Source organism: Aquarana catesbeiana, linkage group LG03 (assembly GCF_042186555.1).
Source record: "Aquarana catesbeiana isolate 2022-GZ linkage group LG03, ASM4218655v1, whole genome shotgun sequence".
NCBI lineage: Eukaryota > Metazoa > Chordata > Amphibia > Anura > Ranidae > Aquarana > Aquarana catesbeiana.
Window position 1 is genome coordinate 712,903,167 of NC_133326.1, and position 72,089 is coordinate 712,975,255.

The 72,089-nt window shown below is 44.9% G+C and overlaps 1 protein-coding gene across 1 annotated transcript; it reads right to left on the reverse strand.

The window, feature by feature from the left end:
• Positions 1 to 6,197: 6,197 nt before the first annotated feature.
• On the reverse strand, positions 6,198 to 57,979 carry LOC141134356 (uncharacterized). Its single transcript, XM_073623924.1, is given in 8 exon segments — positions 6,198 to 9,072; positions 18,340 to 18,715; positions 19,090 to 19,447; positions 20,899 to 20,983; positions 29,954 to 30,020; positions 30,177 to 30,359; positions 41,624 to 41,717; positions 56,378 to 57,979. Coding segments are annotated over 8 exon segments (4,431 nt in total). The 5' UTR covers positions 57,976 to 57,979; the 3' UTR covers positions 6,198 to 7,402.
• Positions 57,980 to 72,089: the final 14,110 nt, after the last annotated feature.

Sequence of the window (72,089 nt, forward strand, 5' to 3'; positions counted from 1 at the left end):
CTTTTCAGGTATGCAATTTTTTATACTTTACCATTTACTGTGCTTTATTGTTAGCCATATTTTTGTCTTCAGGTACAGCATTCACGACTTTGAGTGGTTATACCAAAATGATGCTTGCAGGTTTAGGTATCATCTTGGTATCATTCTTTTCAGCCAGCGGTCGGCTTTCATGTAAAAGCAATCCTAGCGGCTAATTAGCCTCTAGACTGCTTTTACAAGCAGTGGGAGAGAATGCCCCCCCCCCCCCATCGTCTTCCGCGCTTTTCTCTGGCTCTCCTGTCTCAACAGGGAACCTGAGAATGCAGCCGGTGATTCAGCCAGCTGACCATAGAGCTGATCAGAGACCAGAGTGGCTCCAAACATCTCTATGGCCTAAGAAACCGGAAGCTACGAGCATTTTATGACTTAGATTTCGCCGGATGTAAATAGCGCCATTGGGAAATTGGGGAAGCATTTTATCACACCGATCTTGGTGTGGTCAGATGCTTTGAGGGCAGAGGAGAAATCTAGGGTCTAATAGACCCCAATTTTTTCAAAAAAGAGTACCTGTCACTACCTATTGCTATCATAGGGGATATTTACATTCCCTGAGATAACAGTAAAAATGATTAAAAAAAAAAAAAATGAAAGGAACAGTTTTAAAATAAGATAAAAAAGCAAAAAAATAATAAAGAAAAAAAAAAAAAAAAAAAAAAAAGCACCCCTGTCCCCCCTGCTCTCGCGCTAAGGCGAACGCAAGCGTCGGTCTGGCGTCAAATGTAAACAGCAATTGCACCATGCATGTGAGGTATCACCGCGACGGTTAGATCGAGGGCAGTAATTTTAGCAGTAGACCTCCTCTGTAAATCTAAAGTGGTAACCTGTAAAGGCTTTTAAAGGCTTTTAAAAATGTATTTATTTTGTTGCCACTGCACGTTTGTGCGCATTTGTAAAGCATGTCATGTTTGGTATCCATGTACTCGGCCTAAGATCATCTTTTTTATTTCATCAAACATTTGGGCAATATAGTGTGTTTTAGTGCATTAAAATGTAAAAAAGTGTGTTTTTTCCCCAAAAAATGCGTTTGAAAAATCGCTGCGCAAATACTGTGTGAAAAAAAAAAATTAAACACCCACCATTTTAATCTGTAGGGCATTTGCTTTAAAAAAATATATAATGTGTGGGGGTTCAAAGTAATTTTCTTGCAAAAAAAAAAAATTTTTTCATGTAATCAAAAAGTGTCAGAAAGGGCTTTGTCTTCAAGTGGTTAGAAGAGTGGGTGATGTGTGACATAAGCTTCTAAATGTTGTGCATAAAATGCCAGGACAGTTCAAACCCCCCCCAAATGACCCCATTTTGGAAAGTAGACACCCCAAGCTATTTGCTGAGAGGCATGTCGAGTCCATGGAATATTTTATATTGTGACACAAGTTGCGGGAAAGAGACAAATTTTTTTTTTTTTTTTTTTTTTTTTGCACAAAGTTGTCACTAAATTATATATTGCTCAAACATGCCATGGGAATATGTGAAATTACACCCCAATATACATTCTGCTGCTTCTCCTGAGTACGGGGATACCACATGTGTGAGACTTTTTGGGAGCCTAGCCGCGTATGGGACCCCGAAAACCAAGCACCGCCTTCAGGCTTTCTAAGGGCGTAAATTTTTGATTTCACTCTTCACTGCCTATCACAGTCTCGGAGGCCATGGAATGCCCAGGTGGCACAAACCCCCCCCAAATGACCCCATTTTGGAAAGTAGACACCCAAAGCTATTTGCTGAGCGGTATAGTGAGTATTTTGCAGACCTCACTTTTTGTCACAAAGTTTTGAAAATTAAAAAAAGAAAAAAAAATTTTTTTTTTTGTCTTTCTTCATTTTCAAAAACAAATGAGAGCTGCAAAATACTCACCATGCCTCTCAGCAAATAGCTTGGGGTGTCTACTTTCCAAAATGGGGTCATTTGGGGGGGGTTTGTGCCACCTGGGCATTCCATGACCTCCGAAACTGTGATAGGCAGTGAAGAGTGAAATCAAAAATGTACACCCTTAGAAATCCTGAAGGCGGTGATTGGTTTTCAGGGTCCCGTACGCGGCTAGGCTCCTAAAAAGTCCCACACATGTGGTATCCCCATACTCAGGAGAAGCAGCAGAATGTATTTTGGGGTGCAATTCCACATATGCCCATGACCTGTGTGAGCAATATATCATTTAGTGACAACTTTGTGCAAAAAAAAAAAAATAAATAAATAAATTGTCACTTTCCCGCAACTTGTGTCAAAATATAAAATATTCCATGGACTCAACATGCCTCTCAGCAAATAGCTTGGGGTGTCTACTTTCCAAAATGGGGTCATTTGGGGGGGGTTTGTGCCATCTGGGCATTTTATGGCCTTCAAAACTGTGATAGGTAGTGAGGAGTAAAATCAAAAATGTACGCCCTTAGAAATCCTGAAGGCGGTGATTGGTTTTCGGGGCCCCGTATGCGGCTAGGCTCCCAAAAAGTCCCACACATGTGGTATCCCCATACTCAGGAGAAGCAGCTAAATGTATTTTGGGGTGCAATTCCACATATGCCCATGGCCTGTGTGAGCAATATATCATTTAGTGACAACTTTTTGTAATTTTTTTTTTTTTTTTTTGTCATTATTCAATCACTTGGGACAAAAAAAATGAATATTCAATGGGCTCAACATGCCTATCAGCAATTTCCTTGGGGTGTCTACTTTCCAAAATGGGGTCATTTGTGGGGGTTTTGTACTGCCCTGCCATTTTAGCACCTCAAGAAACGACATAGGCAGTCATAAATTAAAGGCTGTGTAAATTCCAGAAAATGTACCCTAGATTGTAGGCGCTATAACTTTTGCGCAAACCAATAAATATACACTTATTGACATTTTTTTTACCAAAGACATGTGGCCAAATACATTTTGGCCTAAATGTATGACTAAAATTGAGTTTATTGGATTTTTTTTAGAACAAAAAGTAGAAAATATCATTTTTTTTCAAAATTTTCGGTCTTTTTCCGTGTATAGCGCAAAAAATAAAAATGGCAGAGGTGATCAAATACCATCAAAAGAAAGCTCTATTTGTGGGAAGAAAAGGACGCAAATTTCGTTTGGTTACAGCATTGCATGACCGCGCAATTAGCAGTTAAAGCGACGCAGTGCCAATTTGTAAAAAGTGCTCTGGTCAGGAAGGGGGTAAATCCTTCCGGGGCTGAAGTGGTTAATGAGATGTTTTTAATTAATGAGATGTTTTTATGCTATTACGATGGCTTTTCCACCCTCCCGCTGAGTGCTTGTCTGGGGGCTATTTTAATGTCTATTTTAATAAATATTTGACTTTTATTGACACTTGTGCCCAACATCTTTGTGGGTATCATCAAAGTCCCTCCATTTTTCCCATTTTCTCCATTGTGGATTTTCCTTATGCTAATTTGGGGACTAACACCGAAGTCGTTTTTGAACACATCTACCCAATTGATGGATTAATATTATTATTTTTATGCTGGTTCACAAATAAATACTGCACCATGAGAATGTTTATTTTTTGTCAGTGGTGACTTATTACTATGGATGTGATCTGCTAAGTTGTACTTAGCATGTGAAATAAAGTTTTCTGGTCATGACCCATGCACCCGGATACATTGAGATAGAAGGTCCTTTGATTCAGATAGAGGTGGAAAGCGCGAGCTAATGATAACAACATACCTCTGATGACCTGGATCTAATCATATGCGATTTTTGCTGTTCTAGTCACTAGACAGCAACTATATCTGGTGAGTGGATTTTTCTGGCATTGGTGGAGGTTGCACTGGGTGATTGAGGGAATAGAGGAGGAAGATCACCTGAATCATATTACTTGATACTTCTTCACAAGATTTAGGGCTGGTTCACACTGGTCTGACATGGGCTCCGACTTTCAGTCGCATGACATTTCAAAAAACAATGGCTCCCTATGAGAGCCGTCTTAACTCGTCCGACTTGTGTTGGTCCGACTTTGAAAATGCTCCCTGCACTACTTTGGTCCATTCATTTTTCAGCCCATTAATTTGAGTGGAAGTCACATCCAAAATCTTAACTGATCCAACTTGTGGCATGCGACTTGTGCTCTAAGGATCTTGAGGGAGAACTCCACACCAAAATTAAATAATAAAAGTGGCCTGGGGTCCTTTTGCGTGCATATACGAGTGAGCACCCCACCTGAACCATACCAGGCCACATGCCCTTAACATGGGGGGGTGCTTTGGGGCAGGGGGGCTCTGCGCCCCCCTGCCCCAAAACACCTTGTCCCTATGTTGATGGGGACTAGGGCTTCTTCCCGAGAACCCTGGCCGTTGGTTGTTGGGGTCTGCGGGAGGGGGGATTATCGGAATCTGGATGCCCCCTTTAACAAGGGGGCCCCCAGATTCTGCCCCCCCCCATGCAAATAAGTATGGGGTACATTGTACCCCTACCCAGTTTTGGAAAATACCTTTATTAAAGTGGAGTTCCACCCAAAAAAAAAGTCATTAATGTGCATGAAATAATACAAAGTAAAACATTTGGAGAAATTTTTTTTTTTACTTACCTTTTTTCGGCTGTTGCTATGTGATCTCTTGAAATCTTACTTCTTCATCACCTTAGGCGCCTTACGTAACTTCCCTCGGCGCCTCCACTCGCTACTGCTCCTGGGAGATGTGTGTCATCATTTCCCAGAAGGCAGTGAGCAGCGCCGAGGTCTAGGTTGCCATAACAATGGGGCGGGCACTTCCGACACGGCTGCCCGTTGGTATGGCAACCTGTATACTTTACAGCGCCGCTACATTACTCCGCATGTGGGAGAACGGGGCGGTGCATGCTGGTCGCTCAGCTGTGCCATATCCCGGAACTTAATGCTTGTGGACTTCACATGCCCACAAGCAAAATGACAACGGCCAGCAATTAATTATATATATATATATATATATATAATATATTATATATTTCGGCTATTGAATGTGACATTTGGGGACAAATTTATCCGAAAACGTGAGTATTAAATAGCAATGTCATTAACTAATGAAATGGGTTTTTTTTAAAAATTAGTAAATGTAATTGAAACTCCACTTTAAAAATGAAGAATGTCCCCCATCGTAGCTCCAACGTGTGTTATTCCTTCAGTCTTCAACATGGGAGATCTGACCATGGACCAGATGGTCCCCGACCATCTCTATGACCCTCAGAGGCCAGAAGCGACGTCATGACATCACTTCCAGCGCCGGCAGATGTAAATACTGGCCTTTTTTTTTTTGCTGGGAAGCCCAGGATCTTTTTTTTTTGTTTTTTTTCTTTGTTTTAATGTTTTCCAGCATGGAGGAGAGACCTGAGGATCTGTAAAGAGGACCTGTTATGACTTAATAGGAATAAATGTGATAAAAAAAAAATTGAAGGGAAAGTATAAAAATAAAATAAACAATAATAAAAAAAACTAAATTTAAACCGCCCCCTGTCCTCTCGTGCTCGAACGCAGAAGTGAAAGCATATGTAGGTCGCACCTGCATATGTAATTGGCATTCAAACCCCACATGTGCAGTATCGCCGCAAACATTAGAGTGAGAGCAATAATTCTAACACAAGACCTCCTCTGTAACTCTAAACTGGTAACTTGTTAAAAAATTTTAAAGCGTCACCTATGGAGATTTTTAAGTACCTAAGTTTGGCGCCATTCTACGAATGAGCGACATATTTGGGGGTTCTGAGTAATTTTATAGCAAAAAAAATGATGATTTTTACATGTAGGAGATTTGAAATTGGCCGGGTATGGAAGTGGTAAGTCCACCTGAGCCCCTGTTCACGTCGGCACGATTTGACGGGCCTACTGCCGGCGATAGAAGTGTCCCAAGCAGTGCAGGGCCGACTTTGTGGCGCCGCACCGATTTCCAAAAGTAGTTCCTGCACTACTTTTGGTGACTTTGGGGGTGACTTCAATAGACATCTATGCATGAACCCGCACAGGTGTCTTTCAAGTCGCCTCCAAAATCGGACTGAAACGCGGCTTTGAAATCCTGCGTGTTTAGATGAAGTCGCACGATTTCAAAGCCGTGTTCAGTGTGAACGAGGGCTAAAAGGCAGGTTCACCAAGCAGACAATTAAAGGCTAAGTTTACCTTTGTTCACTTTTTGTTTTCTACATTTCAGCTCCTGTAAATAAATTTGTAAATATTAAAAAAAAAAAATGAATAAAACAACCAAAAGACATTATAGATTATCATTCAGCATTTTGTATTCGGGTAAAATGAAAATAAACAACGCAACAAGAAATTCCCCGGCTGTGACTTCCATTACACCTTTACTGAGGGGAATATGGAGGAGCCATTGCTGGATGTCTTCTGAAAATACAATTCTCCTGGCTGTCTGGGGACTCAGTATTTGGGGACACTGACCTGGAACAATCATGCCGATCAGGAAATCAGAGTTAAGTCAGAACTCCGAGTCTGAATACTTGTTCCGGGTTACTGACATGGAAAGTACAGAAGCCATTGGATCAGAATGACAGCCAGGGAACTAGTATTCTTTAGAAGTAGTTATCAATGGCGGCCACCATACTTCCTCCATACAGATTCCTATAATACAATTGTGTAGGATGCAGACAGGTTAGTGTGTGATGATATATTAGTAGTATGTGTCTCCTTTGTATGTCCTGTACATCCTGGGGAAGGTGAGAGCTCTATGCTGCTCTGTACACACACACCGAGTTATACCGCTCCTCTTCCTCTGCCCTTCCCCCAACCTGCTCTGTTGTCACCCTTCACCCCCCCCCCGATCTCCATGAGTCCTCCCAGTACAGATGGAGCTCATCACCCACCACCATCTACCAGACCTCACTTCTGTCCTTCCCACTTCTGTCCTTCCCTCTCCTAGATGTAGAGGTGACCACATCCTATCCCATCACAATGACCGCACTGCATTCTCTGTACTGATGGATCATCTCCACCCTCTGTGTCTGATCATGGCTGGACATAGCGCCACCATGAGGAGGAGGGGCAGAACATCGGGGGAAGGGAAATTGCTGATATAATATGGTAACTTCCTGTTTGGAAAATTAAAGTAGAACTAAAGGCAACACTTTTTTCAATTTTGGAGAGAGTAAGAGAGGGTTATATCTTTTGTCAACTGTTTATTGCCATCTGTGTTCCATTAGATAGATAGATAGATAGATAGATAGATAGATAGATAGATAGATAGATAGATAGATAGATAGATAGATAGAATCTATGACCAATAGAAAAAATCCCTTACTATGATTAGGCAGTTATTTAAACTAGTCACAGTGATCTATGATAGAGAGATGGAGAAACTGGAAATATATTTATCACAGAAAACACTGCAGGACTATTGGCTGAATATTCAACCAATCCCATCCTCCCTTCACCCATAATGTCACCAGTCTCTGGTTGAAGTTCTCACATGTACCGACTCCCCCCACAGATCTTTATACATCCTCCCCCTACCCATATCCCAGCATGGAGGGGCTCAGTGAAGGTGGTGGTGAAGGTGTGGAGATGTCGGATCGGGTCACACAGATCATAAAAGGAGATCCGTCCGGCCTCATAATCCAGAAATATCCTGACTCTGTTACTGGAGATATTGGAGGGTAAGCGGATCTCTTTATTGTCGTGTCTCACCCAACACGGATTACCATTTTTGTACAAACTCCAGGACTTCTTATTCCTTCCCATCCCTGTCTGGTCTCCACTCCTGTCTATACTGGGGTAACACATCCCGACTCTCCATCTATCTGATCCCCCAACATCCACTTCCCAGTAATGTCTTCCTGAGGAGAAACTTTGACTGCTCAACACCTGAACATAATCTTTAAATCTCTTTGGTGTTTCTGGACGATTCTGTTTTCTATCTGACCTGGATGAAGTTTTCCTGTCATCTGATATATGGAGATTATTATGTGCTGTGTTTACATCCAGTAATATGTCTGCAGCTCCCTGTATATAGAAGGATACATTTACCTCTGTTATTATATCAGATAATGTGTGTAATGTGTGTGATATCCCATCCACATCCAGACCCCCTCCATCATGGAGGAGCTTCTCATGTCTCTCTCTGTCCTCATTATCTCCATCCTCAGTATCACACAAGTCACCTGTGTCTGATTCCTGTAAGACAGTCAGTGGATCCGTCATGTTACACAGCTCCTCAATGTGACGTATCTTCCTGGACAGCTCCTCCTTCTTTATTTCCAGATCCCGGATGGAGATGGAGATCCGCTCTGCCCTCCCGGAGATTTCCCTCAGGATTCTCTTCTCCAGGTCTTCCAGACGTCTCCTGAGATCTCTAAACAGGTCAGTGACTCTCTCGGTGTCACCAGATGCTTTTTCTTCTACTTTTCTCCTGTGTTCCTGCAGGATCTGGACTCTTTCCTCCATCTCCTCTCTCTTTATCAGAAGGTTCTGCAGAACATTCCTCAGTGTCTCCTTCTTCTTCTCAGAAGCCTGATCCAGCATCTCCACCTGGTGTCCTCGATGTTCTCCAGCCAGAGTGCAGGACACACAGATACAGGTCTCATCCTCAGTGCAGTAATACTCCAGGATCTTCTTATGGACGGAGCATTTCCTGCTCTCCATGGACAAGGTGGGGTCACATAAGACGTGTTCTGGGGACTTTTTGTGGACTCTCAGGTGTTTATCACACAGAGAAACCTCACAGTGCAGACAGGATCTAACAGCAGGTACCGGAGAGTCCACACAGTAAGTACAGAAGACCCCGGACTCCTCTTGATCTGGCTGAGCAGACAGGAAATTCTCCACTATGTTACGTAGTGTTATGTTCCTCTGCAGTGCAGGCCGATCCGGAAACTTCTCTCTACATTCAGGACAGGAATATCCTCCAGACCCCTCCTGTGTATCCAGAACACGATCAATACAGACCCGGCAGAAGTTGTGACCACATCTCAGGTTTACTGGATCTGTATAAATGTTCAGACAGACGGAACATTCCAGCTCAGCTCCCAGGTTAGCAGACGCCATCGCTGACAGTAGAAGAGAAATGAAAGTGAAAATCTCTGACACCGGAGAAGAATGTAGTTGGGAGGGGTCACTTCCTCCTACACAGGACGAGGCTGATCCAGATCAGTATTAACCACTTTTTGAGATGTGTTGTTTACAAGTTAAATACAGTTTTTTTTTGCTAGAAAATTACTTAGAACCCCCGTAAACATTATACCTTTTTTTTGTCTAACACCCTAGAGAATAAAATGGCGGATGTTGCAATACTTTCTGTCACACCTTATTTGCGCAGTGGTCTTACAAGCGCACTTTTTTGGAAAAAGTACACTTTTTTTAATTAAGAACTAAGACAACAGTAATGATAGCCCAATTTTTTTTATATTGTGAAAGATAATGTTACAACGAGTAATTTGATACCCAACATGTCACACTTCAAAATTGCGCCCGCTCGTGGAATGGTGACAAACATTTACCCTTAAAAATCTCCAAAGGCGACGTTTAAAAAATTCTACAGGTTGCATGTTTAAGTTACAGAGGAGGTCTAATGCTAGAATTATTGGTCTCACTCTACCGATCGCGACGATACCTCACATGTGTGGTTTGAGCACTGTTTTCATATGTGGGCGCTGCTCACGTATGCGTTCGCTTCTGCATGCGAGCTCGGCGGGATGGGGCGCGTTTAAAAAAAAAAAAAATCTTATTTATTTTACCTTTTATTTTTTTATTTTTACACTGTTCTTTTTTTAAAAAAATTGTGTCACTTTTATTCCTATTACAAGGAATGTAAACATCCCTTGTAATAGAAAAAAAGCATGACAGGTCCTCTTAAATATGAGATCTGGGATTTAAAAAGACCTCAGATCTCATATTTACACTTAAATGCAATATAAAAAAAAAATTGTAATTTAAAAAAATAAATCGCCCTTTAAGAGCTATGGGCGGAAGTGACGTTTTGCATTGTTATGGAGACGGGTGGGGGCCATCTTCCCCTCACTCATCTCCATGCCCAGCAAGGGTAAAGAATCGATCGCCTCCGCCGCTGGCAATGGCACCGGAGCGCGACGGGAGGGGGGCCCTCTGCCGCCACCGATAAAAGTGATCTTGCGGCGATTCCGCCGCAGAGACCACTCTTATTGGAAACTGGGCCGCTGGCTTAAGAAGAGTATACCGGGGTTATGGCAGCTATCTGCTGCCATAACAACCATACCCTCTTAAAAGTAAGGACATATATCATCGTGTGGCAGTCCGGAAGTGGTTAAAGTTCTGAAAAGGAAGTTTTTTTTCCACAGTAGTAAAGATAATCAAACCTCCCAACTTTGAGAGAAAGAGGGAAAGATGGGTGTAAAGAAGAACACACTAAGGCCTCATGTACACTGCTGCTGGTAGATGGATGTTTAGGAGCAGTTGGCAGTTTTTTTCTACAGCCCCTGAACTCTCCTCTATGTTATCTTATCTGTCCATGTACACAGGGTCGTTTATAGTCCTTTCTAGGAAGTTGAGTTTAGAGGCATTTTTTGGAACGCAAAAAAAAGTGTTAAGAAGCTGAGTTTACAGGCATTTCAAGCGCCAAACACTTCTAAATACGGTAACTCGCGTTTAGCCACGTTTAGTTTACAGGCGTTTTTTTTTTTTTGGCTATTTTTTTAAGCGCTTCTGAGTTCAAACGCGGCAAAACGCAGCTATACACGGCATGTAAACGTGGCAAAACAAACGTTTTAAACGTGGGTTACTATCTGTCAAGTTAAATCATTCAGGAGAGGTTGTAAAAATGTCCCGTGTACATGAAGCCTAAGGCCCCTTGTACACTAGACGTTTAGTCCAAGTGTGTCCAATTCTGGGATATTAGTGTTCCCAGGAGCCACAGGTGCAGCATCTAGGCCGGCTTCCTGCAGCCTGTGGAAAGGCTGACATTAGGGTGACCACATTTCCAAACTGCCATTCAGGGACACCCCCCCCCCCTCCTTTCTTGAGGGACCTGTTTCATGGAACAAACTTTTGCCAATTACCAGGGGGTGGAGGCAACTGGCGGATGGGTGGTGGTGTGCGAGGTGGTATATAGTCTCGGGAGTTGACGGGGAATTTGGCAGCGGGTGGTTTGTCGGGCGAATGGCTGGTGTTGGCACTTTAATTATCCTGACACCATGCTTGATATGGTGTCAGGATGATCTAATCACATTATTCCTATTACTGCATTATAATATATAATGAAATAGTTCAACTCACCAGAATGCAGAATCAGTGGGAGCCCTGAGCGTGTCACTTGCCACCAGATGCAGGGTGTCCAATTTGTCCGCTGCAACATGGCAGTCCCGCTAGAAGTCGCTGTTTGTCACCATTACAAGTAGAAGAAAAATAAATAAAAATTCCATAAATGTTCCATGTAGATGCTATAAACATATAGGAGCAAACCAATCAATAGACGTTTATTGGGATTTTCTTACCACAAATATGTAGCAGAATACATATTGGCCTAAATTGATGAAGATTTTATTTTTTTCAATTTTTTTATTGGATGTTTTATAGCAGTAAAAAAAAATTTATTTTTTTTTCAAAATTGACGCTCTTTTTTGTTTATTGTGCAAAAAAATGAAAACCGCAGAGGTGATCAAATACCACCGAAAGAAAGTTCTGTTTGTGGGAACAAAAAGGATATCTTTTATTTTTATTTGGTTACAGCGTTGCATGACCGCGCAATTGTCAGTTCAAATAACGCAGTGACTTTTTGCAAAAATGGCCTGGTCATTAAGGAGGGGTAAATCTTTCGGAGAGCAAGTGGATAATAAGGACCGTTTCTTTAATGGACTGTCTATAACGTGGACCTTCTCTGTACATCGGGGACTGCTTACCAAACAGGGATTAGAACTACGATAGTTACACTTGGTAGAGGGACAGAAGACAATAAAAGGACAGAGGGGTTTGTTTATAAAACAGGGACTGTGACTATTAATCAGGGATAATGCCATACACAGTAGTGGGTGAAGGAGAGGGACTGGTCTCCAGGTCAGGGACTGTCCCTATTAATCAGGGATAATGCCATACACAGTAGTGGGTGAAGGAGAGGGACTGGTCTTCGGGTCAGGGACTGTCCCTATTAATCAGGGATAATGCCATACACAGTAGTGGGTGAAGGAGAGGGACTGGTCTCCAGGTCAGGGACTGTGACTATTAATCGGGGATAATGCCATACACAGTAGAGGGTGAAGGAGAGGGACTGGTCTCCAGGTCAGGGACTGTGACTATTAATCGGGGATAATGCCATACACAGTAGTGGGTGAAGGAGAGGGACTGGTCTCCAGGTCAGGGACTGTGACTATTAATCGGGGATAATGCCATACACAGTAGAGGGTGAAGGAGAGGGACTGGTCTCCAGGTCAGGGACTGTCCCTATTAATCAGGGATAATTCCATACACAGTAGTGGGTGAAGGAGAGGGACTGGTCTCCAGGTCAGGGACTGTCCCTATTAATCAGGGATAATGCCATACACAGTAGTGGGTGAAGGAGAGGGACTGGTCTCCAGGTCAGGGACTGTCCCTATTAATCAGGGATAATGCCATACACAGTAGTGGGTGAAGGAGAGGGACTGGTCTCCAGGTCAGGGACTGTCCCTATTAATCAGGGATAATGCCATACAAAGTAGTGGGTGAAGGAGAGGGACTGGTCTCCAGGTCAGGGACTGTCCCTATTAATCAGGGATAATGCCATACACAGTAGTGGGTGAAGGAGAGGGACTGGTCTCCAGGTCAGGGACTGTCCCTATTAATCAGGGATAATGCCATACACAGTAGTGGGTGAAGGAGAGGGACTGGTCTCCAGGTCAGGGACTGTCCCTATTAATCAGGGATAATGCCATACACAGTAGTGGGTGAAGGAGAGGGACTGGTCTTCGGGTCAGGGACTGTCCCTATTAATCAGGGATAATGCCATACACAGTAGTGGGTGAAGGAGAGGGACTGGTCTCCAGGTCAGGGACTGTGACTATTAATCGGGGATAATGCCATACACAGTAGAGGGTGAAGGAGAGGGACTGGTCTCCAGGTCAGGGACTGTGACTATTAATCGGGGATAATGCCATACACAGTAGTGGGTGAAGGAGAGGGACTGGTCTCCAGGTCAGGGACTGTGACTATTAATCGGGGATAATGCCATACACAGTAGAGGGTGAAGGAGAGGGACTGGTCTCCAGGTCAGGGACTGTCCCTATTAATCAGGGATAATTCCATACACAGTAGTGGGTGAAGGAGAGGGACTGGTCTCCAGGTCAGGGACTGTCCCTATTAATCAGGGATAATGCCATACACAGTAGTGGGTGAAGGAGAGGGACTGGTCTCCAGGTCAGGGACTGTCCCTATTAATCAGGGATAATGCCATACACAGTAGTGGGTGAAGGAGAGGGACTGGTCTCCAGGTCAGGGACTGTCCCTATTAATCAGGGATAATGCCATACAAAGTAGTGGGTGAAGGAGAGGGACTGGTCTCCAGGTCAGGGACTGTCCCTATTAATCAGGGATAATGCCATACACAGTAGTGGGTGAAGGAGAGGGACTGGTCTCCAGGTCAGGGACTGTCCCTATTAATCAGGGATAATGCCATACACAGTAGTGGGTGAAGGAGAGGGACTGGTCTCCAGGTCAGGGACTGTCCCTATTAATCGGGGATAATGCCATACACAGTAGTGGGTGAAGGAGAGGGACTGGTCTCCAGGTCAGGGACTGTCTCTCTGTGTACAGTGACATGCTGTGAGTGGGTGAGGGGTCTCTCTGCACACAGCCAGTTTTGTCCCATGTCTCAGTGTCGCACACATAGGCAGTAGACATGTACAAACACACTGACAGCTGTACATTGCCCTCTCCCTCCTGAGCACTGGTTTATGGTCCTCTCACAGTGATTTATGATTCTTCTAGGACGGCCCCCGCGGAGCATTTCAAGCTGGCAGGTCAGGGAGGGGGGAGGTGAAAAAATGGACTGACAAGGAGGCTCATCCATCTAACAGACAGCTTTATAGAACTTCTACAACTCCCTCTGACAATCCAGAGTGTCCCCAGCGATTCTCCTTATGGTGTGGGCAGAGGCTGGCGGCTCCCCCCCTACTAGAATAACACTCACTGTGCGATCGCACTGATCGGGGGACATCCCTGGTGTCCGCTGCTCTGTACTGTGATTGGTCAGGTGCCCAGTAGAGATCTCTATGGAGACTGGAAGTGCGGTAGCAGAGACTCTTCTTTGGGATGTCCTGAGTGGGGCCCCCACTGACACCTGGCCCAGATGCTGTGTCACTTGCCAGAGGATAAAGGAGGTGGGAGGTCATCCAGCGTGGTGGAGAGCACTAGGCGGGAAGGAGGAGGAAGTTAACTCCTCCTCCGCTTTGAGTGCTGAGAAGGGAGTCGCATCTATTACGTCACTGGTTGATACACGCCAGGCGGCTGTAGCAACCAGTGGCCAGTAGAGTATCAGGTGGAGGCGGAGTGAGCACTAGCGCTACAGCAGGGTTTGCTCACTCTGTCAGTATCATTCCGGACACTGTATTGTCCCGGAATGAAGGTGCCCGGGACAGACCTGCTAATTGTGGGATTGTCCCGGGCAATCCGGGACACGTGGGCACCCTATTATAAACCAAAGGATGAAACTATAAATCATAAACAATATACAATAAGAACATGTATATAAAAACTACGGACATTAAAAAATGCTGAAAACAGCAGCAACAAATACTGCAATCCCTACTGAACATTATCCATTGTTGATGAAGGAATTTATATCCCATTCAACATTCATTCCAAATGGAGTGAATGATTGGGCTTGATAAATCCACCTTGTTTCCAGTCTGAAAACCTCCTTTGGTTTATAACCAATTTTTTTTATATTTCTTGTACTGAGTTGCCCTGTATTTCTCTGTGTGAATTTGTTTATTATCTTATGTTGGTGTAATACTCGCTTTTCACCACAAGATGCCGCCGCTTCCTGAGTCCGTTTGTCCTACTTTTTATCTAAAAAATTTTTTTTTTGTCTCAGATTTACAGTCCTTTTGGTTGCTAATCACCTTTGAGTGACCGTTTTTAATATGTTTTTATAGCATATATATATACACATTACTAACAGTTTGTAATAAGAATTTTGTGTGATTTCTGGGTCTGAGATCCGGCCTGTGGAACGCACCTAATTTCCGTTTTTTATGGCCTGTCCCTATAAACAAGAGCCTCGCACACGCCCTGACCACGCCCCTGATGATGCAAGTTTATGACGAAACGTTGGGTGGAGATAAGGATGTGTGACGTAGGACGCTGACCGGGACCCGGCGGCCATTTTGTTGGTTGGAAACACAGGTTGTTTCCCCTTGCCTGTCATATTTGTCAACCATGTGAGTGTAACAGTTTTATCCTTAAATAAATTTTGTTTTCTGGATACCTGTGCAATGAGAGGTCTTCTTTCTTATATTTATGTGGATACTGGAGTTTATCAGTGGAATTCCATTCCATGGAGAAAGTTTTGGAGGTCTATATTTCCCTATTGAATGAGACGTTTTGATCTTCTGTGGAGTCGATTGATCTGTGGAGGAGGATTGCTGGGTTCATAACCTATACATGACGGTAAGAGTCAGTAGCATTGGGTGTTGGTGGTGGCTTTCCTATTTGTCCTCATCAGGATTGATTAACTAGAGGACTTCGATCGTCTTCAACCAATTTTTTATAAAAAGCAAAAAAAAAAAATCTGAGAAAAAACGAGGGAATCCCTGATCCCAGCGCTCAAAATGGATGAATAGTAGATATTTTTTACACTTATAAGCTGCTATTATAACTAATAAAACATGATATAGTAAATAATGAAATAAATATATCTTCCCACATGAGAAAATATTAACAGCGCTTTAGAAATGGATTTGCAACCATAAGTGTGATTAGTAGTAGTCAACAAGTAATATAAAAACCACAAAAAGTCCTAGTCCACCATCTCTGTGGAACATATAAGAAGACTAGTGCAGAAAGTCTTTAGTATAATAACCCATGCATGCATGTGATGGATTGCGGTCCACTCTTTGATTTATCCCCAGTGCATCTTTTGTTTGGCTCTATACCTTCACCATGTCACCTCATGAGAAACCCCTTTGTGTGTATGCTCACCAGAGGTCTAGATAAGATATGCCTGTAATATCTCTCCTGGGGTCAGTCGGCTCTGCTCCCGCTTGTCATGATCGATTTTGTGGTAGGGGTCAGGTCTGCCTGTGATATCTCTCCTCAGGGATGAACTGCTCTGCTCCCGCTGGTGTAGGTCAGTTCTCCGTGTTCGTTAGGTGTCATATAAGTAAAGAGAGGGGATGCTTGCCATAGTGTTATATTTTTTATTTAAAATTTACCAAACTCCCTGCTACAATGTTGCGCTTACCAGATAAAGTATAAAAAGCTCTTAGATTAAAACACAGCCTGTCCGTAAGAAACGTCAGCTCACCGCTGGATGGAAGAGTAAACGTCCCGCCCACTTGGGTCCCGGGATGACGTGTTCTAGGTCTGGCTGTTGGGTCACGTGGTCACGCCCTGACGCGTTTCGTCATTACATCTTTAAAGGGCGTGGCCACGCAACACGACCAATTCATTTAAATAGCTTAAGGAGGCGGGAACGTTCAGCGCCGTCATCACAGATATCATCCCCTCCCCGCCCTCTCCTATGTGGACAGTGCCGAGCTGACGCACAGCATCCCATCCATCCAACTATGGTTCTCTCTATAGCATTGTTATAATGAAAGCGAATACTATATGCATAAAAATACTATACACCTCGTATTAATTCTTTGAGATTATGTTATTACATTCTAAATTGTCTCCAACTAAGAATGAAATAAAAAAGGAATTATTAATGTAATGCTGTCATTCCGCATATATGTTATGTTTATATAGTGTATTAGAGACTCAAAAACTCTTCAAATAATCTTACCCTAATAAAATTATTGATCACAGTAGATCTTATGTTTGGATCTTTTGTCACGTAAATTTGTGAGGGACAGCCAATTATATCTGTATAGTGGTTCTGACTATTTACAGTCATTAATATCACTAGAACTTGCCTCGTCATTAATATTGCGTTTATATTTTTCCTTCAAATGGAGTTTATCGTCCAAAATTCATGAAAAAACATAAGCCAAAAAACTACCACATATGCGGATGCAAACAGAATCGCATCAAGTACAATAATACATTTACTCACGCAAGAAAACTCCTAAAAAAGATAAATATTACTATTTTTAAAAAATATTTAAAATTAAAAGTTACATGAAGCTAACAAAGCTAAAAACTTAACTAAAAAAACACTTCTACTACGGGGAACCTATAGAGGATACCTTTAATCTTTCGTACGCTGGGTTATACATGTGATAAAATACGAAAGTAAAAGTCATATAGAATGTATTGCCTTTAGTAGTTGCTTATAAAGCAATTCAGGTCCAGTTCTATGTTTAGTCCATTAGGACTAAGTGTGTTAGCCAGGAATATCCACTGAGATTCCCTTTTGGAAATTTCTCTTATCGTGTTGGCACCTCTCCATTTGGGGTGTAGTTTGTCTATGCCCCAAAATTTGAGGCCCAAGGGATTTCTATCATGTTTTTCCCTAAAATGTAGGGACACCCTATGTTCTTTGTATCCTATAGTGATATTATAAATATGCTCTGATACCCTTTTGCCCGATGTTCTTTTTGTGCGCCCGATATACATGAGGCCACACGGACATTCCAGGGCATACACTACGTGAGTAGACATACATGAGACGAATTCTCTAATTTGAAATTCTTTACCATTCTCTGTTGACACGAAGCTTGTTAGGCCTCTCAAATGAGTTGCTACTTGTTGGCACGATTTACATTTTCTGCAGGCATAAAAACCTGATCGGTCCCAAAACAGTTTAGTTCTGGTTGGGGGGTCGAGTACTTTTTTCACTACTTGGTCTCCAAATGAAGGGGTTTTCCTATATATAAATGGCAGGTTTTCTGGTAACACTTTACTCAGCACCTTATCCATACACAGTATGTTCCAGTGGTTCTTTATGATTGTCTCGATTTCACGATACTGTTCGTGAAAACCACTTATAAAACCCCATTCATGCTTGGAGTCCTGTCTACTTGCTTTAGGGACCAAACAAGAGTCCTGTGAATTGCGTCCTACCTCTGTAATTAGTTTGTCTAAGGGCTGGATCTTATAGCCTTTTTCTATGAAACATTGTTTAATAAGTTCTGCTTAGGTAAAATAATCAGCATCAGAGGTGCAGTTACGACGTACCCGCATAAATTGGCCCTTAGGTATATTCCTTAACCACTGCATGTGGTGTCCACTCTGTACGGGAATATAGCTATTGCGGTCTGTGCTCTTGAAATATGGTTTCGTATGAAGTTGGTTCTCACCTTTCCTTATCATGACATCCAGGTAATGTATCTGCTCTCGGCTCCAATTAAATTCCAATTTAATATTATTGGTATTACTATTGAGCCATTGGGAGTATTCAATTAGTGAGGATTCAGTGCCCTGCCGTATGATGAACAGGTCATCTATGTAGCGTTGGTAGAACACAAATTCTTTCCTCCTGTTTAAGTACACCCATTTGTCCTCCCATTCGCTCATAAATAAGTTCGCCAAACTTGGCGCAAACTTGGCGCCCATTGCAACGCCGGTCTTCTGGCTATAAAAATCCCCACACACCAGAAGTAATTGTGGGTTAAACAGTATTCCAGTATCATCCTTAAGAATTTCTTTTGGATGAAGGGAATGTCGTCCCTCTGGCTAAAGGCCCAGTTGAAAGACAAAAGCGCGTCATCATGCTGAATTATTGTATATAATGACGCCACATCGGCAGTCACCAGATATATTTCCTCGTCCTTAGAGAAGTATACGTTCTTAATCTTCTGCAAGAAGCTTGTAGTGTCTTTCAAATACGCTTTTGTAGTCACAACACTTGTCTGTAAGAAGTGGTCTAAATACTGGCCGACTCAACATGTTACTGAGTCTATGCCGTTCACAATAGGTCTGGCTGGAGGTCTCTCTGGATCTTTATGAATTTTGGGAACTGTATATATAGTTGGTATTCTATTAAAGCTGGGACATAAATATAATTTTTTTTTCTTTGTAAGGACTCGCATGTAAAATCCATAATCTACTAGATTGTGGAGGTCTTCCCTATACTTGTTGGTAGGGTCCTTCTTAAGTTGCTCATATGTGTTTTCATCTTTAAGCATATTAGAGAGTTGTGTGTGGTAATAGGTTTTATCCATAATCACCACTCCTCCTCCCTTATCCGCTGGACGAATGATAATGTCCTTTCTATTCTCCAGGGCTTTGATGCCTTCTGTTATATGCTTAGGGTTTAGAGTTTTGTTGGGTCTAACTTTGTCCAGATCTTTCAAGACTAGTTGTTTGAAAACCTCTATCTGATGGTTGGCTGTTTGTGGAGGGTTGAATAGCGATTTATTTTTGAGTCCGCTATCAACTCCCACTGTAGCTACTGCTTTCGTTGTTCTTAAATTATAGTTATTAGACAAAAAGTATTTCTTTATATTAAGTTTTCTGACATACTTGTGTACCAAGTTTTTATGATGAACTTTTATTTGTTTTTATTTTTCTAGCGCTGCACCTCTTATATGTTGTCTCATTGCAACCAGTAATTTAGTGTCAGCTGCTTTTTTCTTAGTTTATTTTTTCAAGCACAACAGATCTGTATTTTTATAGCTGTTTTGGGTTTTTATTGTTGCAGCTGAATAGCCATATATTAATAATGGATATATTTCAATTTAGAGCTTCACATGCCATTAATCCAGAGGGCATTTTCTGTGAAACTAATGGTCCCACTAATGACATTAGTGGCCTCTTTATGCGATTTAAAAACCTGGTTACCACTGGGCTCCATACAAATTGGGACATTGGGCTGTTTTTGAGCAATATCTTGCAGACAAAATGGTCCCAAGGAGCCTACGGTGGGATGTCACTCCTTTCAGTGACATTTTAGATACCACAGAATGGTTCCAGTTTTTTAATCAAGCTGGTTTAAATCTCATTCAGTTTTTGTTGGCCAAGAAACATCAGAAACTCATCAAGGTTGGTGAGCAGATCTGTAGCCTCAGAGAAAAACTGAATCCCTACAAGGGGAAACATCTGGAAAAGGAGGAGGTAGAACAGAAAACTAAAAAGAAGAAAAAATATCTTAGAGATGTCTCCGACTACAAAAATAAGGGAGTCTTTAAATGGCAAACTAAGGATATTGTGAGTGGAAATCCTTCTCCTACAGAGGGAGCAGTGGGGGGGGGGGGGGGGGGGGGTTGCTGACTTCTCAGGGCCTTGCTCCAAATGTTCCCCTGGTACACCCTGGCCCTAGCCAGCCTCAACCTCCAAGGCCCACTAGGGGTGACTTTCAGGGCAGAGGGGGGGGGAGCATAACAGATGTCCCATACCCCTTTCCCCACTGCTGTCCACAATCATTTTGGACCTTTGGGGAGTAGGGATAGTCCCTATAGGGATGATAGATTTATCACTGAGCACCCTAATAATTGGACTCCCCAAAATCAACCACAGCACAGGTATTCACCGAGAACCCCCTTAGGTGGTAATTGGGGGCAACAACAGAATCACCCCTCTGATTATATTAAGGGAGGGAGAGTAGGTCCAGTAGAAGGACATTATAATAGTCATTTTTTTCCCGGGGCCCACAACAACAAAAGAGGCATAAAACTAAAAAGGGGTTTCATAGGGGGAGGAGGATCCACTCTAAACAGGAGGCGTGTATAAAGGACTCTGGCCTCTTTAATATAAGTAAAGCAATTTTGTCCACCGAAGAGAAAAATGTTTTGAATCATGGCCTTAAATTTGCACCTTCCAGAGCTTTAAACAAATTTGAAACGTTTATTGACGTTCAAAATTTCATTCGCAAGGTCAATATTCAACGTTACATGGTCTTGAATCCATACCGCTCTAACCTGGCGGTTTCAGTTGATATGAGGGATTCTAATTTATCTAATGCCTCATTGTTCAATCCTCCGAGCCATTTGGCTCCATCAATCTCTAAATAAGGATTTACATGCATTACAGATTAAGAAAAATAGGAGAGAGTACACTTTTAAAAAGGAATTGGAGCTTCTCAAAGAAAGGAATGACATCATTGTACGCCCCGCTGAAAAGAGCGGCGGGATAGTCATACTTGATAGGGATGCTTACAATACTGAAATGCTAAGGCTGCTCTCCCACCGGATAACGTATGTTCCCCTGAAGGAGAATCCTACTTCCAATTATAACAAAGAGTTGGTGGCATTGGTAGAAGAGGGATACCAACAGAGGATCATTTCCAAAAAGGAGAAAGCTTTTCTTATTCCAATGGCACCTAGGATACCGGTAATATATTACCTGCCCAAAGTGCATAAGGATCCAATTTGCCCCCCTGGGAGGCCAATCATTAGCGGTATCGATTCGATTACTTCCAGTGTGGGCAAACATGTGGATCACTTTTTGCAACCTCTGGTTACTATTACTCCATCGTATTTGAGGGATTCCACGCAGGTCATTAATGCGCTTAAGCATGTGGAATGGAAGGAGAGCTATATTTTTGTCACAGCAGATGTCTCCACCTTATATACGGTAATTTCGCACCAACATGGAAGAGAAGCAGTAAAACATTTTTTTTTTCATCAAACAAAGTTTTATTAAGCAAAGACAGTGCATATAAATACACAGTAATACTAATATATATATACATAAAATGCATATTAAACAAGGAAAGTATACATTGTTAATATAGTCAATATTAGGAGTAATATATGCTAATGTAGAAATAAATGTAAACAACTATGAAATACTATCATTATAATGTGTAATATTATCTCCCTCCCCCCCACCCACGTTTACAGATATTTTGTTTAATTTCATTTTATTTTAGTACACGTGGTGTATATATGCATAATGTGACGTTCTCATATGTGTTACATACCTTTAAGTCTATAGGGGATGTATTGTGTACAGTACAGACGTGACCATTTTGGGAGAACAACATGAACCATGGTGTCTTTTGATTTATACTTTCTCTGTATGTATCTGGAATAGGGTTTTAGTTACAGAGATCTAAGTGTTGTATTACTGAGCGAGTTTATAATTAAGTACAAGTTTCAGGTTCTTGCAACCATCGATCCCAAATTTTGTTGTATTTTGTCGGACAACCTCTATTAATGTAAATATGTTTTTTGTATGGCAAGGTTGCGTTAACTTCTGTTTTCCCCTCCGCCACACTGGGGGGGGGGGGGTGGTCTCATCCACTTTCTTGCAATAATTTTTCTGACAGAGAATAGAGTTTCATGTAGGAATACCTTGGTAAAATTGTCTACTGTGTCTGGAAATATCCCTAGGAGACATTGTTTTGGTTCTAACGCTATTGGGGAGCCCATGGTCGTGTAGAAATGTTATGACCTGTTTCCAAAGTTGTTGAATCTTGGAGCATGTCCATATTAAATGAAAGAACGTGCCTGTTTCTTGGCCACACAACGGGCATAGAGTAGACTGATTACGCTTATATCTGGCTACTCGAATTGGGGTAAGGTATGTTCTATGTGTTATGTAAATCTGAGAGAGTCTGTCCGAGAGTTTTGGTGATACTGCTTTGCATGTCTCGAGGGCTTCCTCCCACTCCTCATTTTCCATCAGGCCCACCTCTCTCTCCCAGCGAGGCTTCAAATCAAACGCTATTTTTGACGAAGTGGGAGTTAGAAGCATATTATAAAATGTGGATATTAGTCCACGTGGGTCTGTACTTTTAACAATGGCCATAACGGGATGAAGAGTGGGCGAAGCCTCAGCCTGTAAGAATTGTGATTGGGTCGCATGTCTTACTTGCAGGTATCTGAAGAACATGAAATTTGGAAGAGAAAATTCCTCTTTGAGTATGTTGTAAGTTTTGAGGGTTCCATTGAATAGCAGATGATGTATATAGTAAATTCCCCTAGACTCCCACAACTCCGAGTCCGGTATGTTTATAAATTCTGACATATCTCTATTGTGCCATATCGGTGTATGGTCATGCAGTCTTGGTATTCCTAATTTAGTGGAGGCAAGGTCCCAAATACGTCTGTAATGGTATAACAAGGACTTCTTGTCTCCCCCCATTTCAGTATTCCTGGATCCCGCCGATATTGCGTAGAGGGAATCGCCTGTAAGTTGCACTCTTTTGGAGCAAAGAAGGGTCAGGAAGCGTACGTTATCTGTCTTGTCTATGTGAAATAGTTGTGATAATTGTGATGCAATGTAATATAAGTTCAGATCCGGTAGGGCCATTCCCCCCATGTCTGTCGGGTTTTTAAGCGCTGACCATGCGACTTTATGTCTGCTAGTTCCCCATACAAAGGGTTTGAGTAAAGCTTTAAGAGACTTAAAGTGTTTTAATGGGAGATAGATTGGGGTATGCCACAATATGTAAAGGATTTTTGGGAGAAGGAACATTTTTATCAGATTTATGCGACCCCATACTCCTAGTGTTAGACAGGCCCAAGTACGTATTTTGGTTTTGACTAGTGAAAAGAGGGGTTCAATGTTGAGGGGAATATAATCAGCCGGATCTCTGGATATATGAATTCCTAGGTACTTGATTGTATCTGCTCTTTTTAGTGGGGTCTCTGTCCATGATTCAGGTAGTGGGAAACTGTCTATAGGTAGTATCTGGGACTTTTCCAAATTCATCTTTAAACCGGAAAACGCTCCGAAGTGTTCAATCAACTGTAATGCTTTTTGAAGGGAAGGGCCTGAGTCAGCGAGATATAATAGGATATCGTCCGCATATAAGCTAATTTTTTCGGTTAAGGTTCCCATCTGTAGACCCACAATCTCGGGGTTTGCATGGATAGACACAGCCAGAGGCTCTGCAGCTAGGGCATAGAGAAGTGGGGAAAGAGGGCAGCCCTGTCTCGTGCCTCGATTGAGGTCAAACTCTTGAGAGGGCCACCCGTTCGCCACCACTCTAGCTGTGGGATTTTGATAAAGTAGTTTGATCCACTTAAGGAATCTGGGGCCAAAGCCATATCTTCCCAAGCATTGCCACAAGTATCCCCACTCCACAGAGTCAAACGCCTTAGCCGTGTCAAGCGTCACAATCACCCGGGATCCTACATTTTCATGTGTGGCCTGTAAATTTATAAACAATTTCCGTAGGTTGAACAAGGTGTTACGACCAGGCATGAACCCCGCCTGATCTGTGTGGATCAGAGAAAGAATAACTTGATTGAGTCTAAGGGAGAGTACCTTGGCTAGTATCTTGATATCTACTTGTAATAAGGAAATTGGGCGATAGGATTCGGGGTATCCTGGATCTTTTCCCGGTTTGGGTATGAGGACTATTGTTGCCTCTCTCATAGAAGCGGGAAGTGTAAATGTCTCGAATAAGTGATTATATAAGGTTAGAAGTTTTGGGATCAAAAAAATCGCTGAATTGAGAGTAGAATTCTATAGGTAGGCCGTCCGAGCCCAGGAATTTGGACCTGGCAAATCCAGCAATAGTCATCGCTATTTCTTCCTCGGTGAGTGGTGCCTCAAGGAGGTTAACCTGGTCTTCTGTTAACTGGGGAAGTGCCGTCTCCTCCAAAAGGAGTTCATTGGGCCCTTGTCCTCAGGACTTTTTGAGGTGTAAAGGTCAATAAAAAACCCCCTAAACATAGAGGTCACTGTGAGGGGATTAGTAATGGATTGACCGCCAGGACCATGTAAAGATATTACCACCGGGGGTCTATCTTCATTGTGTACCAGGTATGCTAGGAGCTTGCCAGCCTTTTCCCCGTGCTCAAAAAGCTTTTGTTTAGCAAAGAACATTTTGTGTCGTTCCTTCCCATATTGGAGTTGGGCTACTACTCTGGTCTGAAGTTTAAGTAAGTCTGCATTTGCGGGAGAGGGATCATCCATATAATTTTGTTCAGATTGGGATAGTACCGTTACCGCTCTATCAAGCTCCCTAGAAGAATCTATTTTAATTCTGTTAATGCGGGTTGAGAGTATCATGCGAACATGAGATTTAAAAGACTCCCAGATTGTTGTCATGGAAGCTGAGCGGTCATTGTTCCTGAATAGGGATGAGCCGAACACCCCCCTGTTCGGTTTGCACCAGAACATGCGAACAGGAAAAAAGTTTGCTCGAACACGCGAACACCTATGGGACACGAACATTAATATTTAAAAGTGCTAATTTTAAAGGCTTATATGGAAGTTATTGTCATAAAAAGTGTGTTTGGGGACCTGGGTCCTGACCCAGGGGACATGGATCAATGCAAAAAAAAGTTTTAAAAACGGCCGTTTTTTCAGGAGCAGTGATTTTAATAATGCTTAAAGTCAAACAATAAAAGTGTAATATCCCTTTAAATTTCGTACCTGGGGGGTGTCTATAGTATGCCTGTAAAGGGGCGCATGTTTCCTGTGTTTAGAACAGTCTGACAGCAAAATGACATTTCGAAGGAAAAAAAGCCATTTAAAACTACCCGCGGCTATTGCATTGCCGACAATACACATAGAAGTTCATTGATAAAAACGGCATGGGAATTCCCCACAGGGCAACCCCGAACCAAAATTAAAAAAAAAAAAGACGTGGGAGACCCCCTAAATTCCATACCAGGCCCTTCAGGTCTGGTATGGCTATTAAGGGGAACCCCGGCCAAAATTAAAAAAAAAAATGACGTGGGGTTCCCCCTAAATTCCATACCAGACCCTTCAGGTCTGGTATGGATTTTAAGGGGAACCCTGCACCAAAAAAAAAAAAAAACGGCGTGGGGTCCCCCCAAAAATCCATACCAGACCCTTATCCGAGCACGCAACCTGGCAGGCCGCAGGAAAAGAGGGGGGGACGAGAGTGCGCCCCCCCCTCCTGAACCATACCAGGCCACATGCCCTCAACATTGGGAGGGTGCTTTGGGGTAGCCCCCCAAAACACCTTGTCCCCATGTTGATGAGGACAAGGGCCTCATCCCCACAACCCTGGCCGGTGGTTGTGGGGGTCTGCGGGCGGGGGGCTTATCGGAATCTGGAAGCCCCCTTTAACAAGGGGACCCCCAGATCCCGGCCCCCCCCTGTGTGAAATGGTAAGGGGGTACTTACCCCTACCATTTCACTAAAAAACTGTCAAAAATGTTAAAAATGACAAGAGACAGTTTTTGACAATTCCTTTATTTAAATGCTTCTTCTTTCTTCCTTCATCTTCTTCTGGTTCTTCTGGCTCTTCTGGTTCTTCCTCCGGCATTCTCGTCCAGCATCTCCTCCGCAGCGTCTTCTATCTTCTTCTCCTCGGGCCGCTCCGCACCCATGGCATGAGGGGAGGCTCCCACTCTTCTCTTCATCTTCTTCTTCATCCTCTTCTCTTCTTTCTTCTTCTCTTCTTCATTTTCTTCTCCGGGCCGCTCCTCACCCATGCTGGCATGGAGGGAGGCTCCCGCTGTGTGATGGCGTCTCTTCGTCTGACGGCTCTTAAATAACGGGGGGCGGGGACACCCGGTGACCCCGCCCCCCTCTGACGCACAGTGACTTGACAGGGACTTCTCTGTGATGTCACGGGGAATGCCACAGGGAAGTCCCGTCATGTCCCGTGCGTCAGAGGGGGCGGAGTCACCGGGTGGCCCTGCCCCCCATTATTTAAGAACCGTCAGATGAGGAGACGCCATCACACAGCGGGAGCCTCCCTCCATGCCAGCATGGGTGAGGAGCGGCCCGGAGAAGAAAATGAAGAAGAGAAGAAGAAAGAAGAGAAGAGGATGAAGAAGAAGATGAAGAGAAGAGCGGGAGCCTCCCCTCATGCCATGGGTGCGGAGCGACCCGAGGAGAAGAAGATAGAAGAGGCCGCGGAGGAGATGCTGGACGAGAACGCCGGAGGAAGAACCAGAAGAGCCGGAAGAACCAGAAGACGATGAAGGAAGAAAGAAGAAGCATTTAAATAAAGGAATTGTCAAAAACTGTCTCTTGTCATTTTTAACATTTTTGACAGTTTTTTTGTGAAATGGTAGGGGTAAGTACCCCCTTACCATTTCACACAAGGGGGGGGCAGGATCTGGGGGTCCCCTTGTTAAAGGGGGCTTCCAGATTCCGATAAGCCCCCCGCCCGCAGACCCCCACAACCACTGGCCAGGGTAGTGGGGATGAGGCCCTTGTCCTCATCAACATGGGGACATGGTGTTTTGGGGGGCTACCCCAAAGCACCCTCCCAATGTTGAGGGCATGTGGCCTGGTACGGTTCAGGAGGGGGGGCGCACTCTCACCCCCCCTCTTTTCCTGCGGCCTGCCAGGTTGCGTGCTCGGATAAGGGTCTGGTATGGATTTTTAGGGGGACCCCACGCCGTTTTTTTTTTTTTGGCGCAGGGTTCCCCTTAAAATCCATACCAGACCTGAAGGGCCTGGTATGGAATTTAGGAGGTCTCCCACGTCATTTTTTTTTTTTTTTAAATTTTGGTTCGGGGTTGCCCTGAACTTCTATGTGTATTGTCGGCAATGCAATAGCCGCGGGTAGTTTTAAATGGCTTTTTTTCCTTCGAAATGTCATTTTGCTGTCAGACTGTTTTAAACACGGGAAACATGCGCCCCTTTACAGGAATACTATAGACACCCCCCAGGTACGAAATTTAAAGGGATATTACACTTTTATTGTTTGACTTTAAGCATTATTAAAATCACTGCTCCTGAAAAAACGGCCGTTTTTAAAACTTTTTTTTGCATTGATCCATGTCCCCTGGGGCAGGACCCAGGTCCCCAAACACTTTTTATGACAATAACTTGCATATAAGCCTTTAAAATTAGCACTTTTGATTTCTCCCATAGACTTTTAAAGGGTGTTCCGCGGCATTCGAATTTGCCGCGAACACCCCAAATTGTTCGCTGTTCGGCGAACTTGCGAACAGCCAATGTTCGAGTCGAACATGAGTTCGACTCGAACTCGAAGCTCATCCCTATTCCTGAAGAACAACTTCCATTCATTCATAAGTTCATCATCCTCAGGGAGTAGTGAGAGAATGGGTTTAATCGCCAGTTCCGTTTTGGTTTGTCAGTGGGCACGCTTAGTGTAATCCAGTATGGGCTATGGTCAGACAACAACCTGGGAGAAAAAACTGTCTCTAATAATCGTGGTGTGAGACTTTGTGATAGCAATATCATGTCAATTCTAGACATAGAGTTGTGGGAAGAAGAGAAGCAAGAGAATGATTGTTTGTGTGGGTATTTGTATCTCCAAGAATCCACAAGGTGAAAGGGGGAAATTAGCTTGGCAAATTTGGTTTCTCTGTTGGTTATTGGATGTGGATTCGAGGGTTGAAGTCTATCTACCGAGGGGTTTAGTGTAGTGTTAAAATCCCCCAGCTAGACCGCCTGGACTGTGGGGTGTTTGGTCATGAATGTAAACCCCTCTAAGATTATGGGTATGGAAAATGGGGGGGGACATAGAAAGCCAAAATAAGAAAAGGTTCCCCATATAACTTAACAGATAAAAAGACGTACCGTCCCTGCGGGTCCGTGGAAACCTCTATAAGTTCAAATTGTACCGATTTGGCCACCAAAACTGATACTCCATGTGCGTGTGATGTGTAGGTCAAATGAAATGCCCATCCGAACCAAGGTCGGCGAAGAGCCATTTGCAATGTCCCCTGCACGTGAGTCTCTACTAAGACTAAGATGTCAGCGTGTTGTTTTTTAAGGAACGCAAGCCCCGCACGTTCCAGGTAAGACATTTTAAAGTCCCCATGTGTTCCCTTCTATACAGCTACGTATTTCAGCTATCATGTGTGCGTCTAGTTGTTTGGTTAGTCTTCTTATATGTCTGTATTGTATATTTAGTGTACACTTTACTAGGTATAGCATAGCGTTTAATATCTGCAGCAACAGTGCCAAACTTTGGTTGGTGTACAGTCTGGTTACAACACATACAAATCTGTTCAACGGTTGAACTATCCCCCCACCACCCCCCACCCCACCTTACAACCTACCCAACTGTTGCAGGCATCATCCCCAAACCAACTGAAAATCCCCAACAAGAAAATATAAAACTTTGCATGGTAAAGCCATAAACATGTGAGTAATTGGGACCACCGCACTAGAGAATGATGACGGAATACACTCCGTGTTGTAAGAACGGTATATAATTGTTCATTGCAGTGGCACCCAATCTCACTACCATATCCTCTGGTGTTGAGAGGGGTAAAGTCTCGCGGCACTTTGCAATAAAGGGGCAGGACTATGTCCTCTCTGGGGCTCCGTCCTCTCAAAAAACATAATGAGCCACATAAGATGTCAGGGGAAAACAAATTAAAATAAAAAATATGGGCAAGGGAAAAATCAGCTTGTTGACTGTTTAGTCTAAACTTAACTCTCGTAGTAAGGATACAACTCACAGTTATTTGGCGGGTCTTTCATCCGGCTCACTGAGCAAATAAATGGGCTAGTGTGAAGAGCATTTAAATCTAGCAGTTTGATCTGTATATGTCCACTTCAGTGCCCAGCGCATATCTGTTAAGTTCTAATCAGGTCTGCAATAAGTATCAGGAGTTGTATGCTGTATTGATTGTGGTAGGTGGTAGCAAAAAGTGTACTTACAGCGGTATCAGTCTGCTCTCTCCGGTGCCCCTTGGCGTTCCAACCAGGTTATTACCTCCTCGGGGTCCTCAAAGAAATGAACTCTGCCATCTTGCTCTACTCGGAGTCGGGCTGGAAATAGCATAGCATATTTAATTTGCTTTATTCTCAGCCTACGTTTGGCCTCTGTGAACCCTTGTCTGCGGCGCTGTACTTCTGTCGAAAAGTCAGGGAATATGGCGATTTTGCTGTTCCCTAGTTGAATGTTGCCTTTTTCTCATTCCATTCTCAGGGCCGCATCCCGATCCTTATAGTTAAGGAGCTTGGCTATAAAGGTGCGCTGGGGTTCTCCCTGTGGAGGTGGTCTGGCAGGCATTCGGTGGGCCCTTTCCACAGCTAGCAGTGGGGAGAAGGCCTCTTTGCCATAGTGTGTGATGAGCAGCTGCTCCAGAAATGTGGTGGGGTCCTTACCCTCAGCGCCTTCAGGGAGGCCGATTAATCGCAGGTTGCATCTCCTCAGTCTGTTCTCCATTTCGTCCTGCTTGGAGAACAGTTGCTGAATTTGGCGCTGCATACGTTCTGTCCCCTCTTGCAGGGGCGGGATGGCGTCTTCCACATTGCTGATTCAGTTTTCTGTAGTTTTAACCCGGTCCCGGAGTTTATGTAAATCTTGCCGGATGAGAGATATATCTACCTTTACCTCCTCTATCTGGGCTGTTAGTGAGGTTCTGCAGAATGTGATTGCCTCGAGAAGCCGCTCTGTGTCTCCCGTCGCATGTTCCTCCTCAGGCTTCTCCGCAACGACATTTTCCTCCATCTCCTCTCCCTCCTGCCGGCGGTACTGAGCTAGTTTTGCCGCCGTCGCTGCTTTCTGAGCCTTTGTGGGAGACATTGTGACTGAATTCTTCAGCGGTCACAAGAGGGATGCTATTGAGCTTGTTTAGAGGGGTCTGCGGGCACAGGATGAGGTAAAAGCAGGAGTAATGGACGGAGCTCCTCGGGAATGCGTCCTATTCTGCTGTCAGGCCACGTCCCCAGGAGAAACCGCTTTTAGAGGGGGATAACAGGGCCACAGTCCATGTGTACAGTACAATCAGAAGAGGTAGGTGTGCCAAAATGGCCGCCGGTCAGCACATGTAGGCCCAGGCCTCAATCCAGGCCGGTTGTGAGCGTCAGTCTCCCTGTGTCTAAGATGGATAAACAGGCCAGGAACAGGGGGATGAGTACAGTCCAGCTCCTCTAGGGAGTTGTCTAATAGCCAGGTACCTGTATTGTGGCGCTGGTTTCAAGCAGGGCCGAAGCTGAGGAGGACCAAGATGGCCGCGGCCTCCGGTTGTAGGCCGAAGCCGCGGTCTTGATTAGTTTTTGCCGCCGAGCGGGAGATCGCCGCTCCGTTCGGGCCGTCGTGCGTCCTATTTATCCAGGAATCAGACCCAACCGTCCCAGGTGTCTCAGGGAGGCAATCCAGCCAGTTAATTCGTGTAATTAGTCCAGGATTAATAGCTTAACAGGAGTAATGGACGGAGCTCTGAGTCCACACGTCCTACTCCATGCTGTGTCAGGCCACGCCCCCAGTAAAACATATTTTAAATGGAAATAACCTTCATGATAAGCAGAGAACCTTTATTTTGAGCCTTTTGGATTACGCAATGGAGCACAATTGTTTTTGGTATGGTGGCTCCTACTATGTCCAGAATAGGGGTGTGGCCGTGGGGGCAAAATTCGCCCCCAGCATGGCCAATCTCTTTATGGCCAAATGGGAGGAGGACGTCGTCTATCAAGAATCCAGGTCTAATCTGGTATTCTGGAAAAGATATATAGACGACATCCTCCTCCTGTGGGATGGTGACTTAGAATCCCTGAATATTTTTATGACAGGGCTTAATACCAATGAAAGGAGTATTTTCCTTACCTATGAAACCAGTAGGTCAGATATCCACTTTCTTGACCTTAAAATTAGGGGTGTTGATGGTGCAGTGATTACATCCACCTACTTTAAGGAAACCGATCGGAATGGTAAAATTGATTCTAGGAGCTGTCATCACAAATTGTGGCTAAAATCGATTCTTAAGAGCCAGTTTCTGTGATTGAGGAGAAATTGCACGAATCATCGTGATGATTTTGTGCAAGAGGCCTCAATACTCAGAGGAAGATTTCTGGAAAAGGGATATGATGACAATGAACTAGAAGCAGCTTTTAGATCAGCTTTAGATAGAAATAGAGATGTCGATCCCTAAATCTAAGAACCAGGATGATAGTTTTAAATTCTCCTTTGTCACCGTCTACTCAAATTGGCATTATGCGATTAAGCAAATCATGCAAAGGCATTGGAAGGTATTGAAAGCAGAAAGGGTTTTGGGATCAAACCTACCCGATATGCCCCGTGTGGTATATAGAGGGGCCCCCCTTTGAAATTTCAGCTGGCTCCCAATGTGATAGACCCTCCGAAACAACTTTCTTTTTTTCAGAACATGGGTGGTTTCTTTCCCTGTCAAAAATGTCCGATCTGTAAATTGAATGCCATTCCCTAAGCACAGCCTTTCCAAGCATTATGCTCTTAAGCATGACTGTAACCCTGAAGGTACTACCTTCTTGGGAATTGACAAGTTTTCTGGTCATTGGAGAGGGAGTAATATGGTTAGGGAGGTTTCCAGACTGGAAACGAGGTGGATTTATAAAACCCAGACATTCACTCCATCTGGAATGAATGTTGAATGGGATATAAATTCCTTCATCAACAATGGATAATGTTCAGTAGGGATTGCAGTATTTGTTGCTGCTATTTTCAGCATTTTTTTAATGTCCGTAGTTTTTATATACATGTTCTTATTGTATATTGTTTATAATTTATAGTTTTAAGCTTTGGTTTATAACCAATTTTTTATATTTCTTGTACTGAGTTGCCCTGTATTTCTCTGTGTGAATTCTTTATTATCTTATGTTGGTGTAATACTCGCTTTTCACCACAAGATGCCGCCACTTCCCGAGTCTGTTTGTCCTACTTTTTAGCTTAAAAATTTTTTTAGTCTAAGATTTACACTGTCCTTTTGCTAGCTAATCACCTTTGAGTGATCGCTTTTAATATGTCTTTTATAGCATATATATATATATATATATATATATATATATATATATATATATATATATACAGTACTAACAGTTTGTAATAATCATCAGAATTTTGCATGGTTCCTGTGTCCTGAGATGGAGACAACATACGGCTTGTGAAACGCACCTAATTTCTGTTTTTTAAGCCGGCCTGTCCCTATAAACAAGAGCCTCGCACACGCCCTGACCACGCCACTGATGATGCATGTTTATGATGAAACGTTGGGTGGAGCTAAGGCCGTGTGATGTAGGATGCTGACTGGGACCCGGCGGCCATTTTGTTGGTTGGAAACACAGGTTGTTTCTCCTTGCCTGTCAGATTTCTCAACCATGTGAGTGTAACAGTTTTATCCTTAAATTAATTTTGTTTTCTGGATACCTGCGCACTGAGCAGTCTTCTTTCTTATATTTATGTGGATACTGGAGTTTATCAGTGGAATTCCATTCTATGGAGAAAGTTTTGGGGGTCTTTATTTTCCTATTGAATGAGACATTTTGATCTTCTGTGGATTTGATCAATCTGTGGAGGAGGATTGCTGGGTACATAACCTCTACATTTAATGTGTGTACCCTACACACAGACGGTAAGAGTCAGTAGTATTGGGTGTTGGTGGCGGCTTTACTATTTGTCCTCATCAGGATTGATTAACTAGAGGACTTCGATCGTCTTCAAACAATTTTTTATGATGAACTTTTTTTATTTGTTTTTGTTTGTCAACAGCTGGAAGGGAGATGAATCCTTCACAATAAGGTTGTCCAGATGATCTGTGACCTGGATGCCCTTTGTTCAGTGAAGGGCAAGAAGAGGTGCTAGGAAATTTGTGAATACTCTGTGAGCAAAGGATAGGCCAAAGGGCAGAGCGACAAACAGGAAGTGATTGTCTGCCACTGTGAATCGCAGAAAGTGCTGATGAAGTAGATAAATGGCAACATGCAGATAGGGATCTTGGATGTCTACAAATGCCATTTATTCCCTTTGTCTGAGAGAGGCAATGACCAACCTTGTGGATTTCATGGAAAATTTGGGGGATTTTGGTCCAGAATAGAATGAATATCCCTGTTGGGCATTGGTACTATGAACAGGCTTGAGTAAAATTCTTTAAGCCTGTCTTGTGGGGGTACTGGCACAACTACTCCGTGGGATGAGAGATGGCTCAGGGCATTTTGCAAATCTGACTGTCCTTATACATTGGTTGATATGAAAGAAGAAAGCATAGAGGGGGTAGAGTTTTGAACTCTATTTTGCACCCCCTTTCAAACCACAGATTAAACCCACAGGTCTGGGGCACCTGGGACCCAGAGAGGAGCAATCTGTAACAGATATCCCTCCACTCTTAGGAGTGAGGGCGCCCCTTAATTGGGAAGAGGGCTTTGGAGATGTCTGGGTGGGCTTTGTAGGCTAAGTCTTGCACTGATAGGAAGGGCTGAATAAAGCGGTTAGGGGCTCTGCATTTTGCAGAGGTAGAGGCTCCAGAGGAGGGGGGTTTTGGAATCTTCCTCTGAGGAAGTTAAACCTTCCCTTCTGTGCCACCTTTTATGAATTGGTCACATGCCTGTTCAAATAGTCTTCTTTAAAGGTCATACGTGTGAATAGTCTTATATAGGCAGCTTCAGCTGTCCAGGCCTTTAGCCACAAGAGGCCCCTTGCTATGGGAGCACTCGAGCAGACTCGCTCCCGAGCTGCACTTCTGTGAATAGACACTGTTCAATGACTCCTGTGTGAGCCAATGAAGAGAGAGCTAGCCGGGAGAGCCGCCGCTCTCATGCACATTGCTGGATCGAGATGGGGCTCAGGTAAGTATAAGGGGGCTGGGGGGGAACTGCACCCAGAAGGTTTTTTACCCTAGTCCATATAATGCCTTTAGAACCACTTTAATATTTAATATTTTATATTAGGTAAAAAATATTCCTCTGATCTTTGACATGATGACAATTGTTGGTAAATGGTTCAGAGTCTTCTGTGTCTACAGGCCTCTTCCCCAGCTTCCCAGAGTTCATAGTCAATACATCTACAGATTCCCTTCCAGGCTTGGTAAGGTGACAGTTCATTTATCCTTATCTATAGCTACAAGGATATCACAATGTTTCCAGCATCTGATTGTTAATTTCCTCAATCTTCAGGCTCAAGAGTTGTCTTTTTAGGTTTTTAAATTGTGACCATTTGTCTGCTACTCTGACTGCTGAATTATGAAAGTCCTGTATGTGTAATAAGGGTCATTGAATGAAAAGAATATCTGTATTATCACACCATTGTTACAGGTTAATGTCACATCTTAACTATAGATAGTATCACCCCTTCATCCACGTGTACATTATTCATCCACCAATAATATCACCCGCTTTTACATTTATATATTTATATTACAATTAGGGATGAGCCGAACACCCCCCGGTTCGGTTCGCACCAGAACCTGCGAACGGACCGAAAGTTCGCACGAACGTTAGAACCCCATTGACGTCTATGGGACTCGAACGTTCGAAATCAAAAGTGCTCATTTTAAAGGCTAATTTGCATGGTATTGTCCTAAAAAGGGTTTGGGGACCCGGGTCCTACCCCAGGGGACATGTATCAATGCAAAAAAAACTTTTAAAAACGGCCGCAGTGATTTTAATGATGCTTAAAGTAAAAAAAAAAAAAGTGAAATATTCCTTTAAATATCGTACCTGGGGGGTGTCTATAGTATGCCTGTAAAGTGGCGCGTGTTTCCCGTGTTTAGAACAGTCCCTGCACCAAATGTCATTTTTAAAGGAAAAAATCTCATTTAAAACTGCTTGCGGGTTTAATGTAATGTCGGGTCATGGCAATATGGATGAAAATCAGTGAGACAAACGGCATGGGTACCCCCTAGTCCATTACCAGGCCCTTTGGGTCTTGTATGGATATTAAGGGGAACCGCGCACCCAAATTAAAATAAGGAAAGGTGTGGGGCCACCAGGCCCTATATACTCTGAACAGCAGTATACAGGCGGTGCAAACAAGACAGGGACTGTAGGTTTGTTGTTAAGTAGAATCTGTTTGTCATTTTGAACGGTACATTTTTAACGTGTTTAGCTCCAGCCAAAAAATCTTTTTTAAGCTTTTTGGAAAACATAGGGAAGGGTTATCACACCTGTGACATTTGTTTTGCTGTCTTTCCTCCTCTTTAGAAGATTTCACCTCACTTTTTGTCCCAATGACAAATGCTTTTTGAGAATTTGGGGTTTTTTGTGGAACAAGGATTGGAAAGCATCAATGCTTACAGGAGAGAATTTCCCTTCCTAGGGGTAGATTTCATCTCACTTCCTGTTGTCTCCTTCCGTTTGCAAGTAGGAGTCGTTTGTAAGTTAGATGTTTGAAAGTAGGGTCCTGCCCTATATACTCAGCAGAAATTTAGGCCTTAGGTGTTGTTGTGGCCACAACACTGTAAGCCCTCACAGGGCCCTGCTGTGAAATATTAGATCAAGAATTGTAATTACATGCCCCTGTTGAACAGGGGCAGAAAAACTGGGCCTTTGGTGGTGGTGGTGGTGGTGGCGCTGGTGCCACAACACTGTAAGTCCTCACTCGCTCTTGGTGGGTGCAGAAATGGGCCCTGCTGTGAAATATTAGATTAAGAATTGTAATTACATGCCCCTGTTGAACAGGGGCAGAAAAATTGGGCCTTTGGTGGTGGTGGTGCTGGTGCCACAACACTGCAACCCCTCACAGACACTCTAGTTGGAACGCAGGAACGAGCCCTGCTGCAAAGTATTGCATCAAAAATTGTAATTACACGCCCCTGTTAAACAGGGGCAGAAATATTGGGCCTTAGGCACAGTGATCCATCCTCAAGACCCAGTAACCCAGAGGATTTTCGGTGGGAAAGGTGTCCAAGTCTGATCTTGCCCCTAGGTATTCCTGCACCATGTAAAACAGACGCTGGCGATGGTTGCTGGAACCGATCATACCTTGGGGCTGCGGACCAAAAAAATGTCTGAACGCATCGGTCAGACGGCCACCTTCTCCACCGCTCCTTCTTTGACTGACCGAAACCTCAGCAACACGTTGTCCAGAAACAGGAGTTTGTAACCTCCCAGTCTCTGGGAACGCGTTGCACAGACCTTTCTGCAAGGCCTCCCGAAGATGTTTCATCCTCTGCTCCCTCTGCGATGGCAAGATAAGGTCCGCAACCTTACCCTTGTAACGTGGATCAAGGAGGGTTGCCAGCCAGTATTGGTTCTTCTCCTTGATACCACGTATACGAGGATCCTTATGCAGGCTTTGCAGGATCAGGGAGGCCATGCAGCGTAGGTTTGCTGAGGCATCCGGTCCGAAGACCTCTGGGTCACAAAGGACGACATGGTCCGCAGCCACCTCCTCCCAGCCACGTACAAGTCCATGTGTTTCTTGGGACTGATCCCTTAAAGACTGCTGCTGATGCTGAGTGCCAGGCTCCACCTCCATACTGACACAATCTTCCTCCTCCTCCTCGTCCTCTTCCTGTGTGATCGGCGGGCACGCAGGAACACTCTCTGGATAAAGGGGGCCTTGAGAGCTAAGGAAGTCCTCCTCTTCCTGCCTCTGTTCTGCCTCAAGTGCCCTGTCCATTATTCCACGCAGCGTGTGCTCCAACAGGTGGACAAGGGGGACAGTGTCACTGATGCATGCACTGTCACTGCTCACCATCCTTGTGGCCTCCTCAAATGGTGACAGGACAGTGCATGCATCCCTGATCATGGCCCACTGGCGTGGGGAAAAAAAAACAAGCTCCCCTGACCCTGTCCTGGTGCCATAGTCGCACAGGTACTCATTGATGGCCCTCTGCTGCGTGTGCAGCCGCTGCAGCATGGCCAACGTTGAGTTCCACCTGATGGGCATGTCACAGATTAGGCGGTTCTTGGGCAGGTTAAACTCCTTTTGGAGGTCCGTCAGCCGAGCACTGGCATTATATGACCGGTGGAAATGCACACAGACTTTCCTGGCCTGCCTCAGGACATCCTGTAAGCCCGGGTACCTGCCCAAGAACCGCTGCACCACCAAGTTAAGGACGTGAGCCAAACAGGGTACATAGGTCATTTGTCCCTGTCGGAGGGCAGAGAGGAGGTTGGTGCCATTGTCGCAAACCACCATTCCTGCCTTAAGTTGGCGTGGCGTCAACCACCTCTGAACCTGCCCTTGCAGAGCTGACAGAACCTCTGCCCCAGTGTGGCTCCTGTCCCCCAAGCACACCAGCTAAAGCACCGCATGGCATCTTTTGGCCTGCGTAATTGCGTAGCCCCTTGAACGGCTACGGAGCACCGCTGGTTCCGAGGACAAAGCACAGGAAGAGGCCATGGAGGAAGAGGAGGGGGTGGAGGAGAGAGGTGTGTCATAATCATTAGCATTTTGGAGGCGTGGTGGCGGAACAACCTCCAACACTACTGCACCTTGTCCTGCATCCTTCCCAGCTGCCAGCAGAGTCACCCAATGCGCCGTGAAACTTAGGTAACGTCCCTGTCCATGCCTGCTGGACCATGAGTCAGCGGTAATATGCACCTTACCGCTGACCGCCCTGTCCAGCGAGGCATGGACATTGCCTTCCACATGCCGGTAGAGAGACGGAATTGCCTTCCGTGAGAAAAAGTGGCGTTTGGGTACCTGCCACTGAGGAACCGCACATTCCACAAACTCACGGAAGGGGGCAGATTCTACCAACTAAAAGGCAGCAGTTGAAGTGCTAGCAATTTTGCCAAGCTAGCATTCAACCGCTGCGCATGTGGATGGCTAGGAGCAAACTTCTTTCGGCGGTGCAGCAGCTGGGGCAGGGAAATTTGCCTGGTACAATCTGACGTCGGTGTACCAAAAGCAGATTGTCCACAAGTACTTGGCTGTGACACACCTAATTCTACACCTTCATTCCTCTCAGTGCAGGTCTCAGAGAGGACTGAAGGTATAGTGGGGTTGGAGATCTCAGCTGATGAGGAGCAAGGAGAGGTCCTCTTTGTTCTTTGGTGTGGGTCTTTTAGATACGCTTGCCAACGAACTGCATGGCAGGTCAACATATGTCTGGTCAAGCATGCGGTACCCAAACGGGAGATGTTTTGGCCACGCGAGATATGCTTGAGACATATGTTGTAAATAGCAGCGGTGCGATCTGATGCACTCGTCTCAAAATAGGCCCACACCAAAGAACTTTTTGAATAACGCGCAGAGACTGCAGCGCCCTGCACATGTGGAGCTTTGGGGTGTGATGCAGTCAATGTGCTGCCCTTAGGCTGGCCCCTGGCCATCCTGCCTCGTTGGTGATGTGCCGCCTCCTCCTCCTCTTCCTCTCTCCTATCAGGCACCCACGTTGAGTCAGTGACCTCATCATCCCCTCCCTCCTCATCACTGGAGCAAACCTGGCAGTATGCTGCAGCAGGGGGAGCATGACTGCCAGATTGCTGTCCTTCTTGGGCACCCCCCCTGTCCGTGCTCATGTTACTGCCTTCATCGAGCTCAGTATCATCATCAGAGCCTTCCAAACACTGGGCATCCTCCTGGAGCATGTACCCAACACTGTGGTCAAACAGTTCGAGGGACTCCTCAGGAGGACATGGTGGGGCTAGGGAAGGAGTCACTGATGACATTGAGCCAAGGGAAGAGGCCGCTGCTTTGCCAAAGTACCCTGAGCATGGGTGAGAGAGGATGAGGAGGATGAGGACGGCTTGGTCATCCACTCGACCAAGTCTTCCGCATGCTGCGGCTCAACACGGCCAGCTGCCGAAAAAAAGGCCAAGCGTGTCCCACGGCCATGTGCTGATGAGGATGCACCGTCTCCACGACCAGCACTAGACACAGAGCCTGCTTGCCCTCTCTTATTGGCTTGTGACTGTCTGCCTCTCCTTCTTGGCCTTCCAGACATACTAATGGCCTGTAGCTGCACTAAGCTGGGATATATATATCCCATATATATATATATATATAGATATATATCTATATAGATATATAGATATATATCTATATATATATATATCTATATATATATATATCGATATATATGTATCGATATATATATAGATATATATATCTATATATATACTGATACTGATACTGCAGCTAGCAATATCAACTGCCTGCCTGTAGTATGAGAACACCACCAACCTTCTACAGGTAGCTTTAGCTGAACACTGCAGAGCTCGCAAAAAACTAACTTGTAGGTTTAGCTGAACACTGTGAGGTGGACGCACTGCACTAACTTGTAGCTTTAGATGAACACTGTGCAGAGGTCTCACTACACCAACTTGTAGGTTTAGCTGAACACTGTGAGCAGGACGCACAGCACTAACTTTTACTTTTAGCTGAACACTGTGAGCAGGACGCACAGCACTAACTTGTAGTTTTAGCTGAACACTGAGCAGGACGCACTGCACTAACTTGTAGCGATGAACACTGTGCAGAGGTCTCACTACACCAACTTGTAGGTTTAGCTGAACACTGTGAGCAGGACGCACTGCACTAACTGTAAATAGTCTAGTTGCCTGACTGTGGTACTAATAGGATCAAAAGAACACCAGCAATTTTATTCAGGTAGCTGTAAATACTGTAACAAGATAAGCCTGCCTGTCAGTAAGAAGATAACAGGAATGGATCTAGCTGAACACTGTGAGCAGGACGCACTGCACTAACTTGTAGCTTTAGATGAACACTGTGCAGAGGTCTCACTACACCAACTTGTAGGTTTAGCTGAACACTGTGAGCAGGACGCACTGCACTAACTGTAAATAGTCTAGTTGCCTGACTGTGCTACTAATACAATCAAAAGAACACCAGCAATTTTATTCAGGTAGCTGTAAATACTGTAACAAGACAAGCCTGCCTGTCAGTAAGAAGATAACAGGAACGGATCTAGCTGAACACTGTGAGCAGGACGCACTGCACTAACTTGTAGCTTTAGATGAACACTGTGCAGAGGTCTCACTACACCAAATTGTAGGTTTAGCTGAATACTGTGAGCAGGACGCACCCCATTAACTTGTAGGTTTAGCTGAACACTGTGAGCAGGACGCACCCCACTAACTTGTAGGTTTAGCTGAACACTGTCAGCAGGACGCACTGCACTAACTGTAGATAGTCTAGCTGCCTGACTGTGGTACTAATAGGATCAAAAGAACACCAGTAATTTTCTTCAGGTAGCTGTAAATACTGTAACAAGACAAGCCTGCCTGTCAGTAGGAAGATAACAGGAACAGATCTAGCTGAACACTGTGAGCAGGACGCACCGCACTAACTGTAAATTGTCTAGAAGATAACAGGAACGGATCTAGCTAAACTGAATACAGTGTATATATATATATGCAACACCTGGGATGCATATATATATATACACAATACACTGTAAGTGCAGCTAAACTGACTGACTGTTCTGCCTAATCTATCTAACTCAAATCAAATGTCACTGTCTGTCTCTCTATCTCTCTCAATGAACGCGGGAACACACACTACACAGGGCCACCGTGCAGGCGGCCTTATATAGTGTGGGGTGTGTACTAAATCCCCTGAGCCATAATTGGCCAAAGCCTCCTTGGCTTTGGCCAATCACAGGTTTCTGTTCAGACGGCGCTGTGATTGGCCAAGCATGCGGGTCATAGTGCATGCTTGGCCAATCATCAGCCAGCAATGCACTGCGATGCCGCAGTTAATTATGGGCCGTGACACGCCACACGAATTTGGCGCTAACGGCCCATATCGTTTGCAATTCGGCGAACGGGTGAACAGATGATGTCCGAGTCAAACATGGGTTCGACTCGAACACGAAGCTCATCCCTAATTACAATATAAAAAAAAGAGATCAGAAAAACCACCCCATCCCCATATCCCAAATTATTCACAAAGTATGTAAAATGTAGACTTCAATGGTTAACCTACAGATCACGTCACAATATCCTATGATCCAAGCTACCCGGACCAACTGACATCATTTACCCTCAGCCTCATCCAGCCCTGGCAACTTGTAAAACATTGTAACACCTCTAGAATACTTGGAATATTGCCTTCCCCATATCATGAAGCCAAGCGGACATTCCCTCTATAATCCCTTCAGTGTGTGCGCTCACCTTAGAGCGAGTGACCTTGTCGTTATTCTTGGCCAAAACACGCATATGAACCTCCTCTGGGTTCAGTGTTTGTACTGGGATCCTGGGCTGATTGCTGGTACATTATCCACATAAAAATATAACACAGGAAACTAGATAGTGTGATGTCATTTAAAATATTTATTCATATACAACAATAGTCCCTTTACTGGGGTACTCACATTTAGTGGGTGCTGCAGTGCACCGCTCTATACAGATATCAAAAGCCGTTGTGGTCGCTGAGCTGGTTCCACGCTGAGAACACTCTGTTGTCTCCTGCACCGTCCTGTCCCCTATCTTTTGATTGTAATCATATGATTTATAGTGATTTGGTGAAAGCAGATATAGAAGTATAATATTTGTTGCTATCACACTTTTAGATTAAGATAGCGCGGCTCTCCTTTGTATCTTAGTTTGGTCTGCACGGTCATATGGGACGTGATCAGTGCTAGCAGCTGTCTAGCCACTTGACGACCGCCTCACGCCGATGTACGTCGGCAAGGTGGCACGGACAGGCAAAATCACGTACATGTACGTGATTTGCCTTCCGCGGGTGGGGGGTCCGATTGGACCCCCCCGGTGTCTGAGGCGGTCGTCTTTTGTCCAGCGGCGATCAGAGGTGAGGGGGAGACCATCCGTTCGTGGCCCCCCCCTCGCGATCGCCGCCAGCCAATTGAATCATTCCTTTGCTGCTGTATGCTAAACAGCAGCAAAGGAAATGATGTCATCTCTCCTCGGCTCGGTAATTTGCGTTCCGGCCCGAGGAGAGAAGACATGTGAGTGAGTGCACAACACACACAGTAGAACATGCCAGGCACACAAAACACCCCGATCCCCGCCCCCGATCCCCCCCCCCCCATCACCCCCCCCGATCACCCCCCTCCTGTCACAAACTGACACCAAGCAGTTTTTTTTTTTCTGATTACTGCATGGTGTCAGTTTGTGACAGTTACAGTGTTGGGACAGTTACTGTTAGCCCTCTTTAGGTCTAGGGTACCCCCCTAACCCCCCTAATAAAGTTTTAACCCCTTGATCACCCCCCGTCACCAGTGTCGCTAAGCGATCATTTTTCTGATCGCTGTATTAGTGTCGCTGGTGACGCTAGTTAGGGAGGTAAATATTTAGGTTCGCCGTCAGCGTTTTATAGCGTCAGGGACCCCCATATACTACCGAATAAATGTTTTAACCCCTTGATTGCCCCCTAGTTAACCCTTTCACCGCTGATCACCGTATAACTGTTACGGGTGACGCTGGTTAGTTCATTTATTTTTTATAGTGTCAGGGCACCCGCCGTTTATTACTGAATAAAGGTTTAGCCCCCTGATCGCCCGGCGGTGATATGCGTCGCCCCAGGCAGCGTCAGATTAGCCCCAGTACTGCTAACTACCACGCACACAGCATACGCCTCCCTTAGTGGTATAGTATCTTAACGGATCAATATCTGATCCGATCAGATCTATACTAGCGTCCCCAGCAGTTTAGGGTTCCCAAAAACGCAGTGTTAGCGGAATCAGCCCAGATACCTGCTAGCACCTGCGTTTTGCCCCTCCGCCCAGCCCACCCAAGTGCAGTATCGATCGATCACTGTCACTTACAAAACACTAAACGCATAACTGCAGCATTCGCAGAGTCAGGCCTGATCCCTGCGATCGCTAACAGTTTTTTTGGTAGTATTTTGGTGAACTGGCAAGCACCAGCCCCAGGCAGCGTCAGGTTAGCGCCAGTAGTGCTAACACCCACGCACGCACCGTACACCTCCCTTAGTGGTATAGTATCTGAACGCATCAATATCTGATCCGATCAGATCTATACTAGAGTCCCCAGCAGTTTAGGGTTCCCAAAAACGCAGTGTTAGTGGGATCAGCCCAGATACCGCCTAGCACCTGCGTTTTGCCCCTCCGCCCGGCCCAGCCCAGCCCACCCAAGTGCAGTATCGAGCGATCACTGTCACTTACAAAAGACTAAACACATAACTGCAGCGTTCGCAGAGTCAGGCCTGATCCCTGCGATCGCTAACAGTTTTTTTGGTAGCGTTTTGGTGAACTGGCAAGCGCCAGCGGCCTAGTACACCCCGGTCGTAGTCAAACCAGCACTGCAGTAACACTTGGTGACGTGGCGAGTCCCATAAGTGCAGTTCAAGCTGGTGAGGTGGCAAGCACAAGTAGTGTCCCGCTGCCACCAAAAAGACAAACACAGGCCCGTCGTGCCCATAGTGCCCTTCCTGCTGCATTCGCCAATCCTAATTGGGAACCCACCGCTTCTGCAGCGCCCGTACTTCCCCCATTCACATCCCCAACCAAATGCAGTCGGCTGCATGAGAGGCATTTATATGTGCTCCCGAGTACCCCTACCCAATGAACCCCCCCAAAAAAAATGTTGTGTCTGCAGCAAGCGCGGATATAGGCGTGACACCCGCTATTATTGTCCCTCCTGTCCTGACAATCCTGGTCTTTGCATTGGTGAATGTTTTGAATGCTACCATTCACTAGTTGAGTATTAACGTAGGGTACAGCATTCCACAGACTAGGCACACTTTCACAGGGTCTCCCAAGATGCCATCGCATTTTGAGAGACCCGAACCTGGAACCGGTTACAGTTATAAAAGTTAGTTACAAAAAAAGTGTAAAATATATATATATATATATATATATATATATATATATATATATATATATATATAAAATTAAAAAAAATAGTTGTCGTTTTATTGTTCTCTCTCTCTCTATTCTCTCTATTGTTCTGCTCTTTTTTACTGTATTCTATTCTGCAATGTTTTATTGTTATTATTTTTTATCATGTTTGCTTTACTTTACCGTTTACTGTGCTTTATTGTTAACCATTTTTTTGTCTTCAGGTACGCCATTCACAACTTTGAGTGGTTATACCAGAATGATGCCTGCAGGTTTAGGTATCATCTTGGTATCATTCTTTTCAGCCAGCGGTCGGCTTTCATGTAAAAGCAATCCTAGCGGCTAATTAGCCTCTAGACTGCTTTTACAAGCCGTGGGAGGGAATGCCCCCCCCCACCGTCTTCCGTGTTTTTCTCTTGCTCTCCTGTCTCAACAGGGAACCTGAAAATGCAGCCGGTGATTCAGCCAGCTGACCATAGAGCTGATCAGAGACCAGAGTGGCTCCAAACATCTCTATGGCCTAAGAAACCGGAAGCTACGAGCATTTTATGACTTAGATTTTGCCGGATGTAAATAGCGCCATTGGGAAATTGGGGAAGCATTTTATCACCGATCTTGGTTTGGTCAGATGCTTTGAGGGCAGAGGAGAGATCTAGGGTCTAATAGACCCCAATTTTTTCAAAAAAAGAGTACCTGTCACTACCTATTGCTATCATAGGGGATATTTACATTCCCCGACATAACAATAAAAATGATTAAAAAAAAAAAAATGAAAGGAACAGTTTAAAAATAAGATAAAAAAGCAAAAAAATAATAAAGAAAAAAAAAAAAAAAAGCACCCGTGTCGCCCCCTGCTCTCGCGCTAAGGCGAACGCAAGCGGCGGTCTGTCGTCAAACGTAAACAGCTATTGCACCATGCATGTGAGGTATCACCGCGAAGGTCAGATCGAGGGCAGTAATTTTTGCAGTAGACCTCCTCTGTAAATCTAAAGTGGTAACCTGTAAAGGCTTTTAAAGGCTTTTAAAAATGTATTTATTTTATTGCCACTGCACGTTTGCGCGCAATTGTAAAGCATGTCATGTTTGGTATCCATGTACTCGGCCTAAGATCATCTTTTTTATTTCATCAAACATTTGGGCAATATAGTGTGTTTTAGTAAATTAAAATTTAAAAAAGTGTGTTTTTTCCCCAAAAAATGCGTTTGAAAAATCGCTGCGCAAATACTGTGTGAAAAAAAAAAAATGAAACACCCACCATTTTAATCTGTAGGGCATTTGCTTTAAAAAAATATATAATGTTTGGGGGTTCAAAGTAATTTTCTTGCAAAAAAAAAAAACTTTTTCATGTAAACAATAAGTGTCAGAAAGGGCTTTGTCTTCAAGTGGTTAGAAGAGTGGGTGATGTGTGACATAAGCTTCTAAATGTTGTGCATAAAATGCCAGGACAGTTCAAAACCCCCCCCAAATGACCCCATTTTGGAAAGTAGACACCCCCAGCTATTTGCTGAGAGGCATGTCGAGTCCATGGAATATTTTATGTTGCGACACAAGTTGCGGGAAAGAGACAAATTTTTTTTTTTTTGCACAAAATTGTCACTAAATGATATATTGCTCAAACATGCCATGGGAATATGTGAAATTACACCCCAAAATACATTCTGCTGCTTCTCCTGAGTATGGGGATACCACATGTGTGAGACTTTTTGGGAGCCTAGCCGCGTACGGGACCCCGAAAACCAAGCACCGCCTTCAGGCTTTCTAAGGGCGGAAATTTTTGATTTCTCTCTTGACTGCCTATCACAGTTTCGGAGGCCATGGAATGCCCAGGTGGCACAAAACCCCCCAAATGACCCCATTTTGGAAAGTAGACACCCAAAGCTATTTGCTGAGAGGTATAATGAGTATTTTGCAGACCTCACTTTTTGTCACAAAGTTTTGAAAATTGAAAAAAGAAAAAAAAAAAGTTTTTTTCTTGTCTTTCTTCATTTTCAAAAACAAATGAGAGCTGCAAAATACTCACCATGCCTCTCAGCAAATAGCTTGGGGTGTCTACTTTCCAAAATGGGGTCATTTGGGGGGGGTTTGTGCCACCTGGGCATTCCATGGCCTCCGAAACTGTGATAGGCAGTGAAGAGTGAAATCAAAAATTTTCACCCTTAGAAATCCTGAAGGCGGTGATTGGTTTTCGGGGTCCCGTGCACGGCTAGGCTCCCAAAAAGTCCCACACATGTGGTATCCCCGTACTCAGGAGAAGTAGCTAAATGTATTTTGGGGTGCAATTCCACATATGCCCATGGCCTGTGTGAGCAATATATCATTTAGTGACAACTTTAGGTTGTTTAACTTTGATTTAATTCTGTGCTGCATTATTTTGCTAAATCTTCCTCAAGATGTTGTGACTAATGTTTAAATCCTTAATAGATGTCTGTTTGTGGGCGCAGTCCTTTTAACTCCTGTTAATTTCCTCTGCAAAATGGTCAGATCTCAAAACCATATTCTGTTAGTGTCTCAAATTAACGTGTTTTTTGCTTTCCTTCCTTTTTTCCAAGTCCTGTTTTGTTGACCAATAAAATTTGTAGCATATTTTTGTTTTATGTGTTTTGTTAATTTTCATGTAACAATTTCCCAGCTGCAGCTTTAACAATGCTGATTGGCATGGCAAAACAAAAAAAGTGCATTTCGTCGCTCTGACGTCATCTGGAGTGCTCCAGATGACGCCAGAGTGACGAAACGCGTAGGGCGGGGTCAGTACACCGGTCTTTGTGTCAGCAACAAATGCTTTTTGTATCTTACTGAATGTGAGTACCCTTTTCATGTTTTAAACAATAAATTGGTTGAAGCAATATCACACTATTGGCACCTTTTTTCTCCTATACCTTATATGACATTTGGGACAAGATTGGCAACTACTAATACACCAGGAACATCCAGCCCTCAGATTGCTGCACAGTGGCAGATACTGTGAATGCTCCACACCCCAAGAGGGGGGGGGGTAATTCTGGTGAGTGCGGCCACAATAAGAGCACAGAAAGAGCACGCATGCTGTGATCACTTTTATAAAACGGACTATATTGTTTTTCACCAGCACAATAGCACCTTATTATTTTTTGGATACCATAAGAACTTTATATTGGCAATATTATAATCTCTATTTACAGTTTTATATTTAGATTTGCAATATAACCCATAAAAGTTTGCACTAAAGCACTTTAATCAGAATGGAACCATGTAATGTTTTATAGTAACTTTTAGTGGGAATTTATTGATTTTAGTATACCAGCACAGGAAATTACTTTGTTTACAACAGTTTGATAATGTATTATATGTGCATTTTTTTGGTTAATTGCACCAACACTTACACATTCAGTAATTTATTTATTCAGCTGAAAGTTTTTCAACACGGGGATTAAACGGCGCCATATCTACTTTACAGTAGGTATTGGAGCAAGACAAAATTCTGGGCAAGGGGTCACTGCAAGATGGGTATAAGCATGCACGTGCAAACAAGTGGTGCGTGCACACGTATATGCCTGGCATTGGCGTCAAACAGCCTATTAAGGCTGGATTGTAACATGAACAGATTGCTGAGTGGTCTTCAACTAGTTCCTGATGTACCTGTGCCCTGACCTACTATATTTGCCTTCCCGTGCTTGACCCAGCTTGCCTCTGACAGATCTTTGGATTCCTGCCTACCTGTATAGGCTTGTACTCTGACTCCGCTTCTTCCTTACGTTTCTGCATTTCGCTGCCTGAGCTGTGAACTGACCCTAACTTATATCCTGATGCTTCCTTTGCCTAATGTTCCTGTACCTTGCTGCCTGGCTGTTCATGACCTTTTGGCTTGTGTCCTGGCTTTGCTCCTGTCCACTGATCAAGTGTCACTGTGTACTGGTCTCTGGTCCCTGTCCGGTGATTCATGGTCATCCAGATCTTTCAACCAACAGTTGCCACTGCCTGCTACATTGGCCTTTGTGATACTCTGTGTCCTGTCCCCACTACCAGGGGTGTTTGACAAGAGGTGCAGGAGAAGCCCCCCATTATTTAGCTCGATCTTCATCAGGTGCGTGACAAGCTGGTAATGGTGGCAGGTCTAATTCTAGTCTATAGTATCAGCGGCAGAGGTTTTGTAGTCATTGGTAATCCAAGACTGGTTCATTTTAATAAAAGTGGTCGACTGTCAGGGGATAGGTGGATTCTCCTCTTTGTAAAAAAAAACTACTGCTGTGCTGAAGGCCTTCTTGTTCCAGGGCAATCCACAAGCTGCAGCGCATACTGTGCAAGCTCCAGCCCATGATTCAGCCTGGACACCCAATAGTATATAGGGTCTACGTATCTGAAAGTGCCTACATCAGCCCTGGACCCGATGTAGTCAGCAATCATGTGATTAAGGCACTGCCCGAAACCAGGCCTGTCTGCTGTAGTTTGAAAAACCATACAAAGCAATGCTGAAGCAGCTGCTGCCATTGTTGCTTGTTTTTTCAGGGATCAAAGGATCAGAGGCATGTTAGTTATCAGAAGGGATCCTGCCACCATCAGGAAATGCAGCAAAGAAGTTCTTAAAGCCCAATTCTGAGAATTTTTAAAAATACACCCTTGCAATGTGCTTGCTTTGCAAGTATTAAATGCTTGTTATATCTAGGGATCAAAGAACAGGTTGTAGTACATACCTTACATTCCCACTCTGGCCGGCTCTGACGCCTGGAGGTGTCACAGTTGAGGCAGCTAATATTGGAGCTGTAGTTCTGCTAGGCAAGCTATAACCACCCAAAGCACCACAAACCCTTCTGGCCTGACGAAAGACTCACTGAAAGCTAGGGCACTTCATGATGATCCAATGAACCACTAGGACATGTGCCAGGCAAGGTACATGTGCTTTTTTTCCAGGCAAGGGGCATCCATAAGTTTAGTGCTGTTGTCACACATGACTTTGCCTGGATATAGATGGTGTGTGGGGTCAGCCACCTTTCAGCCTAGAGAGCTGCCAGCAGCTCTAAATCAGAATTGCTCCTGTCCCCAGCATGGCAGCATTTAGCCTGGAATATTGCATATGCTCTGGGGTTCTTAGGGGAAGGCTGCTGGTTCCAAGGAGTCAGAGGATGAAGTAAGTGAGGAGGATGGGATAGAGATGCTTGTACTGTCACCATCGGACAAAATGTGTGGCACCACCACCTACTCCGGTGTTCTGCTCAGTCCTGCATTCTTCCCAGCCACCATATGTTTGACCCAGTATGCTATGAATGATATGAAGCATCCCTGCCCATACTAATTGAACCACATCTCCATTGTCATGTGTACATGTGTACAATGTCAGTCCAGCAACACACACATTACATTCCACATGCTGGTCGAGGGCAGGGATCTCCTTCTGGACAAATCAGTAGCAAATAGTTACCTTTAATGGTGGTGTAGCACAGTCCCTAATATTATAGACTCATATGCCCTGGGATGAATGCTGCTGGAGACAGTGGGGTGGGTGTAGGAGGATTCTGCAGAAGTTTAAACCTTTGCTTGACCCTCCTCATTGTGGTCCCATGACCATCTTTCATGGAAGGCTTGTCTGAGAATTTATCAAAATTTGAGCCCAAGAACTTGTGAGTAGACTGGAAGCCAAGCTTGGTGGGTCTTGATGGGTAAGATGCAGGGGTGGAGAAATGAAAGGAACATTTTGAAGACTTTGTAGTCTGTTTCTTAGGCTTCTTCTGCTGAAGAAGTTAGCTGCTCTTGCCACCAGTAGGCATCCCTGATAATGGAATCAAAAGTAGATGTGAAGATGTTGTCCTTCAAAGGCCATGCTAACCAGATTCTTCCTCTTAGAAGCAAGTTCTGCAGTCTTTAGCCAAGTTGTTTTATGTATGTGTAATGACATGACACCCATGTGATGAGCCGGGAAGCTTCACGCAAACCGCCAAAATTACAGCTACAGCCATTTTCTCCACACATTGTATAAACATGGTATCAACAGCAACACTGGTAACATCTCTAAAGCTGGCCCATACACAGAACTAATTTTGCCAGTTCCTGATGAACCAGTTGTAGTTTGCTCAGTGGATGGCCCTATCAACACTCTCCTACCCAACATCCTTCTATCTATACATGGAAAAATGCAGATACAGCCACTGTATGAGTATTCTGACAACCACAGATGTCACACTACAATAGCTGACACTAGATTTGTCCATCCGCTCCGAATAGGTGTTGAAGAAATTGATAGATTTGTCCTATTCAGTTGTTGTGGCTGAATGAGAGAAATTTTACAGTGTATGACCAGCTTTATGCCGCGTACACACGATCACACATTCCGTCAACAAAATCCATGCTTTTTTTTCCGACAGATGTTGGCTCAAACTTGTCTTGCATACATACGGTCACACAAATCTTGTCGGAAATTCTGAACATCAAGAACGTGGTGATGTACAGCACGTACGACGAGCCAAGAAAAATTAAGTTCAATAGCCAGTGCGGCTCTTCTGCTTGATTCCGAACATGCGTTGAATTTTGTGGTTCGGAATTGTGTACACACGATCGGAATTTCCAACAACAGATTTTGTTGTCGGAAAATTTGAGATCCAGATCTCAAATTTTGTTTGTTGGAAATTCCGACGGAAAATGTCCAATGGAGCCTACACAAGGTCGGAGTTTCCGACAACAAGCTCCCATCGAACATTTCCCGTTGGAAAATCTGACCGCATGTACTGTATGATGGTTAGACAACTGGGCTCAAAGTATGTGGCAAGCCCTCAGGTTCTCACAAAATAATTCTTTTTTTTACTATTTGGTGACAATTGTTGCGCAACTTTTTTTGGTTTAGTAAAGATTGTGAAATTAGGATTGTAAAAGATTTTCTGGAACACTGAATGGAAAAGAACTCTGCCATCTCCTGCTTAAGCCTTGTGTGTCCTGTGGTCTCTGAGTGCAGAAACTTTCCATATCAGCCATCAGCCATACAGGCAGTAAATTCCTCTCTACTGTAGTTTAAAAGGAGGAATGGGAAGTACACGAGGAGGTAAGGAAAAATGTTGAGGTGTGAAGACAAAGTTTTGAGAGGAACCCTGAACAACCCCACATGGCCCTGTGCATGGTGGGTGCTAGGCAGCTCCCATGTCTTATTTCCCATTTGTCCGACATATGTCATGAGGGTCAGGGGAAGGGGCAAAGCCTCAGACTCACCACATCGGGAAAAGGCACCTTCACAGGGGATGTAGCACCAGGTTGAACTACTGGGACTCGGATCACCACTGCTCTGGACCTGTAGAACACTCTGAGTCCAGTTCTAGAGTCAGCTTTTATAGGCTCACCCTACATCTCCCCTGTGGCAGGGTCTGATCTGATCTCTTAGCAGAGGGCAAGGATGTCGATCACCTGAGGACATTAGCAAAAAAATTGAGGATTGCTGGGAGCAGTTATATAAGCAGTCCTAACAACATTGTTTGCCAGTGACCTCACCTGAAGGTGGCAGCATATAACCCATAGTCAATTCTTAACCGCTTCACTGTCATCGATGTAAGGAATACAGCTGGCCAGCCCAGCATCACTTATGTTGGCTGCATTCTTGCTTTTGCAATAAGCTCATGGTCGCTTCAGCAACCTTCAACTTTTCAACTTATACCAGAAGTGATCCCCACACTTTGGTGAGTAGAATAGTAGTTGATTACAACTATTTATTCAAAAAGTGGGCACCCCTCGATCCCTGCAGTTAGTGCCATTCCTTCTTCCTGGGTTGTAGTGTCCTCTCCCCTCAGTGGCTCTCTGCTACCTCTTCTGATCTTCTGTGGGCTTTTATCCCCCTCTGTCCTCCGAACCCCCCATGTCCACCAATTCCTCTTCCTCCATGTGCTTCAAGGGGCATATATATATGCAGCTGTGGGATGAGGAAGGTCTACGCTGCTTATGATTGGCTGTCTGCAGTGCACCAGCACTGAGGCTCATTCAGGCTAGCATTTCGGGGTGGTAAAACCCATCAGTTGAGCCATGGTTTTACTGGCCCTGAACTTCTCCCTGTTAACTGCAGAGGCACCAATCAGAGATGCAGGCATGCCACAGCCATGAAGCAAAGCTGGCATTTCTTAATGCATTCGGCAGATACCACCACTAACCTAACATGACCCATTCATAGATTTCATACGATCCAGTTTCCATCAAATGATTCCGATTGCAGCTTCAAGGTCGGTCATGCCCAGAGCAACCCTTCCCCCGGACTCTGCAGTAGATAGGGACACTCTGCAACCACCCCATATCCATGTGCAATGCACATGGTTGCAGGGTGGTGGCGCTGCATTTGATCTGAGTATGGAACACTTTTCGAAGGAGTGTCAGTCCCTGCCCCTAGTGTGAATGATCCCTAAAGCTGGCCATACATGGATGGAAATTCAGCCGGTTTGGCGGGGATCGGCTCAATGTCATTCAGTGTGCGGCCGTCCCTGCTCAGCAGAAGTCAATCATTAGAACAAATTCTATAGAAGGGGCGTGTTGTGAAATTTTTCTTAACCCCAACTGGCTGCTGCCATTGGTCAGTGTAAGTCGCCTATTTACAGTTCTGTGTTCCTTCAATTCTCACTGGTTTGCAAAAAAAACCCACAAATTACAATTTACAAATATTAGTTATTTATTAGCTCAATACAGGTTCATGTTCTAAAATTAGAAGGAATTTTGTAAGTTATGTTGTATTTGTATCCACTAATAATGATTTTCCCGTATTTTCAGCAAAAATATTATTTTGATTTGTGCAATTATCATGTGACCTAAATCTAAAAATCGAATAAATCAAAAACCTAAAAATCAGTATAAGTGATACAATATTAAGTCAGTAGTTATAAAAGTGATCCCATAGAATTCCATTGGTGATCCATTCTATGGGGACACATTATATTAGGATCCATTATAAAAGTGATATAATATATGATAAAATAATGTAGATACACTTATCAATCATACATGATGACAGAGATATATGATGAAAAAGAATGACACAATCTTCAAACTTATTATATTCTTATTTCTACTACATATTGTAATTAGATAGATAGATAGATAGATAGATAGATAGATAGATAGATAGATAGATAGATAGATAGATAGATAGATAGATAGAGTCTTAAAGGGCCACCTCCATCTGTGCCTCCCATAAGTCATGTTACACTCTGCGCTCTGTCTCAGGTCCAGCACTCTATACAATGTCCCATCTCACTATACATACTGATCATGTACTGGGAGGAGCCATAGGAAATAATACCCCGCCCCCTTCTGTAAGTAATGTAGCTGCCGTACACCCCCTATAGAGTCTCCATGTACATCCACACTCAGAGCCGGAGAAGTGTACACTGTTATATTGTAGTCTATAAATAACAGTAAGTACATCTCTCCAGGTAAACACTGCACCCCCAGATCAGTGCACCCCATCACCTCTTACCACTGAACATAGTCATACTGATTGATCAACCTTTGGCCAGCCCAGAGGCGGGATAAAGAGACTCCACCCACTTTGTTCTTTCAGGGTAAAGTGGGAGGTTCTCTTGAAAACCCTCCAAACCCCCCTATATATTCTCCTTTGCTGTTCCCCAATATGTTGTTGCTCCATCAAAGCCCTTGCTAGGTTCCCAATTTCCCGGGTATGAAGGATCATGTGATTTTCTCTCAGCATACAATCTTCAGGACTAAGCAACCAATCACCAGGCTTGAATACTGTCACATGAGGGAGGGGGAGGGGTGGCATCAATTCTGTGTAAGCTCTGACATATTCCAACATGGAACCTACACAGGGGGGGTGGAATGGAGCATCAGAGGAGAGCAATATTGGGGAATATAAAGGGGTAGGGATGGGCCTTGAGTGTGCAGGTGACAGAGTCTCTTTTAGACCATTTGGGGTTCCAAAGCAATGTGACATACCTGGGTCTCAAAAGAAAAAAATAAAGCCTCATATAGGATCCCTAGGTATTGAGACACATTTGGGGCCCCAGACAGACTCCTTTAGCACCCAAGGCAAAAAAAACAATGAGCTGTGAACTATAGCGGTATAGGTTGCAGGTTCTGACATTTTTGTGCTCCCATCTCACTGAAGTACCCAAGTTGGCCGCCTCTTCTGCAACTCTTTGGCTCGGCCCTGCCACCAGACCCTTGGCAATGTTTGGGGGCCCCAGGTACTGTAATGTTAGATTTTTCAGGCTTCCAGAGAATGTGACATATTTGGGCCCCCAGGGACTGGGACATATTTGGGGAACCCTAGAGAATGTCACATACTTGTGTTCCCAAGCCATATGATATATTTGGGGCCCCTAGGCAATGTGATATTTTTGTGGCCTCCAGACAATGTCATATACAGTATTTGGGCCCCCGGCTTCCCTCGTAGGCTTTCAGAAAGATAAAGTAACAGATTAACCCCGTGTTCTCCTTTTCCCATAATACATCTCTTCTTATTCAGCACAGTAGTGCAGAGTGTGAGACCCGGAGCAACCAATCAGATGGTGTGACTGTTAGCAGCACTGTGATGTATATTGGTGTTCAGCGTGTTCAGGGCCACAGAGGGGGTAGAACCGGCCCTCCTGTATGGGGTCTGGGCAGCTTTATGTTGCAGGCAGTTCAAAAAGCTGCTGATCACAGCTCAGAGCCCCACCATCTCCCCCGCAGTACAGATGACTTCTCCTTCTCTCCCTCGCAGCGGTTGCTACAGGGGGGCCACAGGGGGATCAGTTTCAGAGACTGGTCCCCCACTGCTCTGATCACCCCTCTCCTGTCCACAATCCCCATTCCCCACAGCTCTGATCCCATGGTGGCCCTCTTCTCCCCACAGCTCTGCCAGCTTTTCCTCCTCTCTCCCGATGGCTGTCAGCTGCTGTGGGCACACAGGAGGACCAGTAAATATGTCATATTTATCAGCCCCTTCTTTTTCTGAGTGAACACAGTGAGTGATTGATAACGATCACTTCTGTATTCATTCATAATTGAAGTGTGTTTACTATGCTTCAGTTTGTGAATGAACAGAAAGCCTCTGTACAGAGCACCTCCTGTTCATTCATTCTCTGCAGCTTCAGATGTAGTGAAAGGATTGGAGATCTCTGTCCTCAATCTCTTCTTCTGTCTTAAAAGTGAGACATCAGCAGACTGTTTAGAACCCTAAAATTTCACCAAAGCCCCCCACTGCCTACAGGAATGTTAATTTTTTTTATAAATAAAATTTAAAAAAAAACATAATTAAGGGTTCATTCACACAAGTACTTTGGTCACATGAATAAGTAAGCCGTATTCAGGGCCATACACCTGACCCCACACACCCATCCAGGCTGGGGGGTCCCTGTCAGGTAATGTACGGGGCCCCATGATTTCTAACAGCAGCCCTGATTGTGTTCTCCGGTCTCACCCTCTTTGGCTTCCCGTATATTCTACATATTACCAGCCTAATGTATGCCGTGTCTCTGTAAGGTATTGTCCTCTCTGGTGGGGAAGATGAGGGTGAGACCGGAGAACATGCTGCACAGCAATATACATCTCAGTGCTGATAACAGTGACACCAACACAATTATATTACTGATACATTCTATTAAAGTCTATGCCAAGCAAAGAACTTTTCTTTATAGTTTTGGATGGAGTGAGGGAGGATTAGAATCCCTGTTGGGTTTTTACTGATATCTGGGGATTCCCCTCACTTCCTGTCCTGCTGACAACAATGTACCGAGCAGGAAGTGAGAGGAAATCAGCAACAGGGACCCAGACATACATTTTTAGTAGAATAGGGGAAGACTAGAGCCCCAATCATATTTTATTACAATTGTGGAGAGCTCTCCTCACTTCCTGCTTGGTAAAATCTTGTCACCGGGACAGGAAGTGAGGAGAAATCTCTTTAACGGATATTTGGATAGCAGTAAAAACCTGACAGGGGTTCTAATTCTCCCCCACTCCATCCAAAACTAAGAAAAGAAAACATTATGGGTGGACATACACTTTAATGATACATCACATTTTATTGTCTTAGCAGTAAATCTCTAGATCCCTTCTTCATATATTTCCTCTGAGATTGTTACATTTCTTTTCATCTCTATTTAGTATAGATTGTATGGAATAGGAGGAGGAAAGAGAGGAGAAGTGACCCCATCCTATCCAATCACAGCGACCGCACTGCACCCCGCACAGAGTGACTATTATTCCCTATTCCCCCCCACACATCTTTATATAACCTTTATATACCCATATCCCAGCATGGAGGGGCTCAGTGAAGGTGGTGGTGAAGGTGTGGAGATGTCGGATCCGGTCACACAGATCATAAAAGGAGATCCACCCGGCCTCATAATCCAGATATATCCTGACTCTGTTACTGGAGATTTTGGAGGGAAAGGGGATCTTTTTACTGTCATGTCTCACCCCATACTGATTATTACATCTGATCAAACTCCAGGACTTTTTATTATATCCAATCCCTGACTGCCCTCCTATCCTGTCTATACTGGGGTAACACATCCCAACCATCCATTCATTTGATGCCCCGACATCCACTTCCCAGTAATGTCTCCCTGAGGAGAAACTCCGACTGCTCAACACCTGATACCAATCCTGAAATCTCTCTGGTGTTTCTGGACGATTCTGTTTTCTATCTAACCTGGATACAGTTTTCCTGTCATCTGATATATGGAGAATATTATGAGCTGTGTTTACATCCAGTAATATGTCTGCAGCTCCCTGTATATAGAAGTATACATTTACCCCTCTTATTATATCAGATAATGTGTGTAATGTGTGTGATATCCCATCCACATCCAGACCCCCTCCATCATGGAGGAGTTTCTCATGTCTCTCTCTGTCCTCATTATCTCCATCCTCAGTATCACACAAGTCACCTGTGTCTGATTCCTGTAAGACAGTCAGTGGATCCGTCATGTTACACAGCTCCTCAATGTGACGCATCTTCCTGGACAGCTCCTCCTTCTTTATTTCCAGATCCCGGATGGAGATGGAGATCCGCTCTGCCCTCCCGGAGATTTCCCTCAGGACTCTCTTCTCCAGGTCTTCCAGATGTCTCCTGAGATCTCTAAACAGGGCAGTGACTCTCTCGGTGTCACCAGATGCTTCTTCTTCTACTTTCCTCCTGTGTTCCTGCAGACTCTGGACTCTTTCCTCCGTCTCCTCTCTCTTTATCAGAAGGTTCTGCAGAACATTCCTCAGTGTCTCCTTCTTCTTTTCAGAAGCCTCATCCAGCATCTCCACCTGGTGTCCCCGATGTTCTCCAGCCAAACTACAGGATACACAGACACAGGTCTCATCCTCAGTGCAGTAATACTCCAGGATCTTCTTATGGATGGAGCATTTCCTGCTCTCCATGGACAAGGTGGGGTCACATAAGACGTGTTCTTGGGACTTTTTGTGGACTCTCAGGTGTTTATCACACAGAGAAACCTCACAGTGCAGACAGGATCTAACAGCAGGTACAGGATAGTCCACACAGTGAGTACAGAAGACCCCGGACTCCTCCCGATCTGGCTGAGCAGACAGGAAATTTTCCACTAAGTTACATAGTGTTATGTTCCTGTGCAGTGCAGGCCGATCCTGAAACTTCTCTCTGCAGTCAGGACAGGAATATCCTCCAGACCCCTCCTGTGTATCCAGCACACGATCAATACAGACCCGGCAGAAGTTGTGTCCACATCTCAGGTTTACAGGATCTGTATAAATGTTCAGACAGACGGAACATTCCAGCTCAGCTCTCAGGTTAGCAGACGCCATCGCTGACAGTAGAAGAGAGGAATGAAAGTGAAAATCTGACACCGGAGAAGAATGTAGTTGGGAGGGTCACTTCCTCCTACACAGGGGGAGGCTGATCCAGATCAGTATTTTTTAACCACTTAAGGACCGAGCCTCTTTTTGAGATTTGTTGTTTACAAGTTAAAAACAGTTTTTTTTTGCTAGAAAATTACTTAAACCCCTTTTACACTGGGGGCGGCATTAGCGGTAAAGCTCCGCTATTGTTAGCAGTGCTTTACCATCGGTATTCGGCCACTAGCGGGACAGTTTTACCCCCCCCGCTAGTGGGCGAGAAAGGGTTAAAAATCACCGCAAAGCGCCTCTGCCCATTGACTTCAGTGGGCAGGAGCGGTATACACACCGCTCCGAAGATGCTGCTAGCAGGACTTTTTTCCCGTCCTGCTAGCGCACTTTTCCATTATGATAGCCCTCGGGGCTTTCACACTAGAGAGACAGCAGCGGCTGTTTCGGGTCGGTTTGCAGGCGCTATTTTTAGCACAATAGCGCCTGCAAACAGCCCCAGTGTGAAAGGGGCCTTAAACAAAAACCAAAACTTTATACATTTTTTTCTAACACCCTAGAGAATAAAATGGCGGTTGTTGCAATACTTTCTGCCACACCGTATTTGCACAGTGGTCTTACAAGCGCACATTTTTAGGAAAAAATACACTTTTTTGAATAAAAGAATAAGACAACAGTAAAGTTAGTGTGTAACATGAACAATCGGCGCTACCCCCAAACAAATAAAGTGCCAAAAAATTGTTGCTAAATAACTTTGAAATAAAAAATAACGTGACTAAAGGTGCTGCAACCTAATAAACCCTAAACATAAGGTTTTGACATTTACTCAACAGTAAAGTTAGCCCAATTTTTTTTTATAATGTGAAATATAATGTTACGCCGAATAAATTGATACCCAACATGTCACGCTTCAAAATTGCGCCTGCTCGTGGAATGGCGACAAACTTTTACCCTTAAAAATCTCCATAGGCAAAGTTAAAAAAATTCTACAGGTTGCATGTTTAAGTTACAGAGGAGGTCTAGAGCTAGAATTATTGCTCTCACTCTACCGATCGCGGTGATACCTCATGTGTGCTTTGAACACCGTTTTCATATGCGGGCGCTACTGCACACGAGCTCGGCGGGACGGGCACGTTTAAATTTTTTTTTTTTCTTATTTATTTTACCTTTTATTTTTCTATTTTTACACTGCTCTTTAAAAAAAAAGTGTGTCACATTTATTCCTATTACAAGGAATGTAAACATCCCTTGTAATAGAAAAAAAGCATGACAGGACCTCTTAAATATGAGATCTGGGGTCAAAAAGACCTCAGATCTCATAGTTACACTTAAATGCAATAAAAAAAAATTGTCATTTAAAAAAATAAATAAAAATAAATAGCCCTTTAAGAGCTATGGGCAGAAGTGACGTTTTGATGTCGCTTCCACCCTGCATTGTTATGGAGACGGGTGGGGGTCATCTTCTCCTCACTCATCTCCATGCCCAGCAAGGGTAAAGATCCGATTGCCTCCGCCGCTGGCAACGGCTCACCGGAGCGATTAAAGTGATCTTGCGGTGATTCCGCTGCAGAGACCACTCTTATCGGAAACCGGATCACCGGCTGAAGAAGAGGATACCGGGGTTATGCCAGCTATCTGCTGCCATAACAATGATATCCCCCTTGAAAGTAAGGACGTATATCGTCGTGTGGTGGCCGGGAAGTGTTTAAAGTACTGAAAAGGAAGGTTTTTTCCACAGTAGTAAAGATAATCAAACCTCCCAACTTTGAGAGAAAGAGGGAAAGATGGGTGTAAAGAAGAACACACTAAGGCCTCATGTACTGCTGGTAGACAGACCTTTAGGAGCAGTTGGTAGTTTTTTTCTACAGCCCCTGAACTCTCCTCTATGTTATCTTATCTGTCCATGTACACAGGGTCGTTTACAGTCCTTTCTAGGAAGTTGAGTTTAGAGGCATTTTTTGGAACACAAAAAAAATGCATTCAGAAGCTGAGTTTACAGACATTACAAGCGCCAAACACTTCTAAACGCGGTATCTCGCATTTAGCCACGTTTAGTTTACAGGCGTTTTTTATTTTTGGCTATTTTTTTTTTAAGCGATTCTGAATGCAAACGCGGCAAAACACCGCTATACACGGCATGTAAACGTGGCAAAATGAACGTTTTAAACGTGGGTTACTATCTGTCAAGTTAAATCATTCAGGAGAGGTTGTAAAAACGTTCCGTGTACATGAAGCCTAAGGCCCCTTGTACACTAGATGTTTAGTCCAAGTGTGTCCAATTCTGGGATATTAGTGTTCCCAGGAGCCACAGGTGCAGCATCTAGACCTGCTTCCTGCAGCCTGTCGCAGTCTTTGAAAGGCTGACATACACTGCAGCTGGATGGGGCTGAACACTCTACTGCCTTAGGGAGAAAGGAGGCCCAGGGACTAAAGACCACCATTTCTTTGTGAAGAACAAGGAAGGGTTCCTTACTGGATAAGATTGCTAATTCTGAAATCTGTCTCATTGACATGATACACTGATAAAACCCACCTTACAAGTAAGGTCAGCCAAGGGAATATCCTGAATGATCTCAAGGGGAGGCTTCTGTAGAGCCAACATGACCAAATTGAGATCCCGTTGTGACACAGGTGAATGAAAGTGGAAGCAATGTGAGCCACCCCTTAAACAAAGTCCCCTTCCCAACCGCCTCACGCAGATATACTGCGGCAGAAGGGCACGTACAGGCAGATAATGTACCTGTATGTTGCCCTTTAAGAGGCGGCTTGCGAGCATGCGCCGCACCATGACCGTGATCGTGGGTCCTGTGGACCCAATGTCTGCGGAGATACCCGCGATTGTCTCACGGTGAGGAAGAACGGGGAGATGCTGATGTAAACAAGCATCTCCCTTTTCTGCCTAGTGACAGTGTCACTGATGTCAGCTCCCTGTAATTGGGAGCAGCGATCAGTGATGTGTAACACACCGCCCCTCCCCCCACAGTTAGAATCACTCCCTAGGACACACTTAACCCCTACAGCGCCACCTACAGTTTAACCCCTTCACTGCCAGTGACATTTTTACAGTAATCAATGCAATTTTTTAGCATTGATCGCTGTATTAATGCCAATGGTCCCAAAAATGTGTCAAAATTGTCCGATGTGGGGGATGACAGGAGGCCAGAGGCTGCGGGGAGGGACAACAGGAGGTCAGAGGCTGCGGGGGGACAACAGGAGGTCACAGGCTGCAGAAGGGGACGACAGGAGGTCAGAGGCTGCGGGGGGGACAACAGGAGGTCACAGGCTACAGAAGGGGACGACAGGAGGTCAGAGGCTGCAAAGGGGATGACAGGAGTTCAGAGGCTGTGGGGGGGGACAGGAGGTCAGAGGCTGCGGGGGGCAGACAGGAGGTCAGGGGCTGCGGGGGAGAGGGGATTAGAGGCATATATGCAGAACATTGCTCTGTATAATGGCATTTTTGCAGGTCATCGCTCTGTATAATGGCATATCTGCAGAATATTGCTCTGTATAATGGCATTTTTGCAGGTCATCGCTCTGTATAATGGCATATCTGCAGAAAATTGTTCTCTGTAGTGGCATATCTGCAGATAATGGATATAATGTATAATGGATATCTGCAGAACATTGCCCTTTTATACTGGCAAGTCTACAGAACATTGCACTTGCTGGCTGTCACAGACCTAGCCAGAACAGAGGCTGTTGGAGAGGACTGTATGCAAGCCTGTTGCCTTTTGATTATGGGCCCTTGATTTTCAATGGATTCATTCTGTTGGGACACATCCTGTGAGGAGATGCTGGTGTCATCAACCTGTGTTTATGTTAATTGAATGAGCTAATGACATTGTCCTCTATACAATGTAGGAGACGGGACGACTCCTATTGTGTTGATATAACTGTGTGAAGCTCGGTGACCACAAGTCTGGGCGAAAGGTCATGTCTCAGTCACCTAGGCTGTATAAAGGATGAGATAATTAGCTCATGTTAATTAGGTTACGTTTGTATTGTTAGAGTAATCTTCTCCTGTGTATATAAGACTGTATTCTGGTTCTGAATAAAGTGTGTTCATGGTAGCAACAAGCAAGTGTCGCCTTGTCTTGATGCTCAGAGAGGTTGGAATATCTGATATCTGTATACAGACTGGGAGGAAGTGGTATATGATGGAAGCACTCAAGCGGAGTGTGGGACGTTCCGTGACATTGGTGGCAAGCAGCGGGAAAGCTTCCTGAAGTCTGGGACATCCAAACTTCCATCTGGATCCAAGGTCCAGATAGCAGGAGAGGAGAGGTATAGATACCAGCCGCCATGGATGAGGAATTCAGAAGGAGGTTGCGAGAGATGCAGATACAGCACAGAGGACCAGTATCGGAGCAGGTCCTGCTGGGATGGTGTGATTCTATTTGCTGCAAACTCTGGAAGGAAGTTCTAGCCCGTGAGCAGCGACACCAGGGAAAAGTTCTCCCCTCCATCGAGGAAAGGTACTGGTCGCAGTACGGACTGCGGGTGCGGTTTTTGGGAGAAAAACCACACAAGAAGCAGACAGCTGAATTAAGCAGGCTGGTCTGGGCAGAGATAAAGCTGGATGAGAGCTACAGAGCCCTCCGGTGGCATGTATCCCAAGCATGTCCCTGGATAGCGGATGACAGCCCAACGGAAGGCTTAAGCTACGGCGGCTTGGGACTGTTGTTTGTGAAGCTGACAGGGAGGTTTCCCCACATTTATTATTATTTATTATTATTATTATTATTTTTTAGTTATTTTTTCCTTGCAAATCTTTATCCCAGGTAATTTGGTGCCTTCCGGTTGGTTGTCTGATCTGGCGGGCGGCGCTTAAAAGTGTGACCTCTCGTAAGCCACATCGCATCTCACCATCCTGGTCTGGGCTGTGGCGGTGGTAGAGGAGGTTGGAACCCCCCTCTGGAGAAGAGGACAAAGCAACATAATTTTTAAAGGGATCTCCATGTGGGAACTTGTGTTTTTCGTTGGACATACCTGTATTTGGTAACTATACTGTACTGATATATCGTACAATCAATGTTCACATTATATTTATATGGAACATGCATGTGTATATCAACCCTTTCTTCATGCTTTTTTCAGCAGACTGATCCTCTGAAGAAGACCCCAACTATAGGGGTTGAAACGCGTCAGTTTTAATGTTCATGATACAAAATATTGCTATGAACAAATGTCTGCTTATGTATGTTCAGCCAATTATTCTTTTAAAATAATTCCCACTGGAGCTCATTGTTTTTAATTCTGATGATATACTATTATCTAATAAAAGTGTTATTTTTTCATACAACATTGACTATATTTGTTACTGTGCTGCCTAAAAACCCCAATGTGGGGAAACCTTCCTTTTTTGCTCTAATTTTTTAAGGGGTGAGCAGCAATCCTTTTCTCTCCTCCCTAGTGTCCCCTCCATTTTTTGTGAAGCTGACAGGGGACCCTAATTTTGGGAGTGATTTGGAGCGGCGGGTGGACGAAATCATGGATTTCAGAGAAGGGCTACTGAACATTTCGGAAGTGCACTGGGCACAGGAAGATTTGGAGTTTCTGGCCGTTCAGGAATGGGAGCTAGAGATCGCCTACAGACGGCTGCTAGACATTGCTCAGTGCCAGGGCTTGGCTCCCTTTGCCTGGGACTATCAGGAAATACCAGTTGACAACCCTGAAATCCTGGCTGAAGAGTCGGCAATGTGGCAGAGCGATAGTGTGCTTTGCCAACCTGCCCCCACAGCTATGGAGGCGGAGGTCTTATGGCGGATGCAGCAAGTGCTGACTGACCTTGATGATCCTGTTTCTGCATGGGATGATCTTGGATGGAGGAATGTGCCTGTCCAGCAGCATGCCAGAGAATCTGCAGTGGAAAATCTGGAGATTGCCATCCCCAAAACTGAAGTGCTGACAACAGGGCAGAGCTCTGCTAACCTCTGCCCAGCACTGATAACATCTTCTGGGTTCCATGGACAGGAAATGGTGAACCTCCATCCCCAGACACCAGTTGCAGAGACAGGGGATTTGATAGACTTTTCTGCTGAGGAAGAACCATCGGGTGAGCCCCCAGCAGAAGAGTTGGGATTAAGGCCAAACTTCATTGCGCTCTGCTCAGCACTGATGGCATCTTCTGAGTTCCACGGACAGGAGATGGTGAACCTCTATTCACAGACACCAGTTATAGAGGTAGGGGATTTAATAGACTTTTCTGCTGAGGAAGAACAACCTGATGAGCCTCCAGCAGAAGAGCTGCTATTGGGGCCAAACTTCACTGTGCTCTGCCCAGCACCAACAGCAGTATCTGTGGAGTTACAGGGAACTTCCTCAGTTGAAGCACCGGCAACCGGGCAGAGTGCTACCAACCTCTGGCCAGCACCGGCAACAACTACAGAGTTCCAGGGAGGCGGGGCAGTCGGCCTCCCTCCCCAACAGTTAGCCAGAACAGATGGTGTGGGGTTTCCGGCAGAAGGGCTGGCAACAGGGCCGAGGACTGCTGGACTCTGCCCTCAACTAACAGAGGATGGATTTCCTGTGAAGATGGATGGGACTTCAGTCTCCACCTGTATACCCCAGGGATGCTGGGCAGTGGGCCCCGATCCCCAACAGCATGACAGAGTGAGCCCAGACACCTTGAGACACCCTGTCTTCTCTCCAGCGGCAGAAAGGATTCCAGGGAGAAGAGCCAGTCCAGGCCTCTCCCCAGCGGCAGATATGTTCTCTGAGAGAGGCAGAGGTTGGCTGGGTGAGTAATACTCTGTTTGGAACAATTTGTTTGGGGTACTGTGTGGGTACAGGCAGTAGAGGACTGGAACTATGGACTAACTTCGGAGTCAACCCGTCTGGGGTCTCCTCCTGTGTTAGTCTCCTGCCGAAAGGGGAGAAATGTCACAGACCTAGCCAGAACAGAGGCTGTTGGAGAGGACTGTATGCAAGCCTGTTGCCTTTTGATTATGGGCCCTGGATTTTCAATGGATTCATTCTGTTGGGACACATCCTGTGAGGAGATGCTGGTGTCATCAACCTGTGTTTATGTTAATTGAATGAGCTAATGACATTGTCCTCTATACAATGTAGGAGACGGGACGACTGCTATTGTGTTGATATAACGGTGTGAAGCTCGGTGACCACAAGTCTGGGCGAAAGGTCATGTCTCAGTCACCTAGGCTGTATAAAGGATGAGATAATTAGCTCATGTTAATTAGGTTACGTTTGTATTGTTAGAGTAATCTTCTCCTGTGTATATAAGACTGTATTCTGGTTCTGAATAAAGTGTGTTCATGGTAGCAACAAGCAAGTGTCGCCTTGTCTTGATGCTCAGAGAGGTTGGAATATCTGATATCTGTATACAGACTGGGAGGAAGTGGTATATGACGGAAGCACTCAAGCGGAGTGTGGGACGTTCCGTGACACTGGCCCTGGCTCCCTATACTCTGCTAGCTTCCAGCCCTGGGAACATACTACCTCTCATGCCCCCTGGGCACCTACCACTGGACCCCTGGGCACCTACCACCCCTCATGCCCCCTGGACACCTACCACCCCACATGCCCCCTAGGCTCTCATCTGTCTCCGGGTGACTGTCCTTTGTGTGTCCAGCAGTAGTCACAACCACTGAAGCCACGGGAGCCTTCGGGGCGGGGGAAGGTCACAGGCGTTGCCGATCAGAGAGTGTGCACTGCTGGCGGGACTCTGGACAGCAGAGAGAGCGGACTCAGCTCCAGGGTGGGGGGAGGGGAGGGTGCTGGTGGGGGTGCGGGGCTGGGGGTAACTGGCTAGAGCATATGCCGCAGCCCGGGTTTCAGGAGAGCAGACGGCCAGCATTTACCTTCAATGGCGCCGCTCTTTCAGAATCCGAGCCTAGAAACGGGAAGTGATGTATATAGCACCGCCCATGCCCACTCTCCTCTCCTCCGGTGTCCTGTCCCCCACAGTGATGCAAATAATACCGCCCACTGTCCTCTCCTCCGGTCCCCGCCGCACACAGCTTGCGCCCTGCACACGCCCTAAACATGGGCAAATCAGCTGATTGCAGGCTGGGAAGCTTCCCATAGACCGCCACATATCCGGAGCCCGGTCACTATTAAAGTGACATTTTTTTTTCAGCTTGGGGGGGCGGCGCCCGATCACCCCCTATTGAGGGGCCACCACTGTTCCTATTATTTTTTGGTATTGTCCTAAAGCTGACCATACTTTGTCCAATCCTCTTTTTTCAGCAGAACATACACAATACAGTAATATAGAAAATGATTGCACTACTAATAAAGAAAAGATGAGCTGCCAGCACCAACAATAAGACTAATTGTGTGTAAATGTGTAATGGGAAAAGTGCAGCGCTAGAGATACAAATGTACCCCAGGTATGAACCTAGGGGGAAAAGGGGGACCTGCACAATAAGAATTGTGGCAACCTCCGGGTGTTTTCGGGCAAGGGGGCTATGCGCCTTGCCCCATGTTGATGAGGATAAGGACCTCTTCCCGACAACCCTTGCCTGGTGATTGTCGGGGTCTGCGGACGGGGGGGCTTATCAGAATCTGTGGTAAACCAAATCCCGGCCCCGCACCCTATGTGAATGGGTATCGGGTACATTGTACCCCTACCCATTCACCGAAAAAGCAGTGAAAAGTAAAAAAAAACAAGAGCCTGTTTTTGACAATTCCTTTATTAGTAAAATAGCCATCTCTCCCGATGTCGTCTCTCCCGGTGTCGTCTCTCTCTATGTCATCTCTCCCGGTGTCGTCTCTCCCGGTGTCCTTGCCTTTTTCTGCCATCATTTTTCCCCGTGCTATCATCTCCCGGTGTCGTCGTCTTCTTTCTCCTCCTCGTGTCACCGCCGTCTTCTTCTTCTTCTTCCTCGCCAGTCACTGGTTACCCGTTAAAAAATAAAAAAAGCTGGTCTTGTCGCAAAGCTGTGTTCCTCCTCCGTCCCCGCTGTCCTGTGCCTCTTATACAGGTATGGGGCGTGGCCATCCAATGACATCGCCCAGACAGCCCGCCCCTTCTGACATGTGTTGCCACAAGGGGCGGGCTCTTCTAGAGAGGAGAAGATCTCTCTCTACGTGGACGATGCCCTTATATATTTGGACGGTACAGAGAGCTTGTTTCATAAATTGATGTGTTTCGTGGAGGAGTTCGGTGCAGTTTTGGGACTACAGGTGGATTGGGAAAAATCTCAGGCCTTTCCTATAGGCCGCCCTTCCCCATTGATTATCTACAAGGGTCGCATATTCAATTGACATCCTCCTTTAAACATCTAGGTATTCAAATACATGCTGATATCTCTAAATACGAAGAACTTAACGTTACTCCTATAGTCAAACAAATGATAGATAGGTTTCATACCTGGTCGTCATTGCCCCTTAATCTAATTGGTCGCATAAACATATTTAAAATGATTTTTCTACCAAACTTTCTCTATTGTTTTCGAGCCGCCCCAGTCTTTTTCACTAAAATGTTTTTGGGGAAAATAGACTCCACCCTTTCCTCCTTTGTCTGGAATGGCCGCCAACCTCGTATAGCCAGGTCCTCCTTACAGGCGGCAAAGGCCGCGGGTGGCCTGGCTTGCCCAAACTTAAGAAATTATTTCCTTGCTTCCCAACTTACCTATGTCCATGCTTGGTTACACTTTGACCCAGTGACTCCTGCCATAGCACTTTTATTGACCCTCTTTCAACCTCCTACCTCTCTGCGGGATGAAATCCATAGATCAAAAAGATCGGGTGGTTCCAGATTCTCCTCTGTTGAGGTTAGCTTTATGGCCTGGAGGGAGGGGGGGGAAACTCTGACACAGTCTTCGTTGAGTATCTTGCCACAGACATCTCTGTGGCGGAACCCCAACCTCCCTTAGCTCTTCGGTCACCCGGACTCAACATGGTGGAGTCGATTTGGTATTACACACCTAACCCACATAGTTGAAGAGAATACCTTACTACCCTTTGATGTACTCAGACTTAAATATGACCTGGATAATAAATTATTTTTCAAATATCTCTAACTCAGACAAGTCATTCGGGCACAATTTGGGTCACTGACCATTGAGCTCAGGTAATAGTCTATTGAAGACCTCCTGTCGTTCCCCAAAATTGCCAAACTGGTGACAACCTTTTATGGTCGCCTCCAGCTGGTGGGAGCTGATCCTTTTCAGAACTCTCATCGCAAATGACTATTGTCTATGCCTGAGCTTTCTGAAGAAGACTGGGAAGAAGCAACCGAGATATGTTTTTAGGACATAATTAGCACTGCTGACCTACTGGTACAATTTAATTTATTTAAGTTTATTACACCCCAGCTAGGCTGGTCCGCATGGGTCTGGGACAGGATATTGCATGTGCTAGATGTGATATGATTGCTGCTGACTTTTTTCATATTTTCTGGACCAGTCCCGGACTTTCAACCTTCTGGAAGGAATTATTTGCTTTCTTCGACCACAAACTACATCTACCAATACCTAAAAGAATGGAAAACGAATGCGCAAACCACAAGGGGAGAAACAAATACTAACAGACCTAACACCGTAGCTGCCAACATAAGGGTGTTCGCACACCAATGTAAAATCATATGGTAAAATAATATATATGTGGCACTTAATAAAAAAAATATATTAAAAAATATAATAAAATAAATGTAAAGAGACAAAATCTTTGGAGATCCAAAAGGGAAAATGCAGACAGATGATGCGTCCTAACAATTATTCTTTCATCAGATTGTGTATCCAGAGATTATCAAAAACCAATGTTACAACAATAAATGAATATAAGATACCCCACTCTAGAAATAAATATTAGGTGAGCCCTTGATGAGAGGGTAACTAATTCCTAAAAGCTGAATGAAATCCTCAAACCTAATTAACAAATAAATAATTAAAAATAAGGGGGCGTGGCCTGGACGGGAATGAGATAGGACGTGAGTGACCAGTGCTCTGCTTGTGGCAGATCCTTTACCTGATATCCTGAGACCCCGAGATAGCCATTTCTCTCGCACTGCCGCGAGTCTGAAGCTGGGTACAGTCTAGATCATGTCTCCGCCAAAGAGGAACACAGTCGCCTCCTCGTCCCTGGACAGGTACCGTAGAACGGAACGCGACCATGAACGGCAAGATGGCGCCTCCTCACCAGAGCACGCAGCTCCCCAAGCTGACCAGGGGACTGCTGATACAGCCAAAGTGCTCGAGGCGATATCCCTATGCCAATCCACCCTCACAATGAAGTTGGAAGAGGTTAAAGTGGACATATCTTTAATCAGGCAGGACATGACCAAGCTCAGGGAAAGAGTCACTGAGACAGAGACCAGAATCAGCCGCGCGGAAGACACACTTTACCCCCTGCAACATTCTCAGGAGGATTTAACGCTCCAAATTCAGCAGCTGGCACAGAAGCATGACGACTTAGAAAATCGCGCCCGTAGATCCAACCTACGCTTTATTGGTCTCCCGGAGGGCTCAGAGGGACCGGATCCAGCTACCTTCCTAGAAAAGCTCCTAATCTCCGCATATGGCAGAGAGGCCTTCTCTGAGACCTTCGTAGTTGAGCGGGCTCACCGTATGCCGGCACGCCGCCCACCTGAAGGGGCCCCGCTGCGCACGTTAATAGCGAAGCTATTAAACTTCAAAGACCGTGATGCTGTACTACGCCTTGCCAGGCTGAAGGGTAACATCCCATTCCAATCGGGACATGTATCAGCCTTCCCAGACTTCTCCGCCGAAGTACAGAAACAGAGGGCCCGGTTCATGGAGGTAAAAAGACGCCTTAGGGCCCACCATTTGAAGTACGCTATGCTTTTCCCCGCCCGGCTCCACGTGGCTGGGGACGATCGTGCCTATTTCTTTGAGGACCCAGTACAGGCATCGGAGTGGCTGGACCATCGTGATGCTGAGCGGAACCGTCCGGCCCAAGACTGATCTTCAAGCAACGGTATGTAAAGATGGGACTTTGTGATAGTTTCCAGACTACTGCACTCATATGCATTTTCCCTCACCTAAATCTCTGCAATATGTGATGGCTTGGCAATGTCAGATGCTGCAACCTCACCCTTGGAATAACTCTTTGCCCCAAGCTATGTTGGCACTCAGGGAACTACCCGTTACACACTCCAGCGCCTGGATTTACACCCATGTTTCAGCTATGCACAAGCCATAACCGGCCACATCCATCATACAGAACACGGGGCCTAAATTAGAGCTCTGCTGGGCCTTGAACTTTCTCACTATGAAGATGTCCACCCGCACTGATGAACTACCATCATGTGGCCCTCTCTCACACTCCATAGGAACTCACGCTAACCCATCACCCAAGAAAGAAGCAAAGAGAAGATCAGAAGTTACAACACGATATCCAGGGGATAAGTAGCTCTTAACCCATGCAATATTTCGGGTTGATTATAATTTCTATATGCCACAACCGGAAGAGAGAATGTCTCTCACTCCCGGTTTTAACCCAGTGTTTATTTGCCCTTACTAAAAGATTTAACCCTCTACCAAGAGTGTAGCCGAACAGGCCTGCATTACGGATGTTAGGGTTGTTGTGCACTACCTTGGTTCATACAGTTTGTATTATGTTCATAGGTAGTGGCACTGGTTATGGGTTTGATGTCCCAGCTAAGTTGGGGTGGCTGAGGGCTGGGAGGGGGGTAGGGGTTATGTTTCAGTTATTATTATTTTTAAAGAACATGGACTTTATTTTAATGCAACATAAGAAGCGTGAACACAGAATGCACTTAACACTAATACGATGCCATAACTTAAGACCTATTGTATTGAATGTTCATGGACTTGCCCTGGGAGGTGGTCTCGAGCCGATCCCACACAAATGTATGTTTGTTGGAGGATGACTGACATCAAGTTCTTGACTTGGAATGTCAGAGGAATCCGAGACAAGGTTAAGCGCACCGCAATTTTCGGATGCCTCAAGTCATATCGAGCAGACATAACAGTACTGGTTGAAACGCATATCACAGGCCAACTCCAGTTGGCAATGAGGCGCCCATGGATAGGTTGGGCGTATCATACCACCCACTCTCCTTACTCCAGAGGAGTATCCATACTTATTGCCAAATCAGTTTTGTTTGGACTTGTGTCGGTGCGGACGGACCCCCAGGGCAGGTTCATTTTTCTGCAGTGTACAATTTGTGGCTAACAATATCTACTCATGGCCTTCTATATTCCTCCACCATATAATTCTAGCCTTATTACTGAGGGCTTATCGTACATGGCACAGTACCCTACAACACCTGCTATTTGGTTGGGTGACTTTAATGAGGTAGTGAACCCCTCTTTGGACAGACTACTCATACAACAAGGCGGCCTAGTCCCGGATACCACTAGATTTGGGCGTCTGCTGCGTGACTTCTCTCTAACTGATGCGTGGCGCTGCAGACATCCACATACTCAAGCCTACTCATGCTTTTCGTCGACACATTCCTCTATGTCCCGAATAGACCTAATATTAATCTCAGACACACTTGTACCATCCCTTACGGAATCTGGGTACCACACTAGATCCCTCTCAGACCATGCCCCTTGTTGGGCCACCCTGCGCATTGCTCCCCCCACGGGGCCCCGCAACTGGCGTTTACATCCCTTCTGGCTTTCAGTACTTGATGACCAGGAGGACATTAGCTCGGAATGGCAATTCTATTTCAATACAAACCGGGACACCGCCCCTATAGGTATGATATGGGAATCATTTAAACTACATGTCCGTACGATTATCTCCCATCGTATAAACAGACTGAAAACCGCATCCAAACTCAAATTGACTCAGGCTACCGAACAATTAGACACAGACACCAGAGAATTCAGCTTAGACCCAACACCTGCCAAAGCATCCCTGCTTAAACTACAAACGAGAGTGCTAGACCAACTCCTTTTTGAAAAAGCTAACCAGAAACTTCTCTTTTCTAAACAACGGGTGTTTGAGCAGGGGGAACGGGCGGGCAAGCTCCTGGCATATCTAGCAAGACAGGACATGAGCCCCCCGGTGGTGGTCTCTTTGAAGGACCCTCAGGGCACAATAACATCAGACCCAGAAACGGTAACAAACATTTTCCGTAGATATTATGCTGATCTATACTCTTCCAAGGTGGGGGC